At 37.1% G+C, this 72,089-nt stretch overlaps 1 protein-coding gene across 1 annotated transcript; it reads right to left on the minus strand.

Annotated features, from left to right (window-relative positions):
- Positions 1-3,127: 3,127 nt before the first annotated feature.
- Positions 3,128-30,639, minus strand: Fdx1 (ferredoxin 1). Its single transcript, XM_076846437.1, has 4 exons — positions 30,296-30,639; positions 24,764-24,888; positions 7,652-7,781; positions 3,128-4,186 (listed from the first exon to the last, which is right to left on the minus strand). The coding sequence occupies exons 1-4, from the start codon at positions 30,478-30,480 to the stop codon at positions 4,072-4,074; spliced, it is 555 nt and encodes a 184-aa protein (XP_076702552.1). The 5' UTR covers positions 30,481-30,639; the 3' UTR covers positions 3,128-4,071.
- Between the last annotated feature and the right edge of the window lie 41,450 nt (positions 30,640-72,089).

The raw sequence follows: 72,089 nt of genomic DNA on the forward strand, positions 1-72,089 counted from the left end.
TACTCTTTATAGGTTTTGCTTAATTTGAACATTTATACATAACAACTGTGGGCTAAATACTATGCAAAGACACTACAGTTTCAAAACTGAGCACAGTATTAAATTTTTAAAAATATGCTATTTATTCAGAAAAAATGCTGATATAATAAGCACTAGGTGCTATATGTCATTCATTGCTACATAAGTCATGTGTAAATACTCTATAAAGGACAATCTAGGTAGAGTAGTGGCACAGTGAGAGTGATAAAAACTCCTGTAACATTGTGCTGCTGTAACAGAATACCACAGATTGGATAATTTATAAATAGACATTTATTTCGTTCACAGTTCTGGAGACCGAGAAGTTCAAGTTTGAGGGGTCAGATGGAAGAGCAAGAGTGTGCAAGAGAAGGAGAGGAAGGGGCCCAAACATCCTTTTATCAGGGACCCACTTCCAAGATAAAGGCATTTAAATGCCCACTCTGCCCTCATGACCTGATCACCTCCTTTAAACACTTGCACTGGGGAACCAAGCTTCCAACTCATGAACTTTGGGGGACACATTCAAACCACAGCAATTACTCAGGTAAACAAGTTGAGTGTTGATGATTTTCAAAATGGCTAGTAGATGAGGTAGACCAGAAAGGCACAATGGTTTACACTTATAGCATTGTAAGTCTAAAAATCAGTTGGCAAATATTACTGAGATAAACAAGAGAGTCAAAAAAAAAAGAGAAATAATATATTAATGGTTTGTTATGAACAGCTATTGCCCAAGGGGATCTCTCTCAAAGGTCTCTCCAATGGACTCCTCTTAGAAGTTGCTCTGTAGGTTTAAATTATCTTTTCACTCCCCAATTCTGCTCTGTTTTAGTCACATTTATTTGTGTCTGCTAGCAATCATGGCTTCCTTCTGCCAGCTGGTTTTCTAATTTTTCAGTTTCTAGAAACTTATAAACAGAGGAAAATCTGATAAAAATAACTTGATATGTGATGAGTCGATACATTAGAGGATTCCTGTTGTTGCTTAACAAAGATCATACTTCTTTAGTATTTCTCTAACGGAAACCAAATGTATATGTAACATTTCCATGTCTCACTATGGTCTACGTTTAGGTTCATATACTATTTTTAGGAATGAACATTAAACACATTAGTTCTATTTTTAACAAAAATGATGTTATCCTAAAAATAAGAAAGCCATCTAACAAACTCTGACCCAAACTATGGTTTGTCACAAGTTTTGGGTAGTTTAAGGAAGGAAAAATAATTAAAAGAGTTGTGAAATGGAAGAAAAATGATGGGAAAACTTATCAAGTCGAAGTCTCCTTTGAAAACAATTTTTCAAGCAAAATGTACTTCTTTAAATGCTGAGTGACCACCATAGAAACCACGTGTACATGATACTTAAATAGCTATCACAAAAACAGGAAAGTTATCCTCTAAAACAAAATGACACAATATTTTCACAGTAAAAGACAAAATGTTTTAGAAATTCCTAGCATGGTTCACTTAAAAACTGAATTCAGTGGCTCTGAATTACTTATATAATAACAGGTTGTGGTTTTATCTGTGAAGATCAAATATAATATTAGTACATAACCAACAATTACAGAGGACTATGCCAAAGAAAGATGGTTTTCTACATGCAAAACGACTAAGAAAGGTACACTAACATTACACAGCAATGAATGGGAGCCCACTATTTTTCCCTTTCATTTTTATCAATAGTCAAGAAAAATGCTGGGAGTTACAGAATAGAACAAACATGTCATCATATTAAAGACAACACACAATTTTTCAGGATATAATTCAGGATAAAAAAAACTAGCTCCTTTTAAAGCTTAGAATGCTATTTGTTAAAAGGTCAATCAATATTCACTGGAAATGAAAGGTCAGGAAACTCACCTGAAAACAACCATTACTGTATGACTTGAAAACATGTTTGCAATATCTTTGATACCCCTCCCTTCAAATGATAGACAGACTCAGTGCCTTACTTCTAATGAAAAGAATGGGTAGAAATGATACTGTATATCCCAAAGGATATAGCTTCTGCCTGGAAGTATAACACCTGCTCTCTGGGAGCTTGCCCTTAGAATCCCATAAATACTTTGTAAGAAGGCCAGGACATATGGAGAGTCCACCCATGGGTGTTTCAGTCAGTAGGCCCTGCAAGATTCCCCGGCTGACACCTGTCAGTCATATGAGGGATAAGACTGCAGCACCTAGACTTAAGAGTCTTCTCACTTGGGCACCAGATACTATGGGGCAGAGATAAGCCAAGTCTGCCCTGTACTCTGGATTCCTCACCCACAGAAACTATCTGAAATAACAAAAGATAATTGTTGTGTTTAGCCACCAAGTTTTAGGATAATGTGTTTTGTAGAAATAGATAAACCAATGTTATGTGGAATGCATTTGTATCAAATATAGAATTTTTTTTTCAAACTGGAAAACTAACCCTTATACAAACCAATTATAGAACATATTCTCCATTTAATAAATTTAGTCTTATTAACATAATACAATTAAACTACATTAATTTGAACTTTTCTATTTTGAAATCTGATATTTCAAATTCTAAATTTTAGAATATTTTGGCTGAATATCATCATTAAACTATATCATTAAAATAGATCACCTGGAGAGTTCAGGTGATCTATATAAGAATACAAGAATAATAAAGCTAATTAAGATAAATATTGCTTTGAAGTACTTAAAAGTATAGCATTCTATACAGAAAGTACTCAACAGTCATTAAACACTAAATGAACATAAGATGCCTCAAGTTCTTCCCAATCACTTTTCTATATTAATTAGTTTAAAATACCATTTGGCAAATTGATCAGTTTGGTTCAAGTAAATCATATGTATATATACACATTTTATCTTTCCTAATAGAGTTCCCTGAAGGCATTCTTGTCTTGTTCATCTCTGTATCCCTAACAAACATAATAATGTTGTATGTCAAGTATTATAGTTGACCAATATTTACACAAATTAACAAACTTCATTTAAGTACTTGAAGCTCACTTGACAGTCTTATAACTCGCTGTTTTTCTTAGTAATTTGTTCTGCTCTTCCTCATGATTAGCCCACGTTAGTTGATGTTTTTATTATATATCCAAAGAGCACACTTTACCCATTTATTACCTTTAATGAATTTATTTATAGCAAAGATAAGGATACAAATATCTTCCAGATATAATTGGTAAGATATTCCTTCATTTCTGGGACTGTAGCATATGCTATGCTACCCAGGCTGCAGACGTTGAAGTGAGAAGAATGGCGCCCCCTGGGCAGCGGGATGCGGCAGCCTGCTCATCTCCTCTGGCTCAGGGGCTAATTCACAAGATTTCCATTCTAAGAATCAACCTATAAATTAACATTATTTTCAAAAGATTGCTAAGACAGTTTGTTTTGCTTGAAATAGAAAAGATGGTTTAGTCAGAACAGACATCAACTTGACAGTGTCATAATGTCTAAGTGAATAGTAAACATTTCTCATTGAATAAAATTTTGAAATATTTATTTATAAAGTTAATAGCTATCTTGGAAATTAAGCAATTCACTGAATATTCTTTCACACACATTTACATTTAATTAGTGCTAAAAGTAAGATGTTCATAATTTCTCCAGTATCAATTGAACATAAAACTAACTTAAAATAATAAGATGCAGGTTCCAGTTCAAATTTCCTAGTTAGTCATATCATCCTGGACAAGCCATTTTAGATCTCTGCCTTCACCCACATCAAGCAGGGGTAATCATAGCTTTTCTTAACCTGCCTTCTAAATAAGCACACATAAGATTATGTGGTAACATTTTGCTTAAGTCACTAATCACAAATAAGGTAAACTATATAAGATTTTCATCATTCTCAGCTATTTTCTAATATTTGACTAATATTTTTATAACCAATGTAAAAATCGCATGTTTAATACTACAAAATTCAGTAGTTATACAAGGTGAAGTAAAATGGTAAAGCTAGTCATAAGAATAAACCCATTCAACCATGTTCTCATTTAATTATGTTAAAAATTATAAAAATAGGTAAAATTTCACAAAAATATTTCTTCTTATGGTAGTTTAGGAATTCTTGCCCACATCAATAGATTGTCTGGCATCAGCCACGGCCTCAGGTACTCGAACAGTCATATTGTCCATAGCTTTGGTCAAACAGATTTGACAGCCCAACCGTGATCTGTACAGAAAAGGGATAGGTATGTTTATTAAGTATATGTCAGTGTAGTTGTTTAGTATGTTTTTATGTTTTCTTACCCAACACAGGAAATTAAGTAACCTTCTAAATTTTCTTTTCTTTTTGTTACTGAGAATTGAATGCAGGAGTGCTTTCCCACTGAGCTACAACCTCAGTTCTTCTTCTTATTATTTTGAGAGAGGGTCTCACTAAGTTGCTGAGGATCTCTCTAAGTTGCCCAAGTTTCCCAGGCTGCCCTGAAGCTTGTAATCCTCCAATCTCAGCCTCCCAAATCACTGGGATTAAGGTTGTATAACATCACACATGGCAACCTTTTAAATTTTCATCACATCAAAACAGATAAAAACCAGCCTGATCAATTAGAGGGCAACAGAACACAAATATGAAACACAAAAAATCCTGGTGTGCCAAAGCTTCATTTTAGCCTTTAGTCTTTTATCATTTACTAATTGACTCTCCAGAACTATTATTATTATTTTGTTTTTTGGTGAAAGAGTAGCCAAACATTGAAATGGTACAATAGTGGACAAGAGAACATGAGGTTATTAGCAAACCTATTATTTGCTAATAACAAGAGGTTGTTAGCAAAGTCAGCAAACTGTTTATCAATTCCCAGATAATTAAAACCATACTGACTGTGGTGGACCTTAAAGACTATTAATTACTCCTGATGTTTACAAAAAGCTGTAAGATAGTGCTACTCTCTCAGAAACTACTAATGTAATAAGTGACACAGTTATGAAGCAGAGCAGATTAAGTAAAGTTAGTGAGAGAACAAATATGTTGTGGGGACACAGGCTGCACAAAGAGATCTGTCTTGTTCTAAAAGACAAAGCAGTGGTGCACTGTGGCCATTTGCTCATTCTCCTACAACCTCTACCTCCTTAAAGGTCTCTGGCTCTAATATCTACTCAGTGCAGACTGTCTCATACTTCTAGAGAAGGAGACAGACAGCAAGGCATCCCATACTGTATATCCCACAAAATCCTGACATTCATGTAAATCTGAAAGATACTTTATCTGTCACTCCTGCCCTGACAGTGAAAGTACACACAGGTTGTTAACCCTACTTCTAAGGTTGGTTTTCAATTCAGAGAAGTAGCTTGAAATAGCGGAAGTACAAGGGCTCTGGGGCCCAACATAACTGAATTCAAATCAGAGCTCTGCCACCCACTAGTTGGCAGCCTTGTGCAAATCTACAATAACTAAATCTGCTTCTTACCTATAAAATGCTGAGAATACTGTCTAAGCCTGAAAAGTGGGAATAATCTTCATTAAGTGCCTAGGCATTACAGTTAAGTACTCAACATATAAGTTGGTATAAATTAGATATAATAGTAAGAACTACCATTTAATGAACCAGGAACCATTCTAAGAGTTTATTCATTAACTCCAAAGAACAACCTATGAGGTAGGTGCTATCATTATCTTCATCCTACATGTAAGAAACCTGAGGCCTCTATGTAGATTATCCATGGAAAGTGAAAGTAGGGAGTAATGACAATTGTCAAATGTATATTCACAGATAATTCCTTAATCTCTCTATCCATGTATTATTAATTTCACAAACATTTAGGAATTCCCTATTGTTAGGCACTGGAGACAATGACAAAATAAGACCTGGCTCCTGTACTATGTAAGAAAGGAAACAGGTAACCAGCAAGCAAGAACCCACAGGAGGTCTATCCACAAACACGGCTAATACGTTGATAATAGACATTGTTAATGATGGTGGTATATTTACATAGCACTTCAAACTAAGGATATAAACTCAAAGGCTGATTTTCCCTATTTCTTTGTTTTGGAATGTATGGTACTCTAAAAATAGTTACATGTGGGTTACTAGCTTTGATTTTATTCCAGTATGCCAGAGAGCTGTGTAAATGCTGCATAAAACACATCATATTCATTCTTCATAAAATATCTCTACTAAAATTCCATGTTCTTAAGCATAACAGACATGAAACATTAAAATCTCTTCTTTGCTCTCTGTTATCTTATTCTAACACCTGGAAATCTAATTATTGCTTGTGGTTGGTTTACATTTAATATAGTCCTTTTTATATCTTTTTACAACCTATACCTCTTCTATATGTAACTTTTCCTATCCCCCTTATTTGCTTTTTCTTTTCACTTAGAGTATTATGTAGTACATGCACATACAAATTTTTTTCTGAATAAAAGGGCAAGCAGTTAGCTATAGCTGAACCCTCTTATTAACACACACAAGAAGGGAAGGGGAAGAAGAGGTACTGGGGACTGAATTCGAACAAGATATATTCTATTTTTTATAGTTATGACAAAATGAATTCTACTGTCAGGTATAATTAAAAAGAACCAATTTTTTTAAAAAAGACACAATTATCAGAATGAAACTAATACAGTCATTAGATGTATTCTGTTATTCTTTAGGGGCAAAAAGGAAAGGAAGTGTTGGTAAAGAATGTGGCCTGAAGAGAGATGAGAGGGACAGGTAGATGGCAGCCACACCTGCTGTGCTTTGGTGTCTAAAGAGATACTATGTCCCCAGTCTTTCTTTCAGGGTTATCAGTCTCACCTCTATTAAGAGGGAAATGTACTATGAAAGCAAAAAAAATAAAATGATTCAACATGTCTGAATAAACACAAATGACCTAAAAACTTTGCATGCACTAAATGATAGTTTATGATCAAGTGTTTAACAAAATTGTAGCTACAAATTCCACATGAAATTAATAAAATTATTATTACAATTGCTTGTAATTGTTTCAAAAATTATTTTTCATTCGGGTTACCAAATTACAGTTAAACAAAGCCCACCTTAATTAAATAATAATTATTTAATTATCTTTCCCCTTGAATAAGTAAATCAACTAGCAATCTTAACTTCAATCAAAACTAGATAATTAAAAATAATAATAATAAGGTATCACTCGATGTCACCTACTACTGTAAATATTACATTTAAGAATAACTCTACCTATTAATTAATAAGTTCTAATTAATATACATTTAGAAAAAGAGCTAATCATCTTAACATAATTACTGTTATATATTGTTTCTTCAAAATTTCTGCTCTCTCAAATAGGTAAAATTTTCCGATATAATTTTGTTCAATTATCAAATCTATCCTTCAAGAACACTATAAAAAGCATTATACTTAATTCCATCCTGCTAAACTGTGATAAATATTAATTCTTGCAGTAAAAAACAGACTAAAGAAGATATATTAGGATCTAAAACTTACAATTCTTCCAATTTTTAAAATTTTTTTATTTTTGTTAAGGGGAAAGTTTTGTATAAGTGTTAACTATGGGACAGTGAAAGAGAAATGACACATATTTAGTACATAAAACTTGTGACTGTTCCCTAAGCTGGGAAAACTCAGATGTGGTCTTCAAAAAACAAAGTGACAGCATGTGGATCATCCCAGATTATGAGTACAAGTAAAGAACTCTTCAGGCTTACCTGTCTGTGAGCCCATAAGCCAGATCGAGCATGTCATTCTCCTCATCAGTGACTGCTTCTAATTTCTCATATATGTGATCTTCAAAGATGAGGTGACAAGTAGAGCAAGCCAAGGTTCCCTCACAAGCACCTGAAAAAGCAGCAATCACTGAACATATCCCTCCTCGACATTATACAATCTAAACCTGGCTTCCAACATTTAAATATTTCTGAATTTTAGAATCAGTGTTATAATACTAAATTATTTTCAGAATAGTAATGAATTAGGGATTACCCCCCACCATCACCCTCCACCCCACATTTTGAAATCACTCATACAATATTTCACAAAGGCTCTGGACAAGGTGCTATGAAGGAAAACATGAGACTATATAGATCCAGTACTAAAGAGCTTACAGTTTTAAGCTGAGACATGTATACATATAAAAATGTGTACATATTAAAACATATATAGCAATAGTTTATATAACAGCACACAAGCTATTTACTTTTCCTCAAGAGCACAAGCCAATTTATAAATAAAGCAGTCAAACCTGAAGCTAAATAAGGTTAAATAGTCTTCCTTCTCAGTCTCCCATCACAATCAGGATAGAAACAAATAAGTCATTTTAAGAGTAGGCTTGCTTTTAAGAACATTTATGTTAAGAACATTTAAATGTTAAGAACATTTCTTCCATTCCACTTTTAAGTCATTCATTTATTTAATGAGTGCCTATTAAGTGCCAGGCACTGTGAAAAAGGTACTAAAAAGCCATCTTGTCTAACCAAATGAAGATGGCACCTGCTATGCAACACCCCTCTCCCAGAGTCATCCAGCCTTTGCTTGGAAATCTCCTGACAAAGAAACCTATACTGCGTAAGCCACCAATTCTACATGTGTCCAGCTTCCACCATGCTAAAGTTGGCCACTGTGTAACCTCCACCTACTGATCCAACTGTATCCTGGAGTAAAATATGAAAAATAGCTTTCTGCATAGCTTAGACTATACTTCCTTCTCCAGCCTGAGCATACCTATGTTCTCCACATTTTTCTTACATAACACAGCTCCAAATCCCTTCCCTCAGGCCAGCTGGACTTTTCTTAAGATAGCATGTCTAGAACATATTAGAATTCCATTGAGGAACAGGGTCATGCAGAATCATATTCCAGCTGAATTCAACTTTAATAATAAGTTATTTAAATATTACTAAAAAGCTACTGCACGACTTTAAAGACTGTAGAGACTAGGAGTAGCTTCAATTAGACTCAAATTCTTTTGGGGCCAATAAACACTACTGTATATAACATATATACAGAACTACTGTTAATAATTGGTAACTTTGATTTGCCACTGAATGAATCATTTTAATAAGTTGTTCCTACCTCATAATTCCAACATTTGTTAATCACTTTATTATCTAAAAAAAGAAAAAAATGAGAGCCTTCCCTAAATCTTCATTTTCATTAAATCAAATTCAAAGCAGTAATAGGATTACTGGAGAGAGACCATTCAGTGAAGTACAGGGAGTTAGAACACAGGCTCAGGAGGCAGCTGCCTGGCTTCATCCACAGCTCCTGTTTACTGTGCAACTGTGGGCTGCTTTATCCCCCAGCCTCAGCTTTCCCAACAGTATCTGTATCAACCACACATAGTAGTTTCAAGAATTACAGTTGAGTGTAAGTAAATATATATATATTGGCAACCATTATTGGTAAATTAAAAATAAGTACTGTGGCTGGGGCTGGGGCTCAGAGGTACAATGCTCGTCGCCTAGCATGTGTGAGGCGCTAGGTTCGATCCTCAGCACCACATAAAATAAATAAAATAAAGGTATTGTGTCCAACTACATCTAAAAAATATTTTTTTTAAAAAAAGTAAGTACAATGTGAGTGTTTACTACTTGGTAATTATTATTATTTGGAAATGACAAGAAATTTTATAGTAACTCAATTTTCTTTGTAAACATAAAAGGAATTAAACCCAAGAAGTTCAAGAAATGGACGAAAGTCATATTACTAGTTAGAGATTAGTTATGATTTCAGCTAGTTTTTCCAATGCTGAAGATAACCAATTCCTGCCATATAATCTGAGTCACCTTAAATATATATACATATATCTAAGTATATAAAAAACCCCGAGATACTATGAGACAAATATTATTATAGATATACAAACTTAACTGGTTATTAAAACAAATATCTTACTTTTCTATTTATGTGTGAGTTTGAGGTACTTTATAAAAAGGTAAATGTATATACATTCTATATAAAGAAGGAAAGAAACTTATTTATTGCAGTAAAAGAACTGGGGCAGGATGACCTTCAAGTTAGGGGTCCAGGTTCTAGCTGGATGGACTACACCACTGTTTGCTGTGTCCTGGTTAAGCCTCAAGGGTCAGTCTTATATAGAATGAGAAAGTAAGGCACATGACCTCCAAGGTCCTGCTAGTGTTGATTCATGTCTCTACAAAGAGAAGGTTGAATTCTTAATGGACTTGCTCATTAGAATTTAACAAACATCTCCTTGCCTTGATTCCTATTTTTATATCATCAATACTCAATTCAGATAAAGTCCACACTAAAATGGAAAAAAAAAACCTGAGATACTGTGAGACAAATATCAGGAAATCTTGTCTCCTTTTTGTCCTTAAAACAATGCATACAAAAGTCTCAATTAAATACGGATCCTAAGATTTGTTGCCTCATACAACAGAGAAACCAGGTGCTGTGGCACATGCCTGTAATCTCAGTGACTCAGGAGGCCAAGGCAGGAAAATCCTAAATTCAAGGCTAGCCTCAGCAACTTAGCAAGACCCTCAGCAACTTGGTGAGAACCTGTCTCAAAATAAAAAAATAAAAAGGACCAGGATGAGGGGGATCCAAGATGGCGGGCTAGAGGGAGGCTGCATTGTGTGTCACTCCAGGACCTGGGATTCAAGTAGTGGGAATATTGTTTCTGGGTGACTTATCAGAGAACCTCGAACAGCTGCTTCTATGCAGGAATAATGGCGACCAAGCCTGTGCAGGTCTCCAGGCCTCAGAGTCAGTGCAGGACTCCCAGCCACTCACCCACACAGGACCTCCAGCAGCCATCAGGACCACCTGCATCAACACCCTCGCAGGAATCTCAGCTGCTGCTCCCATGCAGGACACCCCGCCAATGCCCATGCAAAGGACCTCCAGCCACCACTCCAGCATGGATCCCCATCTACTAAAGTGGGGATCCCCCGTTACCTCCATCTTGGGGCACTGCAACCACTGCTACAGCCCCCTACAGATGGTAGCCTGCACCTGGGGACACTGCACAAGATCTAGAGACAGCCATCAGCTACAACACTGCATGCCACAGAGCTGCATCTCTGAACACATCGCCCAATGCCACTGCCTGGCCCCACCCGACCTGACACCCCATCTCTGAAAGCAGCCGCCTCCATCTTAGGACACCTTTGTCACCACCTTCAGTTGGGTAATCTGTTTTTGGCTCTCTCTATTGAGTTTTAGTTGGGTAATTTGTTTTTGGCTGGGGCTTAGAAGAAATATCAAGGTACCTATAGTCCCCAACTCCCTCCTCTCCCCTGCAGTAGCTAACCTGGCACAATGCTTGCAGCTACGCACAGCCAGTCCATAGCTTACAAAGCCTGGCCCTGAACTGCCCAATACAAAACACCTGTCGGCAGGTGCTTAGCCCCCAGTGCACAGCCCACAAGACCTCCAGAGAGATTTCTGACTGGGAAGTAGAAAGGGAGGGGGTGAGATACAGTTTAGAGACTAAATTAGAGACCAGGAATTGTGAGGTCTACAGGCGATATAAGGAGATAAGACCAGCGCTCACATCACAGGGGTGGGCCCCAAAGGAGATCCTTTGGGTATAGTCTCCCATCGGGGAATGCAAGTGCTATATCCCACCTCCAGGAGCTCCATCCCCAAGACCAACCTTCCCACCCTAATAATCTTCACCATGCTAAGGGTGAAGATACTAGCAAACAACAGACAAACCCACCTATTGGATGAGAAGCAAAGCAGGAAAGATACTGATCTCTAACAAAAACAATTCTTGTTATCTTTCTTCGAGATTTTTTTTTCTCTTTTCTCTCTCTCTCTTTCTTCTTCTGCCTTAAAACATCCCCAACATTTGTGAAACCATGTACTTTCCATGAATTAGGCTACTGAGGACTGGGATGTCTGAATAGTATATTACAGTTATGTTGTATATTCTTTTATCTCCTATTTTTACATATTTCATGTTTCTGAATATTTGGTTTTTTTGTACTTGCTCTATTGTCTTCCCACTTATTTGTGTCTCCCCAAAATCACTTTCTCTCTCTTCTCCTGCTACTAACCAACTTCTTAAAGATTCCTCTTTCACGTTTCCTAAGATCTAATAATTCTATATCCTCACTACCTACCCCCCCCCCAACATCGCATCCTACACTCCATCCCCGGTGCTCTCTTTGTCCACAATCAGAAACTGTAGACCCTTTTGCAAACTAACTGTTAATAGTGTAGATAATAACTGAACTCACCATTGCTACATATTGTGACAAAACCGTAAACGTCTTAATAACAGCTATTTGGTTTAAGGCTGTATATTGTTTGATTGGGATGTTAATATTGTTCTCCCCCTTAAAGGTGAGGTATTGGAACCCTACAGGGACACTATAAGCCTATAGGGTAAAAGCTCTAATGCCCCAGATCCACAGTGCTAGAAGGGAAAACATACGAATGACATGAAAAAACAAGGGAAGAAATTGTCCCAAACAAACCAAGAGACTACATTATTAGAATTCATGGCCAGAAAAACAGAAGAAATGACAGAGAAGGAGTTCAGAATGTACATAATTAAAATGTTCTGTGAATTAAAGGATGATACAAGAAAAAATATAGGCAGCTAAAGATCATTTCGATAAACAGCTACATAAGCAAACACAGAAAGCAAAAGATTACTCCAATAGGGAGACAGAGATTCTGACAAAAAAACAAACAGAAATCCTTGAAATGAAAGAAACAGTAAACCAAATTAAAAACTCAATAGAGACAGCCAAAAACAGATTACATCATTTGGAAGACAGAACATCAGGCAATAAAGACAAAATATATAACCTTAAAAAGAACATTGACCACACACTTAAAATGGTAAGAAACCATGAGCAAAACATTCAACAATTATGGGATAACATAAAAAGACCAAATTTAGGAGTTATTGGGATAGAAGAAAGCATAGGGTTCCAAACCAAAGGAATGAACAATCTATTCAATGAAATAATATCAGAAAATTTTCCAAACATGAAGAATGAACTGGAATATCAAATACTAGAGTCTTATAGGACAAATGTACAAAGTCACAACAGATCCACCCCAAGACACATTATAATGAAAATGCCTAGCATACAGAATTTTAAAAGCCACAAGAGAAAGGAATCAGATAACATATAGGGAGGAAACCAATTAGGAAATCTTCGGATTTTTCAACTCAGACCCTGAAAGCTAGAAAATCCTGGAACAACATATACCAAGCTCTAAAAGAAAATGGATACCAACCAAGAATTCTATATCCAGCAAAATTAAGCTTTAGATTTGATGATAAAATAAAAACTTTCCATAGTTAAAAGGATTTACAACTAGAAAGACTTCACTACAGAATATCCTCAGCAAAATATTCCAAGAGGAGGAGTTGAAAAACAACAATGAAAATCAGCAAAGGGAGATAATACACTAAAGGAAAAACCAATCAAAGAAGAAACCAAGTCAAGTTAAATACCAAAAATAAAAAAAAAAAAAAGGCCAGGAATACAAATCATATCTCAATAATAACCCTGAATGTTTAATGCCCAAAACTCACCAATCAAAAGACACAGACTGGCAGACTGGATTTAATAAAAATACCTAACAGTATGCTGCCTTCAAGAGACTTATCTCATAGGAAAATACATTCATAGACTGAGGGTGAAAGGTTAGAAAAAAAACATAGCCCTCATAAAGTAGACTTCAAGCCAAAGTTAATTAAAAGGGATACATTTCATACTGTTTAAGGGAACCATCCACCAACAAGACTTAACAATTATAAATATATATATGACAAACAATGGAACATCTACATTCATCAAACAAAGTCTTCTCAAGTTCAAGAGTCAAATACACCACAATACAATAATTCTGGGTGACTTTAACAGAACTATTTCACCACTGGATAGATCTTTCAAATGAAAGCTAAACAAAGAAACTATAGAACTCAGTAATACAATTAATAACTTAGACTTAACAGATATATATAGAATATTTCATCCAACAACAAGTGAATATACTTTCTTCTCAGCAGCACATGGATCCTCTTTAAAATGGACCATATGCCACAAAGCAACTCTTAGCAAATACAAAAAAGTAGAGATACTACTCTGCATTCTATTAGATCATAATGAAATGAAATTAGAAATCAATGATAAAATAAAAACTAGAAGCTACTCCAATACCTGGAAACTAAATAATATGCTATTGAATAAACAATGGGTTACAAAAGACATCAAAGAGGAGATTAAAATATTCTAGAGGTAAATGAAAACACTGAAAAAAACATCAAAATCTGGGACAGGATGAAGGCAGTACTAAGAGAAAAGTTCATTGCATGGAGTTCGTTCCTTAAAAGAAGAAAAAGTCAACAAATAAATGACTTAACATTACAACTCAAAGCCCTAGAAAAAGAAGAACAAATCAACACCAAAAGCAGCAGAAGAAATGATTAAAATCAGAGCTAAAATCAATAAATTGAAACAAAGGAAACAATTGAGATAATTGACAAAACAAAAAGTTGGTTCTTTGAAGGAATAAATAAAATTGACAAACCCTTAGCTATGCTAATGAAGAGAAGGAGAGAGAAAACTCAAAATCAATAACATACGAGATGAAAAGGAAATATCACGACAGACACTATAGACATACAGAAGATAATCAGAAATTATTTTGAAAATTTGCACTCTAGTAAAATAGAAAATCTTGAAGGGATCAACAGATTTCTATGGTCATATGATTTGCCCAAATTGAATCAGGATACAAGTTAAACAGATCAATTTCAAGCAATGAAATAGAAGACACCATCAGAAGCCTATCAACCAAGAAAAGCCCAAGACCAGATGGATATACAGCTGAGTTCTATAAGACTTTCAAAGAAGGACTAAAACTAATACTCCTCAAATTATTTTATGAAATTGAAAAAAGAGGGAACACTTCCAAAGCCATTCTATGAGGCCAATATCACCCTGATGCCAAAACATCAAAGAAAGAAAACTTTAGTGTCTCTAATGAACAGAGATGCAAAAATTCTCAATAAAATTCTGGCAAATCAAATACAAAAACATATCAAAAAGATAGTGCACCATGATCAAGTGGGGTTTATCCCAGGGATTCAAGGTTGGTTCAACATACAGAAATCAATAAATGTAATTTATCACATCAATAGACTTAAAGAATCAGACGATCATATTAATAGATGCAGAAAAAGCATTAGATAAAATATAGATAGTTTTTTTTAGTATTTTGAACATGAAGGGGTACTAAGTATAACAAGAACATATCTCAACATTGTAAAAGCTATCTATGCTAAGCCCCAGGCCAACATCATTCTAAATGGAGAAAAATTGAAAGCGTTCCCTCTAAACACTAGAACAAGACAGGGATGCCCTCTTTCACCACTTCTATTTAACATAGTTCTTGAAACTCTAGCCAGAGCAATTAGACGAAATAAATTAAAGGAATACAGATGGGAAAAGAAGAGCTCAAACTATCACTATTTACTGATGACATGATTCTATACCTATAGGATCCAAAAAATTCCACCAGAAAACTTCTAGAACTAATAAATAAATTCAGCAAAGTAGCAGGATATAAAATCAACACCCATAATCAAAGGCATTTGTGTACATTAGTGACAAATCCTCAGAAAGGGAAACTAGAAAAACTACCCCATTTACAATAGCCTCAAAAAATTAAAATAAAATACTTGGGAATCAACTTAACAAAAGAGTGAAAGACCTCTACAATGAAAACTACAAAGCACTAAAGAAAGAAATTAAAGACCTTAGAAGTTGGAAAGATGGAAAGATCTTCCTTGTTCTTGGATAGGCAGAATTACTATTGTCAAAATGACCATACTACCAAAAGCACTACACAGATCTAAGGCAATTCCAATCAAAATTCCAATGGCATTCCTCATAGAAATAGAAAAAGCAATCATGAAATTCATCTGGAAAAATAAGAGACCCAGAATAGCTAAAGCAATCCTTAGCAGGAAGAGTGAAGCTGGTGGCATTAATATACCAGAACTTAAACTCTACTACAGAGCAATAGGAACAAAAACAGCATTATTGGCACCAAAACAGACTTGTTGACCAATGATACAGAATGGAGGACACATTCTCATATTAGACAAAGGTGCCAAAAACATATATTAAAGAAAAGATAGTCTCTTCAACAAATGGTGCTGGGAAAACTAGAAATCCATATGCAGCAAAATGAAATTAAGCCCCTATTATCTCTCACCATGCATAAAACTCAAAGTGAATCAAGGACCTAGGAATTAAACCAGAGTCCCCCTGCCTAACAGGAGAAAAAGTAATCCCAAATCTTCATCATGTCAGATTAGGCCCCAACTCCCTTAACAAGATTCCTACAGCACAGGTAAGCACAAAAAATAAAATCAGGAATCAATAAATGGGATGAATTCAAAATGAAAAGCTGCTTCTCAGCAAAAGACATAATCAGTGAGGTTAACAGAGAGCCTACAGAATGGGAGCAAATTTTTACCACACACACATCAGATAGAGCACTAATCTCTAGGATATATAAAGAACTCAAAAATCTTAACACCAAAAAAACAAATAACCCAACCAATAAATGGACCAAGGAACTGAACAGATACTTCTCAGAACACAATATACAATCAATCAACAAATATATGAAAAAAATGTTCAACATCTCTAGCAATTAGAGAAACCAAACTACTCTATGATTTCATCTCACTCCAGTCAGAATGGCAGCTATTAAGAACACAAACAACTGTAAGTGTTGGAGAGGATATGGGGGAAAAGGCACTGTCATACATTACTGGTAGAACTGCAAATTGGTACAACCAATATAGAAAGCAGTATGGCAATTCCTTGGAAAACCTGAAATGGAACCACCATTTGACCCAGCTATCCCACTCTTCGGTTTATACCCAAAGGACTTAAAAACAGCATGCTACAGTGATGCAGCTACATCAATGTTTACAGCAGTACAATTCACAATAGCTAAATTGTGGAAGCAACCTAGACGCCCTTCAATAGATGAATGGATTAAAAAAATATGGTATATATACACAATGGAATATTACTCAGCATTAAAAGAGAATAAAATCATGACATTTACAGGTAAATGGATGGAGCTGGAGAATATCAAGCTAAGTGAAGTAAGCCAACCCCCAAAATCCAAATGCCAAATGTTTTCTCTGATAGTGGATGCTGCTCCATAATGGAGATGGTGGGGGGAGAGCATGGAAGGAATGGAGGAACTTTAGAAGGGGCAAAGGGGAAGGAAGGGAAGGGAGGGGGGATGGAGGTAAGAAAGATGGTGGAATGAAAAGGACATTATTACCCTAAGTACATGTATGAAGATTCGAATGGTGTGACTCTACTTTGTGTACACCAGAGACAAAAAAATGTGCTCAATATGTGTACTATGAATTGAAATGCATTCTGCTGTCATGTATAACAAATTAGAATAAATAAACAAATTTTTTAAAAAAGGACTGGGGACATAGCTCAGTGAAAAGTGCTCCTAGGTTCAATCCCCAGTACTAAAAAGAAAAAAGAAAAGAAAAAGGGAATTGCAAGGAAAATGAAATTCACAATCCCAGTCAGGAAGGGAAATGTGTAAGGACTTCAGAGACAGAGGGTCTCCATATAAGGAGCTTGAACTTGCCCTGTAAATCCATTATTCTCTATATCATTTCCTGATACATTCAGTGGGTAACTTTTTTACATGCTCAGATAAGTCTTTCACAATGTATTGCCTCGGAAGTGATACATGTAAGGAGGGTACATACACCTGTCTTTCTGACCCTCTTCTCCCTGATTCAGCCCTAGGAACAGGGAGAACATCTGCTGCAGGTTATAGAAAGCTGATAAAGGATTTTAAGCAGAAAAATGACAGAACATACTTTATTTTACATAGATTTGAGATGAACAACATAGAAGCAAAAGCCATGAGATTTCACCAATAGGGGAGAGGAAGGAGAGAGAAAAGAAAGAAGCAGAAAGGAGAGGCTGTTCATAGAGAAGGCAAGTCCAAAAGAAATGGCTGAGGAAGTGAAGAATAAAAAATGTGTGATGTTAGAAAAGCCCAGGGAAGAAGAACGTGCATACAATGTGGTTTCAATCATCTTAGAATAGAGAAAGGATTCAAATACCAATAAATCCCTCCTGAAAAATTTAGTACATTCCTTTTTCTTTTTTTAACCACCTAGCCAGCTGAAATGAAAAGTAACCATTCCCATTCCAGGTCTTCATACATTCCTCTACTCTCTTTGCCCTAGGAAGTCTAGATTCTTTTAACCTTCTCTTACAGTTCTTATTTTTATTGTCTAATAATATTCATTGCCCTTCTCAGGAAATTTGTCAATTGTTTCCACACCTTGCATAAGCTGCCAAACTCAGAACTGAAGAGTATCCTAATAAAAATTTTACAAAAATTGTATATAGGAGTTTTAACTTTTGATTCTTACATGCTAAGCTCCTATTGTACATTTTAATGCCATATTTATTCTTTAAACAAATGCACAATCATGATCCCTCCTTCTCTTATGGTTCCTTTCAAAGTTTTTTCCTACCACAAAAGGTTATCATCAACAGATTATATTTTTCTTATTCTTTGTACTATGAAGAAACTTACTAGAATACTTTGTACTAGGAAGAAAACTGAGACAATAAAATCAACTCAGCCTGTGTAAAAGGGCTAACCCTAAACTAGAGACTCACAATTGTCAGACTGTGTTACAAGTATCACTACAGCATGAGATCTGTAGCAAAGATTTACAAGACCCCATGGATAGCACTTAGTGGAAGAAATATTCACTCATGCAAAACTCCACAATAAGACAATAATCTGAGTAGCGTTTTTGGAGTTTGTGTTGAGATTTGACCTGTGTTTTATTTTTTTTAAAAGGAAGAATTTCAGAGAATCATAGAAACATGTTTCTGAACAAAGCATTTAAATAAGATAAAGATCTGGGTATAAAGAGAATCTAAAATAGAACAAGTGGCTACTGAAGGGAAAAAAATAGTTATGTCTTTTTCTGTTCTTTTTCCATCTCTTTTTCAATCTGCGTGTCTTTAAAGTTTTCTTTCTTTCTTTGGCCTTAGTACATTAAGACTTTCAATATGATGTTAAATAAGAGTAGCGAGAATAGACACCCTTGCCTAAAACTGTACAAATCTCATATGTCAAAGTTTCTCAATGAAACAAAATGTAACATAGAAATCTGGGTTCTTATAGTCCATAAATCTACAATCCTCAGACATTTTTTATTTTAAATACACTTAGGTAGAAGAAACATTTGATATAAAACATCTAACATTGCTTTGCTTACCTTTCAAATAATCAAAAATGTTTCAAACTTTGAAGAATAGTAATTACCAGAGGAAGGGAAGGGGGAGAGGAAATCTGATCATGTTCAAAAGGTACAAGGTTTCAGTTACACAGAAGGAATACTATTTGAGATCTACTGCACAGCATGGTGATTACAGGTAGAAATAATATATATTTCAAAATTGCTGAATAAATTTCAGAAATCTTACTACAAAAAAATAAAGTGAAGGATATATTAATTAGCAATTCCACGTTGTGTGTATATGTGTATATATATATATATATATATATATATATATATATATCAAACATCACATTGTACCCCACAAATTTTTACAACTATGATTTGTCAACTAAAAACTGTAATAAAAAATGGTTGGTACTTTAGCACAGAGGATAATCTGATTTAGGGACACATTACAGCTACATTGATATTAGTTTCAGGTGTCAACATTTTATCCACTGTCCTAGCTTGGTTTTTTAACTTAAAGGTTTACAAACTTTGGTTCTGCTTTTCTGTTGCTGCATTAACATTCTAAAGATTTTTCTTCTAAATTAATAATGACACCTATCATGAAGGGTTTTGGTTTTCTTAATAGCTTTTTGTCATTTTTTGAGAGAGAGAGAGAGAGAGAATTTTCATATTTATTTTTTAATTTTCGGCGGACACAACATGTTTATTTGTATGTGGTGCTGAGGATGACATTCAATGTCTATAAACTGTGTGGTTTACATAATGCTGACAAAGAATGGCAGATATGTTTTCAACCTAAAACAGTACCACTTTAGTCACAGTAATAAATGTAAAATGTACAATTCACCTGGCCTGCCACCTCAAAATTACAGGGCTTGTGACTATAGTTTTGGTTTCATAATACTTATAATTTTGCTAAAGAGTAAGAATCTTAATATGGTTAATCTATACAACTTCAAACCTCCCTAATTTATAATTACCCTAAGATAAGTAAGGCATGGCTACTAATTTCAAAGATGGTGATTAATAAAACCTCTCCTGAATCAAATTTTTTTCTTTTAAAAACAGGAATAATGATACTAAGGTTTTGATCAAATCTTCACAAATTCTTGTCATAAATTATTAGAAAAAGTTAAATAAGTGCAAACTATTGCTCATTTCTTTTCATGTAATTTGATTGCTCTCCAACAGGAAAAGATAGTTTTCCATACGTCCATCTTACATTAAGGTCATTTTGTATATTTGTTATGATGCTAACAAGACAGATTGTTCACCCCCACACCTAACCCCTTCACACCTAACCCCATTCCTAAATACAAATCTAGTAGACAGCTGGATGGGAATATTATATATTAAAAATACAAAATTACCTATAGACAGAAAATCGAATTTTCTAAAGATTGGTCTAGCATAGTCAGAAATACATTAATAAGTATGATAGGAATAAAAGAAAATTTATATAAATACTATCGGGATCTTCCAATTTAAATTGTTTCTATTAAAACAGACATGGGAAGGAAAGAACTAGCATAGAAGAAAAAGAGATAATAGTAAATTCAATCCCAGATGTGCAACTGCCCCCTGGTGACAGAATATTGTAATACACTCTGAAAACAATGCACAATTTAGAAGATCTATAATATGTTGGCAATAAAAATGTTCATGAATCTGGGTTGTTTACAAAATTTACAACTGTCATTTTTTAAAATTTATTCACTCATTACTTCATATCTGGTGAGGAATACAATGGGAATGGTTTTATCCCTCATCAGAGTTTACTGGGAGAGAGATACAAATACACAAGATACACAAAGAAATGTAAATTACTGGATTGTGATAAATGCTAGAAAAGGATAGTCTAAAGCAGATGAGTGGGGTAAAGAGGAGAGAGTTATAAACACCACTATCTTAGTCCATTTCATGATGCTATGACAGAATGCTACAGACTGAGTAATTTGCAAACAAGTTCATAACTGGTTCAGGGTAACAAGAGAAACCCCACTAAGGATTAGGTGGCTGGGCGAACAAAGGTTTCCTTTTGTTATCTGAACCCATTATCCTCTATCGCAGCAATCTGCTCATGTCTTCCACAGCATTTCTCATAATAATAGTAATTGGATATTTGCCCTTATTTGATGTAAAGAAGTATACAAACTGAGACTTGATGAGAAGCAGCAAAGAGGCAATTTGGGGATGGGGAGAGAGGATGCATCCAAACAGAGGGTAAATATGTACAAATTCGCAAAAGCAGAAATTTCAGGTAAGTTCAAGCTCTGGATAAGAAGCCAGTGTGACCAAAGTAAGAGAAAGAATTAGAAATGGGAGAGAGGAAGAATAGTGGATGGAACAGGTAATGCAGAGACTTATAGGTTAGGGTAAGAAATATGGATTTGATCTAAGAGGAAGGGAAGTCACTCCTGGGTTGAATCAGGAGACTGACATATCTGTGTCATGACAAATCACCCTGGCTTCTGGGCTCAAGTGTAGAAGCAGGTCAGCAGCTTCAGGTATGCAATGACTGGCCAGTCCCAAATGACAACCATAGGGATGGAGTCAACGGTACACACTGGAGACACATCATGGAGGCACAGTTGACAAGAGGTGCTGATGGTCTGGATATAGCAAAAGCATAAAAGATGCTCCCAGTTTCAGGCTTGAGCAGCTGGGTGGTGCTCATCAATGAGATGAGAGATGCTGAAGAGGGCAGGCATGCAGGATAAAAATCTGTTTAAATATGTTGAGTTTAAAATACCTTTAGAGTTCCAAGAAGAGATGTCAAGTAGGGAGTTGGAGCTATAAGACCAAGGCTCAGAGGGAGAAAGATGTAAATTTAAGAGTTTATTGGGATTAAAGGTCATAGAATGCTTGAGATCACCCAGGGAAAAGCTGTAGACTATGGATTTGGTCAGTCACATGTGGAGTTTGTCATTCATCTGTTAACTATAACTTATGACAAGGGCAATATTTAGAAGGTCTTCTATACTCAGCTTTAGGAATTAATGAAATAACTGCCCTTTGGTGATGTCATAATTGCCTCTTCTTTATAAAAAATAACGTTCCAGACATCTTGATTTTGTTTCTTTTATCTTTTTCTAAAAAGAAATCTGAGACCTATTTCTTGTGAATTTCAAGCTTACATATACATACCAAATTTCCAAACATACTAGAGTCCTTGATCTTTAAAGCTTCCTTCTAAGTCTCAATACGTGAATTCTATGACACCAGCAGAATTTTTAATCAGCCCACTAAAGAGTGTGTTGGCATTAAATTTTCTATATTTCTGGGGTATTGAAAGAAAATACTTTAGTGCTTATCTCTGTGATGTGATTATGGGAACTTTTTTTTAATTGCCACAATGAATCTGTAATAATACCTATGTTAACAATAACAGCTAATATTTATTTAGCACTTACTTGGATTGATTCATTTGATCTTTACAGAAATATATGAGGTAGATATTAATATTATCTTCCATCTTACATATGAGAACACAAGGTATAAAGAGGTTGGGTGCCTAACCAAAGGTCACACAGCTGATAAAACACAAGCCAGGGCTCTACTCTTAACCATGCCAATGAGTAGCTCCAAAAAATGTATGTATTTTTGATTATGATTCATAGCATGAATTCCATTTTAGATCATGACCCAGTACAAAAATACTCTGTAAAATACCAAAACAATATTTCATAAAGAAACACCCTTGCAAAGGATGGTGTGTTTTATAGGTTCTCTTCTTTTTCCTTTGAAATGCTAGTTGGAAGCCACTAAATTAATCTCATAACCCAATAATGGTCACTACTGGCAGTTTGAAAAACACTGTACTGCAATGTATAGTCACAAATGATGAAGGAAAAAGTATTTTCAAAAAATTAAAAAGATATCTAAATATAAAAGTTGCCAAACATTTGTTTTAATTTAGAAGAAATTAACAAAAATCAGCTTGTGATAATTACCTATACAAATTAGGTATTTTACTTTATTTTGAAAAAGAATTAGCTTCATGTGAAAGAGATTGAAAGCCGTTTAAATAAATGTTTAAAATAAATTTTCATCTTCGAGTTTATTTTGTTAAGTAGTATACTTAACAATCTTTTGATAACCAATAAGAATAAATACCCTTTAGATAAACAGGCAAATAATTTGAGCACACAATTTATAAAACAACCTTTTTCTAGGCAATTCCATCCCCAGGAGTTTATTGCAAGAAAATTACAAAACACATAGAAAAGAACTTCTTAGGACGCTCTCTTTAATGTTATTTATAATACTCTAAAAATTGAAAGACACCTAAATTTCTAGAGAAGACAACAGAATAAATAAATCATAGCATACCTACACAATAGAAAAATATGTTTAAAGAATGCTAGTCCTAAAATCTTTACAAAATTCAAAACTCAAGTTGAGATTAAATTTCTCATAGAAGTAAATGCAAAGAAAGGCAGGCAGGGGTACAGATGCATATTCTAGCAAATAAAAACATCAGCCATTGCAGATTGAGGCATGTATCTGAGTGCCTGTCTATAACTACATCATCAGTGCTGCCTGCCATTATCCTTATTTAAGAGATTTCTGTGAACTTAAAAACATTCCTACTTTAAAGCAATTTTTCTAAGCTCTTTCCCTATTAGTATCTATTCCTTAATTAACGGCACAGAACGTCAACATAATTGTTTAGCCTTCTTTCTGGTATGAAATTATGTTTAACTTCCCTCCCAAAGTTACTGATCTGGGAGTGTATTTCAGCACCATACCATTCACCAAATGAAAGTTTAATTAACACTGTTCTAAGTTATTAGTATTCAGATTTAAATTTTTTCCAGCTACATAATATTCAAAAGTTCCAATGCATACAGCAGCATGGTTCACCCATTTCTGTCAAAGATCAAGAAATATTTCTAACATTCTGACTCAGTAAATCTGGAGTGGACCTGAGAATCTACATTTTTCCAAGGTGATATGGGTGGCAACAGTCAAGAGAACACTCTTTTGAGAATGACTATTCCAGACAGAGATGGTACTTGAGCAAAACTGATCCTGAGAATCAGTAGGCCTGAGGATCTGTAAAATGGCAGCTGCTGAAACATGGGCTTCATACATGTGGTTAAGGAATATGTCAGAAGTACAGAAATGAAAACTCTGTAAATAACACTTTTTAGGATGTTACCCTTCCTAGGAAAGTGAGTTGACACTTATCATAAATCAAAACTATTTAAATATGCTTCTGTGACACGATATTGGAAGACACCTAATAATGATATTATCTCCAACCTTTAAATTCCACTCCCTACTCTCAGCTTCACATCACACAGATAAACAGTAAGGGGATAAGGTCACAGTAGATTTCTGGCCATGTGGCTATTTAAATTCTTTCCAAAGAATAAAAAAACAGTATCACTCCATTCTCTATAATAAAAATACAATATTAGCACCTCCTAAATCTTTAATATTTTATGTCATAAGCTACAGGTGAAAATTCATCAAAGAAAAAAGTTGAACCCTATTCAATAGTTTCATTTATGAATTTAAAGAATTGTTCCATACTTACCAAAACCATCAATATCTAGATTATTTTCAACCACAACATCTAGAAGAGAGTCACCAACTTTTCCTTTGGTTGTTAATGTTACACCATCATTGTTTATAAAGTGGACTGTTATCTTATCTTCTGAGCTGGAAAAGAAAGCAGTTGTTCAATGTTCTTAATAATTTCAAAATACAACTTCAAATAATCATTTTAATCTGTAAATTCAAAGAAATAAAGCATGTGCACATTATAGGAATACACTCTTTTACAGTATTTTCTTTCCTTTCCAAAGTTTTATTTGGTCTAACAGGATGGCACACACCTTTAATCCCAGTGACTCAGGAGGCTGTGTCAAGAGGATCGCAAAAATACTTGCTTGAATCTTTGAAAGATAAATATATCCTTTCACATTTTACTATATTATCTATCAGCAAGCTGACTTAAATTTCCTTTCCTTCTTATCAACACCACTACAAAATTTGGCAAATTATAGTAGCGATCAAATCCTTATCCTCCACCATTACCATTTTACCTTTTACATCACAATTGAAAAGATGTATTTCGACTTAATAAGTTATAATTTTCACTACTAGCAACAGATGGCAATAGTCTATCAAATAAAATTTTAATATAAACCAGAATTAAATAATTTCAGAGCTGAAAATTATCAAATCTAATTATCTCATTTCACAAATGAGGCAAATGAAGCCCCAGTAACTGAATAAGGTCCTCCCTAACACTGAAAAAAAGATTCTACTAATTAAAAATGATCGTGTGTGTGTGTGTCTGTGTGTGTGTCCCACAAAAGGACCTGTGTCCTCCCATTTCTTTTTGTAACAATAATTAAATTACTAAAAACAAGTTTTCTTGCTGGGGTGTGACTCAAGTGGTAGAGTGCTTGCCTAGCACCAGGGAGGCCCTCGGTACAATTTTCAGCACTGAATAAAAGGAAAAACCTACTTTCAAACATTAATCATGATTTTAATCTAAATAACTGCCTTTTTTTCCCCAAGGTAAAGTGGCTGAGAATAAAGATATTCCAGAGGCAGGGAGAATTCTGTGGAGGGTATTAGAAGGGCAGAGACCAAGCATGGATGCAGAAGAGCTATTCAGGAGATAATACTGAAGATTTTGGAGAATATTTATATGCCATAAACTGGGAGACAGTGAGGAAATAATGTTCAGATTTCTGGTATGGGCAAATGGGTGATACAATTTAGGGTGAAGAGAGGAGTTTTTAGAGAAGATGGAAATTAGTTCAAGTTTAAAATTATTTCATCCAATAATGGAAAAACTAGATGAAAATGTTCCAAAGCCAGATGGTAATATGGGTCTGGGCCCAGGAGAAAACTCTAGAGATTTGATATGAACAAATATCTGGTAGCTAAAGCCATAATAGAAACTACAGAAAGAATTCCATCATTTTTTGAAATTACTGAAAACCAGAGGTTTTAGGATTGCTCTTCTGGTATACGTTAGAGCTAAGTTTATAACAAAAGAATTAAAAATCTCTTACAACAGCCCCCATTTCTATAAAATCAGGATAACATTTATCTTATACAGGTTTGATTTTCTTTCTTTTTTTTTTTTTTTTTTTTTGTTTTTGTTTTTGTTTTTTTGGTACCAGGTACTGAACTCAGGGACCCTCAACTACTGAGCCACATCCCATCCCAAGCTCTATTTTGTATTTTATTTAGAGACAGGGTCTCACTGAGTTGCTTGGCGCCTCACCGTTGCTGAGGCTGGCTCTGATCTCACGATCCTCCTGTCTCAGCCTCCTAAGCTACTAGAATCACAGGCGTGCACTACTGCACCTGGCTTCTTATATAGTTCTGAAAACACACAAAATATCTAACATAATAGAACCCAACAAACACTGATTGATAATCTTTAAAATCAAAGCCTTTTTACTGCTAAGAACATGACTTGCTGTTATGTACCGAAAGCATATAGTCCTATTAAAACAAAAGTTAAGTGAGGATATTAATCAGTTCAGTAAAGGAGAGGAAGTGCAAAGTAGAAAGGAAAGGTAATTCATATTCTTCTGAATATGGCACCTAAGATTCAAAAGGTGGAGATTCTAGTCCTGGTTCTGACATTCATTAGGTCATCATAGGAAGCCACTTGTTTATGAGTAAACCTGGGATAAAATAACTTCACCAAGCTGCAAACTAGAGAATTAAAATGATTTTAAAAAATTAAGTCTGTGAAAATCCTGTGTTCCTTAAAATAGTAAACCCATGTACTTTACCCAAATTAATTTTTATCTTGTTCACTGTCAAAGATTAGCATTGATGGATTTTTTTTTTAGATGTTCTTCTTCTAGTTCTAAGAACTAATAAAAGCTTTTAGCTGGTCCCCAAAAGGATGAGATTTCATGCACTGAGAAACAAATATAACCCCTTTAAATATTCTATCATCACCAATTAATCCATCATCACTGCAAACTATTTTCTTCACTTGTTACCCTTTACTCAACTTTACCATTTACTTTTATCTTGTATTCTGCTTGACCACAGCATACATTTGTGTGTTTGCTGTGCTACAGTTCTTGGCAGCCTCCTACTAAAAGAGAAAGTTGCAGCTGCTTATGACCACATTTCCACGATACACTGTATCGGGGCACACTAGCCCAGAAAAAGGACCCAGTCTAGGGTTCCTACTTACACAGTCACCTTAACTCTCCCAAATAACTCACTAACTATAGAAAGACTGGAATTGTAGCTTGGTGATCAAATGTTTGCCATGATTTCAATCCTGATTCCTACTATAACAACAACAAAAAAATCAGCCATTATAGTGCTCGAAAACCAAACAAAAACTACTTGAGTTCTAGACCTGGTTTTGCTGACTACTTAATGTGTAATTTTATTACCATTTATCTACCCCTTCCTACCTAATAGGATTGTCTTAACAGTCAAATGAAGTAATATATGTGAAAACCCTTTACAATCTAAATCATTCCAAATTGTGTGTCAGGGTGTTTTACAATAAAAGTTAAGTTGTTGGGTTTTTTTATTCTGACAAAATTATCTAAATGTTAAACCTCAAACTCATAACTACAGCTTCTAGAATGGATCTGTCCAATTGAACATTGTGCAATAACACCGATGTTCTATACCTGCAATGTCCAAAAAGGCAGCTGTTAGTCACATGCAGAACTGAGTATTTAAATGTGGCTAGTGTAATTGGTGGACTGCGCCTTTAATTTTATATAACTTTACCTTACACTTCCAATAGCCACACGTAGTTAAGCAGTAACAAACAGCACAGGTCTGGGATGAGAACTGGAAAACCCAGTTATACTTCCAAAGTCTATGATATGAAATACAACATTCAAATTCAAATAATAAAGGTGGGGAAGATAATTCCCATTAAGAAAACAACATTCATGTTCACTTAAATGCTAGTTACATAGATATGTTCAATATGTCCTAATTTATACCCAAGTTTTCAAGAATGCATCCAAGAGAGCACCCACACAGAATGTCAAAGGTATGTAAGAAGAAATAGGGACAAATCCATCCAACTTGTCTTCTCCATGATCTCACTCACAGTTCATGAAACAAAAAAATTCAGTGAGCATGCACCTCAAAACAGGTTCATGGGGGATAAGATGCATCAGTCCCATACTCTCTTCTCAGGTGCCTTCTCAAGAAGAAACTGGAAAAGACGGCATACAAATCCCATATCCTCTCTATCCAGTTCTTGCCTCCTACCACACTACACCCTAGGGTGAGGAACATATAAAAATCTCCACCATACTGCTACAATCTGAAGTTGACTGAATTTTATTTCCAGTAAACCTAAGGCATGATTTTGAAAAACAAATATGATGCCAGGCATGGTGGCACATGCCTCTAATCCCAGCAGCTCAGGAGCCTGAGGTAGAAGGATGGCAAGTTTGAGGCAACTTAGTTAAGCAGGGCTCTAAGCAAATTAGCAAGAAACTGTCTCAAAATAAATTTTTAAAGAGCTGGGGAGATAGAAAAGTGGTTAAGTGCCCCTAGGTTCAATCTCTAGTACCCTCCCAAAAAATCCCAAGAATAAAAAATTCCAATGTTTTTGGAAGTTTTTTCAGATCTTTTTCAACATTTAACACAAAATCCTCAACACTATCAGCCTAAGAAGCAGCAGCAGCAGCTGCTGCTGCTGCTGCTAACACAAGGCATCTACTGACCTCTCATTATCTGCCAGGCACAAGACTACCTTTATCACCTGTATTATCTTACATAATTGAGGATTGTCCCTACCACAGGAGAAAGGAGCACTAGCAGATCAGATCAGAATTTAAAATTTCCAGAATTTAAAGGGCTGGAACCTTCCAGAAAACTGAGCACAGAAGCCCCCCCATTCTCAAACCCCAATTCTTGAGATCAAGACAAAAAGATTTCAGACAGGTCCTTCAGAGTAACAGGCATGAGTTTATTAGATGGGATGGGAAAGGAGGACACTCTCAAGGCCAAGAGTGGGTCCTCTCAGGAGAGGGACAGCATGGCTCTCCTGAACTCCAATTTTATTGCAGATCCCAGGGGAGTTTCTAAAGGGTCCAGCCCAGGTCCACATCTTTACTTTTGACCAAGAGCAGGATGACTTCAGACTTTCACGTCCCCACTACCACAACTCTAGATCACTTTGGCCCAGCCTGATGGATTCTAAATTGGATTCTTTTTTTTTTTTAAAGAGAGAGTGAGAGAGGAGAGAGAGAGAGAGAGAGAGAGAGAGAGAGAGAGAGAGAGAGAGAGAATTTTTTGATATTTATTTTTTAGATATCGGCGGACACAACATCTTTGTTTGTACATGGTGCTAAGAATCGAACCCGGGCCGCAAGCATGCCAGGCGAGCACGCTACCACTTGAGCCACATCCCCAGCCCCTAAATTGGATTCTTAACCAAAAATTCTTACAGGTTTTATGGTTAGACGGAATTATCCTTATCTCCCTGAGTTCCAGGATCTGGGTCATGAAAAGGGTCACAAAAGTCTCCCACCTCACAGTAACTTGGGTTCCTCTTAGCGACATTATTTCAAGTCTGCATTTCTCCTGCTGATACCAGGTAGTTAGATGAGGAAGGCGACATATCCTGTCCACTTAGGCTGCAGGCAAATTGCTTCTTGGAAAAGACAGCATGTGGGAAGACAGCACAGTGGGCCCATTTTATATAATTATTCCCTTATGTTCCCAGCACCCGTATTTGTTCCCTTACCACTATGAAGGTCACTGCCAGTTCAGGGCAAAGGTTACTGTGATTCCAAACCACTACCGGAACCAGCAATCGCAATTTGCTAGTTTCTCCCCAGACACAGGAAGAGCGGGAAAAGAAAACTGGGGGTCCCAGATGCCCATTTCCCCCCAGGCCTGGGTGGCAGAAGGGAGGCGACACCAACCACTTTCAGGACTGAGCGGCCCCCAGGGCTCGGGAGGAGGCGGAGCGAGGGACGGGTGTCCCTGGAAGGGCCGCGCACGCAGGCGCCCGGCGAGGACCCGGCATCGCGAAAGGCGGCCTAAGGAGCGCAGCCCCGGGCCGGGACCCCACTGTCCGCCCGCGCCTCACCTGCTCCGCGCCGACACGCTCAGCGGCCGGCTTGCTCGCGCGCCGCCGCCCAGGCCCGGCCCCGGGTTCCCCGGCAGGCCGCTGGCCCCCGCATGGGGTCCGGCGAGAAGCAGTGAGCGGCGGACCGAGCCACCCAGGGTCGCGGAGGCGATACGCAGGAGCCGGGAACTCCCCGCGGCGGCCATGGCCCACGGTCGCTAGCTGGTGGATGGACGCAGGCCGCCCAGCGGCGCGGAGGTGAAGGCTCGGCGAGCTGGGCGGAAGGACGCCCGAGGGCCGCGGCGGGGGGCGGAGCGTCTGGGCGCAGCCTGCTCCCTGCGGCCGCTGCCGTAGACTCCGCGGGACTTGCTCGTGACCTATAAAGCCCTAGGTGCGGCGAGACCGCCCGGCCCCGTCCGTGGCCACGCCTCCGGGGCGGGCTCTCTCCTCCGGGCCGGGCTGGAGCTCGCTGAGTTCACCCACCCGGCAGTTTTGAGTTGACCTGGAGGCTTCCCAGCGTTTTAGAGTGGCCAGGCAGAAGCGATCAGTTCGAAAGCAGAACGTGTGGCAGAAAGATAAGTAAAACAACCTGCCGTTAACCAAGACCACTCCGCACTGTCCCGCACTTCCTCCCCAGCGCCCCCCCAATCCCGCCCAAAAACAATGCAGGCAAAGTTAACATCATTTTTCAGCCAAAGGGAATACTGGGCATTGTCCAACAAGAACAGTAAAAAAATGTTAGAAATTTTCAGAATGCCAATAGGTATTATACAGAAATAATTATGAATATAAAGTTATAAGTCATCACAATAATGAATAGATTTAGGGCCACTGATGAAAACAGGTAATAAGCCTAGGCCTGGACTGAAAATAAATGCTTAATGCGCACATGAAATCCACGAGACTTTAACAGGAAACCTTTTGATGAACTGAGATTTCTAAAAGACTTAGGAAAACCCGAAAGATGAATTTTAAAATACTCTTTATCACAGTTAATACATAATGGGAAAAGAGGCTTTGATGTCAGAAACAACAAATGTCCAAATCCAAGGTCTACCACTTAGGCAATCTGAGACCTTGGATAAATTACTCTTTTCCAGGATCAGAGTTTTTTCCCTACTTCATGGATAAGATAATTCTTGCTTCACGGCGGTTCTGAGGGTTAGACGAACTAACACGCACAGTGCACGGTGCGTCACAAACCACGAGCAATAGATCTTTCCAGCTGAAATAGTACTCTTACAGCAGGCGATATCCACAAGGCCAAAAGTGGCTATTGCAAATATGCTAAAACACGATAAAAGACATTTTAAAGAATATTCAGAACAAAATAGCTTGAAGCAGACCAGAAACCCCCACATCCAGAGACATTTACCATAATTAAGCAGAAATCTCCACCGTATTTGTAACATATAAGTTCCTTTTCTTGTCAGAAAGCTTTAGAATAGAAAATAAGCAAAAATTTCTTCAAAAAACTCAATGTGGGATAGGACTTCTATTTGTGAGGATTAAGTTGCTGAATCTTGCAAAAGCTAAGTTTGGTTGCAGGCTTGATGATGTTACTTCTGCTTTTGTAATAAAACCTGTAAGACCCCTGACTAATCTAAAAAATAAAATAAAATTAAAAAGCACTTGCATGAAAACTTTAAAACCCCTCCTCCCACTGGGTATAAAGTTCAAAGAATTTTCAGACTCGAGGTCCAGAGAATTTTTTAGGTGATAGCCCCTCAATAAACCTGCTTCCTAAAAATTCCCGGGTTGTCCAGCCTCTTCTGTCCTACATCAAGCTGAATAAGAATCTTTCCAGGCGATATAAAGAACATATTGGACCTGATAGCAGAGAGAAGAGTCATTGGACGCCTTTAATTGCCTCAGTCTTCAGATCAAGAAAAAAGTAGGTGCATTAGAAAGGGCACAACAAACCTTAGCAAGTAATCCAAAAAGAGGTTCTAAAATAACAGTCGACTTTTATTTATAAAGATCAAATCTCCAAGGTCAGATGATTTAATTGTAGAAAATTAGAAGAAAATTTGCATGTTCCTTCTCCTCTCAGCCTTACTATAGCAAATCCAGCTTTGGCTTGGTCATGGCACAGTGTTCTGCTTTCAAGGGCATTTCTTTGTATACACAATAGTTAGTTAGCTTAGTGGCCTCTGTGATTCCAATACACAGTGCATATTAAGGTCTTGAGCATATTAAGGTTCAGTAAGTTTTCGTGAATAAATGGTGTCATGTGTTTCACTAGTAAACAACTGGATTCATTAGGTATGTGCATTGAAATTAAAGAGGGAAAAATGTTCTCCAAATTTTCAAAGGTAGGGTGAAGGTTTTCCAAAGATTGAAATTACAAATATTAAGCAGAATTCCAGGGATATTGCTGAGCATAAGGTTCAGGAACACAGATAAAGCAATATGGAATTACTACAGATGTGCTTTTACTTATCTTTTTACTTTTATATTTTCTTATCTATAAACTCCCACCCCCACTCTATCTTTTACTCCTGTTAAATTGTTACGGTTTGGGTTCTGGAAGGTCTCCCAAAGGCTCATGTGTTGAAGTCTTAGTTCAAAATGCAGCAATGTTTAGAGGTGGAGATTTGAGGAGGAGATTGGCTCATGAGGTCGTTGACCTCAGCAATGGATTAAAACCCTTTCTGGCTATCAGGGGGTGAGCAGCTCTCCTCCACCTTGACCTTCCACCATGATGTTCTGCCTGATTTAGGCCCAAAGTAATTAAAGCCTGCCGGCCATGGACTGCAACCATGAGCCAGAATAAATCTTTCATCCTTTAAGTTGTTTATGTAAGGTCTAACACACAAATCCATTCATATTTTGATGTTCTACAGGTAATTTATAAGCAGTATATTAAATCAAGTTAAATATATCTGTCTCCTTAAATATTTATCATTTCTTTTTTTTAATATTTTTTAGTTGTTGGTGGACCTTTATTTAATTTTTTGTATGTGATGCTAGGAATTAAACCGAGTGTTTCACACATGCTAGGCAAGCACTCTACCACTGAACTACAACCCCAGCCCTATTTATCATTTCTTTATGGTGAAAACTTTAAAAATCCCTCTAGCTTTTTTAAATGTACAGTACACATTATTATCTATAATCACCTTACTATGCAATAGCAAATTAGACCTGATTTAACATTACACAATTTATACATATGTCTAAACATGGTACCTCATTATATGAAGTATAGTTATATTTTTATGTGTTAGTTGTAAATTACTTTATAAAGAACAGAAATTTATTTTTTTCACAGTTCCAGAGACTGGGAAGTCCAAAACCAAGATGCCAGCAGGTTTAGTATCTGGTTAGGATCCAGTCTTTGCTTCCAATATGGCACTTCGTTACTGTGTACTCACATACACAAAGGGTAAAAGCAAAAGTACCTAATTAGTTCTGTCTAGTCCTTTATAAAAGTGTTAGTTTGTTCCATGAGGGTGGACCCCTTGTGACTTAATGCATCCTGTTAACTCCACCTCTTATTACTGTAGTATTAGAGATCACATTTAAATGTGGATTTTAGAGGGAACCCAAACATTCAAACCATAGAATTTTTCTCTAATTCCATCTTTCGAGTTAAGCTATGCCTATTCATACCAACAAATCATCTCATCTTCTTTTGAACACCCAAGACCTTTGTTTATTCTCATAAAATGCATTGTATCCATTGTTTTGAATGGGATAATGTTTATGAAAAAATGCTTTCTAAAGTGCAAAATGCTATTTTAAAAACAATGTTTATTGAGCATCTACTATGAGCTTCATGGCACTTTTTCTTCACACATAATCTCTGTTACTTCTCTAGACTGAAACTCCCAAAGAGTAGGGGTGCTATGTTATTCATCTTCATATCTCCAGGACCTAGCACAGGGCCCTGCTCAGGGAAGACATTTAATAATGTCTTTTAAAGGAATTTATCCCATTTATTTTCAGCAACTCTGTATGGTAATTATGCTTTACATGAGTAAATACATATTGACATCAGAAGTGTGTAAATAACTATGCTAGTGCTGGAGACATAGCAGTGAATAAAACAATTTCTGCCCTCTTATTATATAGATGAGAAAACTTGTTACTGTGCTAGTGACTCTCTTAGAAGCCATACTGCTAGTAAGTAGTTGATTCAAAATACAAACCTAGGTCTTCTCAGTCCCAAGACTGGGCCATAACAAAAGATAAGATTATGCTATTAGTATTATTGTATGTGTTTTTCCAATGCCATATTCAATAATAAATGAAGATTCTATACCATCCACATAACTTAGGAATAAGGTCGGAAAGTATTACCTGAATTTTCTTTATTCAAGGTTTTTTATTTTATTCATTCATTCATTCATTCATTCACTCATTCATTTATTCATTATTTAGTGCTAGGAATCAAACCCAGGGCCTTGCACATGGTCTCTACTGCTAAACTACATCCCCAGCTCCTCATCTGATTTTTTTTATATTTATTTGTTAGTTGTACACAATATATTTATTTTATTTATTTATTTTTATGTGGCATTGAAGATCAAACTCAGGGCCTCGCACATGCTAGGCAAGCACTCTACTGCTGAGCCACAACCCCAGCCCCTGATTTTTTTTTTTAAAAAAAAGCATGTAAGTAGACTTAAATAAATTTCATTCCAAGAAATTACCATTCCATCCCAAGGTGATTTTTAAATATTGCTGAAGATTTTGATGAGCAAGTTTTTTACACTTAAAGACACAGCTGGTATTTAAATATATTGCCGTATTGGTTGTATTGATCTCCCTGCTTGCCCTCTTGTCTTGCTCTTGAGGAATATACAGTATGTGATGCTCTTTATTCAACCTTCACGTGTTTCTTTTTAATGATTTTTTGGAAAAAAACATGTACAAAAACATTTAAGTTCCGTGTCCTTATAAAAGATTGCTACCGTAGTATATTCATTCTCTATTGTTGCTGGAAATTTCACTCTTTTCTGGTTCTGTATGTCAGAAATCAGAGATAGGACTCAGGGCTAAAGTCAAGGTTTCAGCAGTGACTCACTCTTTTCCAGAGCTCTAGGATAGAATTTGTTTTCCTGCCTTTTCTAGCCTCTGGAGGCTGCCTGCATTCCTTGGTTCACTTCTGTCATCTTCAAAGTCAACAATAGCTGGTGGACTCCTTATCTGGCATCTTTCTGAACCTTCTTCCGTCATCTTCTCTCTCTGACTTCAGCAGGAAAGCTTCTCTGCTTTTAAAGATTAAAGTGATTAGTTTGGGCCCATCCTGATAATCCAGGATAATCTCCCATCTCAAGGTCCCTATCCCTAATTATTATCTGAAAAATCCCTTTTGCCATGTAAGGAAGCATATCCACAAGTTCCAAGGGTTAGGGCAGACATTTGTGAAGGACCATTACTGTCATGAGCTGTCTGTGGGCTGTGTGTGGACTTTTGCACACAGTAGCCTCCTGAGGGCATAGGTCTGGCATTGAGAACTCCCTGTAGCACCCCCTCAGGAATTGATCATCTGATGCAGGTGAACCTCCCACTCAAGCTCTGCCTAAGATCCCACATAGCACCTGAGATGGTTGTGACCTGCCAAGATGTCAATCAATCTGCTGACCACAAGACACCATGAACCATGACTCCACCCTTGAAACCTTACCCCTGCCTTTGATGTACCCCCTTAAATAAACCACATTTTGTGTTTGTCTAGTTCAGGAACCCATGTGGACTAGATCTATTGGGGACTTTGCTTTTGTTTGTGTTTTATTATTTTGTAATTATTTGAGATACTAAGATTTTGGGTGGCTTCATTATTTGTGATATTAAGATTTAGAGTGGCTATTTAGAGTGGCTTGGATTCCTCTGGGCAAAAGAACCCTCCAATGAGACACTGGTCATCTTCCCCTTGAAACACTACTTCACCTCCTACACCCAGGTTTAAATATCGAACAAGTTCTGCATTAACCCTAACCATTAATGAATTCTTACTATCATCTTAACTTTCTGAACTGTTTTGACCACTGCATTAGTTTAGGTTTCAAGACTTTCCTCAATTTGGAGAAATGAGGTATTGTACCTACCATGAATTACATGGGTTCCATGACTAAAGATTCTATGATCATGGGCTGGGGTTTTGGCTCATTGGTAGAGAGCTGACCTAGCATGTGCGAGGCACTAGGTTCAATCCTCAGCACCACATAAAAATAAAACAAAGCTATTGTGTCCAACTATGACTTTAAAAATATGTTTTTTTTTAAAAAAAAGATTCTATGGTCATAAGAAACTTCTTACTCACAAAAGAAATGTACAATGATAGGTAACGCTTATTGAGTGCTTACTCTGAGCCAAGCATTCTTCAAGGTGCTTTAAAAGTTTTGATTTATTTAATTTTTCACAAAACCCTTATAAAGTGGATATCTGCATCATTACCATTTTGCTGTTGAATAAACTGATGCATAGTATATATTTAAATGAATTTTGGTGCTACTAAAAGAAATAATATTAAATAGCTTTTGATATAGTAGTTTTATTAACATGCAAACAGCAGACATAATACTATTTTATATAGCATTCTACCAAAAAAAATAGATTTACTCACCTTTAGAGTTGAGAGGACAATGGAATAGAATCTACACTTTTCCTTTTCTATTTCCAATCCTTTGAGTCTTAAATACTTCTGCTGATGTATATTTATGAAAAAAGAGAGAGGGTATTTATGTTTGTGATCTTGTTTCTGCCATTTTACTCTAAGAAATCTCTCTCTCTCTCTCTCTCTCTCTCTCTCTATATATATATATATATATATATATATATATATATCCTTTAGACTTGATTAATATGACTTATTGGTTTGGAGTTATTAAAATGCAAGCCAGATAAGAGCCCAACAATAAAGAAAATTCAGTTAAGGATTGCTGTGAGATAGTCAAGGACAGTCCTCAGGAATGCCGTATTGATCCCTCTGGTTTAAGATTAAGCAACTAGAGAACAGTTGCCAAGTTTCCTTGAACTTGGCTGATAAAAAGCTTTGGCTTTTGGAAAAAATAGTTTATTCTGTTCTAATGTCCTTTGTTACTGATGAGAGTTTCTAAATATTAGCTAACTGCAGAACTTCAGACTTTGAAGATGCTCTAAAGAAAGCATTTCTATCAAAACTGATTTGTTTTTTTTTTTTTTTTTTCTTTTTTTCTAGTACTGGAGATTGAACCCACAGCCTCACTCAGACTAGGGAAGTGCTGTACCACTGAGCAGCTTCCCCAAAGCTTACCCTAAATTTTGATGGGCATTTCAAATTTCCCAATTCTTTTTCAGAACCTTCTTCATGTAAATTAAAGTCACTCTGCATACATTTGGCCTATTAAGTTATTAAAAAGTTCAGCATTTGACAAAGCCTTGTGTTGGTGAAACTGTGAGGAAATAGACACTCTGATACATTTCTAGTCAATATGCAAAACAATCCAACTTCTTTTTAAAACAATACTCTTTTATTTTTACTTTTTTATTTGTTCTTTTTAGACATACATGACAGTAGAGTGTATTTTTTTAGAGAGAGAGAGAATTTTTTTAATATTTATTTTTCAGTTTTCGGTGGACACAATATCTTTATTTTATTTTTATTTTTATGTGGTGCTGAGGATTAAACCCAGCGCTCCGCGCATGCCAGGCGAGTGCGTTACCGCTTGAGCCACATCCCCATCCCTAGAGTGTATTTTTACATATTATACATACTTGGAGTATAACTTCATATTCTTGTGGTTGTATATGATGTGGAGTTACACTGGTCATATCATCATATATGAATATAGGAAATTTACATCTGATATGTTCCACTGTCTTTTCTATTCCCACCTCTCCCTTCCCTTTATTTCCATTATTTTAATAAATGGTCCAACTTCTGTTGAGGGCAACATGAGAATATTTTTTAAAGTTACAAATTCACTTACCCTTTAACCCAGGAGTTCCACTTCTGAGAATTCATCCTGTGAATATCCACATAGGTGTTATGTAACAACAACAAAAAATGCTGTCTGCACAGTGCTACTTGCCTAGGACAGTCCTCCAGCTCTAAGGATGTATCTTTTTCTGTAATAGCAAAATATTGGAAAGACAACTCAATTGCTTTTTACTTTGTCATATTGCATGGTTCTATCATATTAAATCTAGAGCCAGCAAAAATTAAATATTATCTGTGGTTGCCTAGAGTTGAGGGTGAGAGAATACAGACAGCAAAACACAGGAGGGAACTTCTTGGTATGATGACAATGTCCTGCACAGAGATTGTAGTGATGGTGACTAGCATGTACACATTTGTTAGAACTGGTAGAAGAGTATGCTTAAACCATGAGCATTTTATTGTATGCAAATTATGCCTCAATGAAGCTGATTTTAAAAATACATTTTCTTAATGCCATATCACCCTCCAGCTACTGCTCTATTTTCTATCCCTGTTTACAGAGAAACTCAGAGGAGTGATATATCCTCTGTCTTCCATTTGGACTTTGTCATCATCACTTCTCTGAAGTTGCTCCAGTCATGGTCATTGTTGACATCTGCAGAGCAAATGTCATGGTCAGGTTCTGGTCCTTGTCTCACTTCATGTCGCTTACAAATGCCACGCTTTCTTCATGAGCACATTCCTAGTTCCACTGCAGTCTTGGTCGTTGCTCCTTCTCTGTCTCCTTTGCTGGTTTATCTTCATGTCCCCAGCCCTCCATGTTGAAATGTCTCAGAGATCAATCCTCAATTTTCTATTTTTCCCTATTTCTGTTGGGGGAATCTCATGCAGACTCTTGATTTTAAAAATCATGTCTATATACCTTCTATTTACCTATGTGTTGCTGAAACATAAATTTATATCTCTAGCTCAGGCCTCTACCCTAAATTCCAAATATGATTTTCCAGCTGTCCATTCAACATCTCCATTTGGATTTCTAATAGGCATCTCAAATTAATATGTGAAAATGGAATGACTGATCTCCTCAAAAAATAGAGACCTTTCTTCTCTCATAATCATCTCCATTTCAACTCCTGCCTCCATTCTCTTAAGTTCTGTGTTGTTGTTCCTGTTGTTTTGTTTGTTGGTTGGTGCTAGAGAATGAAACCAGGGTCCCACACATGCACATGGGCTACCACTGAGCAACACCCTCAGCCCCAGTTGTCTGGCTTTCTTAGGTTGAAAACCTAGAAGTCATGCTTGAGAGCTCTCTTTATTTCTTATTCCAAACCCAATCAATCCATCAGCAAGTCCTGTCAGTTCTCTCCTCAGGCTATATTAAAATCAGACCACTTCTTACCCTCCATCTGCTCTCACCCTCTAAGTCGCTATTCACTTTTGCCTGGATGATTGCAATAGGCTTTTATTTTCCTCTCTCCACTCCTAGTATAATTTCTTCTCAACAGCCACAATAAACTTATTATTAGGTTATTTAAAAATACAGCATTTGACAATGCATTGTGTTTGGTGAAGTTATGAGGAAGCAGACACTCTGATATATTCCTGGTCAGGGTGCAAAATGGTCCAAATTCTGTTGAGGGTGATATGATATTTTTAAAAATTACACATTTACTTACCACTCCTGGGAATTTCATCCTGCAGATGTCCACACAGGTGTCAGATCATGTCCCTCCTCTGCTTAAGGTGCTCAGTGGATTCCCATCTAACACAATGCAGAGGTAAGTTCTTAAAGACTAACAGGGCCCCGCATGATGAGCTCCCTCCTGCCTTTCATCTTATTCCCTGGTCCTCACTGCTCCTAGCTGCGCAGGCCTTCTACCCCAGGCTTTTTCACTGCCTTCCTTTTGCCTGCAATGCTTTCCCCCTGCATAGCCACAGGCTTCACTTCATCACTTTTTGTTTGTTTTGTGTTGAGTTTACTTAGAATCCAAAACCCAGCTCCATTTCTGTGATCCTATTAAAAGTAAAAATTATCAATGGAAGGTCTTTCAGAAAAGCAGTTTTTGTACATCCAAGACAGCAACTGAGGATCAGTGACATGAATGGAAAGCTAGTCCTTGCTAGCCCACATAATTACTATTAAGGGACACTGGAACTTTCTTCCAAGAAAGAAGTTGTGTCCAGGAGGATGATAAAAAGCCGTGTAATGGAAAACATTGGGCTAAGTTAAATAAGCCAGACTGAGAAAATCAAGAGTCTGGCACATGTAGAAGCTAGAGCAAAATAAGGAAAAGCAAGGGAAAGGGATCAGATATTATAAAGACACAGGGAAAATGAGTGAAATAGAAGGAGGCTGAGAGGGAGGGAAGAGGGATGGGAAAGGGGAGGAAATGCAGAATAAAGTTAACAAAGTCACACTATGTGCTCATATAAATATACCACAGGGAACTTCACCTATAGGTGTGTGTGGGAAGCACCAATCAAGGATGAATAAATGGATGAGCGCAGGGAGGATTAGTGGAGTGAAGCAGGGGAGGGAGGGGACTGAAATGAAGTGGTTCAGATTCTATGCGTATATGATTTTGTCAGGATGAGCCCAGCTACTATGTATAACTATAATGACCTAATTAAAAAATAAATAACTAACAAAAACAACAGTTATTAAAAGATTTATATAGAGGAAAAAAGCCATTTAAACTCTTTGTATACAAGAACAGAGCATAACGTTTCAAAGAGGCAAGTTAAGTATACATGCCATAAATTGAATGTGTCCTATCTTCCCCAACCCCCACTCATATATTGAAATCCTACCCAAAGTTGATAATATTGGAAGTGTCTCTGAGAGGTCTTGAGATCTTGAGGGCAGAACTCTGTGAATTAAATTGGTGCTCTTATAGAAGAGACCCTTAAAGGGGCTCCTTTGCCCCTTCTGCTATGTGAGAATAGAGCTAGAAGGTGCCATCTATGAGAAAGCTTGCCCTCACCAGGCACAGAATCTCTTGGCATCTTGATCTTGGACTTCCCAGCCTGAAGAACTGTGAAAAAAATAATTCTGTTGTTATATGCTGTCTAACTTGTGGCATTTTATTATAGTATCTTGAAGACCAAGGCAAAAATTTTAAAGGAAAATATATTAGAAGATATATTACCCAATTTGAAGATTGCAAACAAAAGCCATAATGAAGAAATACAGCAGTACTGGTCATTTTGTCCACTAGGTGGCGCAAGAGTAGAAAGAAAATAGACCCTAGCAGATAGCAAAAATGCACAAAGGGGAATTCAAACTGTAAATCCACTGTGGCTTCCAAACCAGAAAACTCCATTAGGCAGCCTGCCAGAATTTTCCCCAGTTGGTTGGAATCAGGGGAGGAGAATGAGCCTGAAATGAACCAATAAAGTAAACAGCAGTGTAAAGCAACATGCAATAGAAAGAACAACAAATCTGATTTTAATCTGAACCCAAAGAATTTGCTTTGGCAAATGTGCAAAATTTTGAACCTTAAGAAATAAGGTGGGTTGAGAGTAGATTTGTGATACTCTATTAGAAATAAAAGATTAATAATTAATTATTTTAAGATTAAAGCTGGAAGACATGGTTTTATGGTGAACAAGTGTATACTTGAGGGAAAGAAAAAAAATATTTAAAAGGCCTATAATTCCTTAAATAGCTGTGACTAATAATCAGATACATGAAGTAATTGAAATTTCTGCAAAATTTGATTGTTGTGATGCTAATAAAATGGATTGAATTAAATAAGTGGGATTATCATTCATGGAAAATCCTATTACCCTACCACTTTAAAAATATTTTCTTATAATCATCATCAGAGGGAATCTCAGAGACAGAAATTGATGATTGCCCTTCAACTAATAAAAAATGCTCATGTCTTGGGCTGGGATATAGTTTGGTTGGTAGAGTGCTTGCCTCCTCGAATACACAAAGCCCTGGGTTCAGTCCCCTGCACCACAAAGGTCATGTCTTAAGTACCCCTACCCCTTTGTTTTAAGCTTCTGTCAGCCACTAAGAGTCACCTGTCCCCTTTGTTTGAAAAGGTGGGTTGATCATACTGTAGGTGGATAGAGTGTGGCAGAAAGGGGAGCTGAGGCTTGGGTTGCCAGGGGAGGAAAAGCTAGGGTCATGAACTCTGGAGAGCACCCTCGAATCCAGAGAGAGGGATGAAAAAGACTAGGGAAGCTCCTGAGATGGCTAAGCAGCATAAGGATCTCTGTGACTTTAAAATGGGACTCATTGTCTTAGCCCTTTCAGGCTATCATAGTAAAATACCTTAGACTGGGTAATTTACATAGAAATATATTGCTTTCAGTTCTGGAGGTTGGAGAGTCTAAGATCAAGGTAGCAGCAATTTGATATACCCTCCTAGATGTCATCTTTTTTTCTTTCTTTTTTTTCTCCCCCAGTGCTGGGGATCAAACCCAGGGCCTGGTACATGTGCTGTGTGCCAGAAAAGCACTATACTACTGTGCTACACCCCAAACCCTAGATGGTGCCTCTTGCTGCATCCTCATATAGCCTAACGACAGAAGTGGGGAAAACATGCTTTATTTGAGATCTTTTATAAAGGAATTAATTCTATTTCTGAGGAAAGAACCTCCATGACTTAATCATTTCCCCAAAAGACCCCACATCTCACTACTGATACAGAAGGAACTAATTTTCAACATAAAAACTGGGGCAGAGAATACCAACATTCAGAACAAAGTCATAGGCTATTCTTCTACTGTGGTCCTTGGATAGAGAAGTAGAGCAGACTGGAGAGCTGGGTTTAACCAGGGTTGGGGCCTGGTTCCATGAGATGGACAAAAGAGTGTAATGTGTTCGAGGAGAGGAGTATGATTGATGATTGAATTCAAGTTGAATAAGGAAGTTGCCTGTTCCCTGTGCCAGGACTACAGAAGGACAAGGTCTTAAGAAGATAAGGTGGAACCTTGTACTGCTGGCCTCGGACAGCAAGCAGAACCTAATCTCTAAGTCAGTGACCCAATTTCCTCTGCCTTAAATAGTGCTTGGTGCAGCAGGCTCATTCTCTTTCTTCAGACATCCCTGATATCAAGTGCTGCCTGCATGATACATGATAGTAAGATTTATATGTACATTTTCTCATTTACCTCTCACCAGACAAACATTTAATGTGGAAAAAATAAATCTTATGGGGGTTAAATAATTTGTCCAAGGTCACATAGCCTCATCAAGATTTAAAACCAGGTCTTTCTGATTCTAAATCCCCTCTTTTCACCTTAGCAACTTTTGGAAACATAAAATTTCATGAACTGAACAACAGTGCATTATCCTAAAGTTTTTGCAAGGAAGCCAAGGAAAAAAAGAAGAGATGCAATAAAAGTGGCTTTAACCCTAGCTGTTGTTAATACTATGTCATTTGTTGATGTATTTGTTAATGATTCCATATAATTCAGAATCAAATGTGCTTTTTAACACTAGGTTCAAATCTTAAAAGATCTTTCTTTAAGAGCCACTACCTTTCCTCTTCATATCTCCCTTTTTTTAAAAAAAAAATTTTTTAGTTGTAAATGGACACAATACCTTTATTTTATTCATTTTTATGTGGTGCTGGGGATTGAACCCTGTGCTTCACGAGTGCTATGCAAGCGCTCTGCCACCGAGCCACAACCCCAGCACCCCCTCCTTCCCTTTTCTTCTTACTTTGTCCACAGATTCCTTTTCACTCATGGTCTCCTCACTTCTATCTTTGGTACACTCAAAACAAAGAATGAGAACCAAGTTATTATACCAGCACAAGAAGGAAGAATTGGCGTTGGACAAGCATAAGAGAGTCAAAGAAGGATACTAGAAAAGTAACAGAATAGAACCCATAAGCATCCAAAGCACTCCTAACAAGAGACCCGTATCAGAGATGTATGTATATGTGAGCAGGAGGTGGGGAAGCAAAGCCAGGATTGGAGAGGAAAGCCAAACAACAGTGATCCGTACATAAAAGAAATGGAGTGTTGTGAAATTGAGAAGCAGCTTGGGACCAAAAATAAAAATGTGATTAAAATTATTTCATTCTGTTTTTGTTGTTTGTTTTTGTTTCCTTTGCATTACTGAGGATTAAACCCAGGGTCCTCTACCACTAAGCTGCATCCCCAACTCTTTTATATTTACTTTGAGAAACAGTCTTGGTAAATTGTTGAGGCTGGCCTTGAAATTGTGATCCTCCTTCCTCAGCCTCCTGAATCACTGGTATCACAGATGTGCCACCATGCCTTGCTCTGTCATTCTTTTAATAATATAAATGTTACAATTAATATTAAAGGTTACATGTGCCTGTAATCTGAGCTAGTTGGGAGGTAGAAGGATTGCTTAAGCCCAAGAGTTTGAGGCCAGCCTGACAACATATCAAGACCTCATATTAAAAAGAGAAAAACACCAAAGAGAAGGCCAAAACCAATAAAAGAATAGAAATAAAAGATCCAGCTTGAAATCTCAAGTTTTCAGAAATGTTCTATTTGCATCTCTTTGCACTGCTACATAAGTGACTCACACACAAGAGGTCCAGAAAGGAACTAAATTACAGTGCTTAAAGAACAATTACCCTGGCCTGTTCTAAATTGTCCTTAAATCAGAGGAAAGAAGGCTGGGATGGGAAAACCCTTATTCACAGTCTGCATAGAAACTCCCATGAAAACAATTGGCTATTGCTTTGCCTATGCCAGAAACAGGGGGAAACTTGAACATTTTGCATTCTTTCAGGTTCAGTTTGAGGAGTCGTCAGGCCTGTGGACCCTGGGAAGTGTGATTAAGGACGCTTGCTTTGTCTTCTTACCACCCACTGCATGCATTGCAGTGACAGGCCTTGACGTCTGTCACTCCTCCTAAGGCCAGGGAGGGCCAGAAAGAGTGCAAGGGTATCATTCCCTAGCCCACACAGTCCTCCCACTGCTATTTGTCTGTAGGAGTAATGTGAAGTACTCTAAAATGCCAGCCTGGTGCCTGGGGCTCCCCCTTCTCATCAGAGGAGGAGTGACACTGCAGAAGGGGCTTTCCTTCTCCCTGCACATGCAGGCCAGCTTCTCACTCTCCAGAACCCAAGTGAGCAAAGGCAATCTCTCAAAATTATATACATATTTTACTTATTTTTAAAAATAAATTTTGTACTGGATATAAGAAAATAAATGTATTTTCTTTTAAGAGTTAGTCACCTTTATTTCATCTAGATGGGGGAAAGCCAAATGTTTAATAATTGGTATTTAGGAAAAGAGGGAAGCTTCATTCCAAAATAAATTCTAGCTGGTTCAAAGATTTAAATGCATATAAAGAAATCTAAAGGTACTAGAAGAAAACAGGGAAAGGATGCCCATGTACTATGTTAAACTAACCAAATGTGTGGGAGACCAACCTTTCATATGGCTGGGTTACACTCCCCGCTGGGTGCTGAGGCGCTCAGTCACAGAAATGTGGCAGAGCTTTCCCCACCCTTCTTGGGTTTGAGGGTCAGTGTCTCGTGCATGGGTGTGTCTTGCTACAGCCCCATGGGTGGAGCTAAGCTCACCTGTTCCATTGTAATATAACCCCTTGCCCTGTTTAGGATAGAATCTTCCATGGAAGTGCCTTGTGTGTGTCCCCTTCTCTTACTGTGCCCTTGGGTGTGGCCTACCCAGGTGTCAATCATCCTGCTGACAGTGGACATCATGAAGATAGACTCAGCCCCCTGAAACCTGACCCCTTGCCTCATTTGAATAGCTTCTCCTCAATAAAAGGGGTCAGCACATGCTCTTGCTCTCTCTCTTCCTGCGGACCCTTAAGGTCAGAGGAGCCGTCACAGCAACCCCAAAGAAAAAGGTATTTGTGTCTCTTGTGTGGTTATTTTGCGAAGCCCAGTTAGCCCAGTTCAACTGGAGTGACCCCTGAGCCTTATTAGTTGAGAGAACAGAAACCCGGCACAAATGCTTTTCTTTTCCTTTCCTGTGGTAAACAAAATATGGCTCCCAAAGATGTGTATACATCCTAATCCCCAGAACCTGTGGATGTTATCCTATATGGTAGACTTTGAATATGTGGCCAAATTAAGGATCTTGAGATGAAGATATTACTCTGGATAATCTGAGTGGCTCTAAGTACAGTCACAAGTAGCCTATAGGGCGGGAGGCAGAGAGGTTTTACCCAGACAGGACAGCAGGAAGCACGGTGACCATGGAGGCAGAAGCTAGAGTGATGCAGCCACAAACCAAGGAATGCCATCAGCCACCAGAAGTGGAAGAGGCCAAAGCCTCAGAGGGAATGTGGCCCTGCCAACATCTTGATTTGGGACTAGTGAAACTAATTTTGGACTTCTGGCTTCCAGAACTCTGAGAGAATAAATTTGTCACTTTCCGTCACTAATTTTGTGCTGATTTTCTCAACAGCCCTAGTAAACTGATGTACTTCTGGATTTACCTAAGCTCCACCAGAGTAACAGTTAAAGGCAAGAGAATGGTATGATTCATAAGAATAAAGAGAGTAGCAGAAAAGGATTTTGATAAATATTTGGAAGATGGAAATTGGAGGAGAAACTTACTTATCAGAGACTATTACAATCTGTGATCCTGGAGTAGGGGATATGGAGAGGACCTGAGTCACTTCACCCCAGAAACAGGTACAGGGGCACCAAGCAGGGGAAGAGCGAGTCCTGGGGCTGAACCTGGGGATGGAGTGGAAGTATAAACATGGGCCTTGGTCCCCTGTGTCTGGCTCCTTCTCTGGTACTGATCTGACATGAGCTAAGGGTGTTCCTAACCCTGTCCCCAGACATGTGCCCTCAGCCCCACCACCCCTGCCTGAGCCTATATAAGTCACTCGGTTCACATCTTTCCTGGATGCAAGGGGCCTGAGAAAAGCCATGCAGGACCAGCACAGGCTTCCTGGCAACCATTCCTCATTTTGGAAGAGGTGTGCCTTCTGATGGTCTAACAGCGGTCTCTGCCAGATACTGCAAAGTACATCATCTTAAAATTTCCAAACAGTGGGAATAAAAACAAGTAACTAAAAGCTTCCAAAATGAAAAAACAGGTCACATTGTGCCTGAGGATCAGCAGTCTTACTGGCATCAGATTTTTCGATAGCAATACAGAATTCTAAATAGAATAACACTCAAAATTCTGAGAGATATTATCTTGCAACCCAAATGTGATAATTGAGCTGAAAATTAATGTATTGGAGAATTTGAGGGAAAACTAAGAGTTTACCAAAATTGTTAGATTTCTTGGGGAAAATATAGTGATTGTGTGTAGGAAAAAACTAAGAAATTGGCCAATGGTAATGGGAATTAGCAATTATTTTATTTTTTAATTTTATAATTGTAAATTGATAAATTATAGTTGTGTATATTTCTGGGATAAAAATGATATTATGTTCTAGGAATATAATGTGGAATAATTAAATCAAACAATTAACTGTCACCTCAAATGCTTATCATTTCTTTGTTTCCCTCCAAATCCTCCCTATCCCAATACCTGGGATTGAACCACTGAACTATATCTCCAGCCCTTTTTATTTTATATTTTGAGCAGGATCTCCCCAAATTGCCCAGGAGGATCTTGAACCTGTGATCTTCCTGCCTCAGCCTCCTGAGTTGCTGGAATTACATTGATGTGCCTAGCAAATAATGATCGTTTTTTATGGTAAAAACATTTGAAATTTATTCTCCTACTGGTTTTGAAATTCCCAGCCCATTATTATTATCTTTATTCATCACACTGTACAATATATCTCAAAGTTTTTAAAACAATGTATTCTTTTATTTGTGATTTCGTACACTTTGATCATTACCTACCTATTCCCCTCACCCTGGATTAGCAATTATTAATGTTAGAAAAAGCACATGTTTCTATAAGAAAGAAGATATTATTATTATATACTATCTGATTCAGTAGTAAATAAAATTTGGTAGATTCAACAATATAGATATCAGACTTGATTTAACTAAATATTTTATATAACTGCATTGGAGTAATGTGAGGAGGATTATAGTTGGATAAAAAAAATCAGAAGCCCCCCAAATTCCTTTCTAGGGTCATAATCTATGTGTATTTTTGATGTGTATGTGTGAAGATCACTGTACAAAGAAGGTCGTCACAGCATTGAACAAGAAATAGCAAAAATGGAGATAATTTAAAAGTATCAATTGAGACTGGTTAGACAGATGGTGGTCAAATGGAATAAAAATGCAAGCATTTTTAAAAAGGCAGCCAGATCTCCTGACATGAACTACTCCCAGTACTGAAAACAATCAAAAGCAAAGTGTAGATTCCTGGGACCAGTACACTGCCACTTGTGGGGAGAAAACAAATATATGAATTGATACAAACACACACACCCACAAAAAAAAACATGAACGCGCGCACGCGCGCACACACACACACACACACACACACACACACACAAGCATTGAGTTTCATGTCTGCACAGATCTGGAAAGATCCATAAGAAACTGCTTGTAGTAAGTGATGTCTACAAAGGGCAACCTTGGTGAGCATGTCCGAAGGAGGTAGGGAACCTTCTTTCATCATGTACTACTTTGCCATGTAATGCTAGTGAACCTATTACCGATTTATTCAAATGCATATTTTAAAGGAAGGAAAGAAAAAACTTGATAAAGTAAAAAAATGAAAAACAAAACATAGAATTAGCACCCTTTGTATCTCAGTATAATATACCAATCTTCTCAAAATGCCATTTCATTGTTTCTAGCACCTTTCCTTTAGGTGGCAGCAAGTGCTTCGTTTTATAATATCTAGCAGACTAGCCTTTAGTATCACATCAACAACTGTGTTTAGATGTCTTATTTTTCCTTTTCATCAGGAAAATTTTCTTAAAATATCAAAGTATACATTTACAAAATTCATGGCCAGAAATATTCCAGGTATGGTAATACAAAAACAAAACAAAACAAGAAAATAAATTATACATTTGCATGATTATAAAACAGACAAATTGTTGACACTGATTATCGCTGGGTGGCAGGACAATTAACAGGTGAATTTGTTTTGCACTTTATATGCCACATTCTACAATGAACATGGTATTTTTGAACACCTTATCTTCAAGTTCTAATCTTCACCATTGGAGCCTTCTTTTGTCCTGGAAAGATGGAATGGACTTAGGTGTTATCTGGCACTTATTTCCAACATCACCATGCCTTTTAATTTCTTAACTGTGGAGTGAAAATACTGGGAAAAAATTGAAGGTACACAAAAGGACTGACTATTGAGGGAGAGGTTTGATGGATGAAGGATCTTTTCAATAACTCTCAAATCCAAAAATAGATTTACCAAGACACAAATAAAGTTTACAATTCAAGATGCTTCCCACCACTTGCTCTAAACATTTTTCTAATTTTTTTTTGTACTATATCATTAAGCCCAGTGGTATCTTACCTCTGAGCTATATTTCTGGGTATTTTATTTTTTATTTTTGAGACAGAGTTTATTTCTGGCCTAGATGAATTGCTGAGGCTGGTCTAGAATTTGTGATCCTCTTGCCTCAACCTCATTGGGATTACAGGTGTGCACCACCAAACCCAGAAATTCTTTAAATATTCTTTTGTGAGATACTCTACTCCATGATTTGAGGGGGTTCTGAAGGTATACCCAAATCTCTCCATGGAACTAAATTTCTCAGCTCATATTTTGTTCCCCAGACAGTGTTCTTTGGGTGTTCAAACCATTGTAGAATTGTTGACTAGAAGTAGGTTTTATGGAGAGGTAAAAACCCTCCCTGTTTCTTTACTCATAGAGTAGTTGAGGGCAAATTCTTTAGAGCTACTTCTGGTGGCTAGCAAAAAGGGTATTCTTATCTTATGTAGAGACCACAAAAAAGTCCTCTTGTCCCCAGAAAGCTCTTGGGACAGGTAAACAGATCCTGCCAGATCGTCACATGGTACATTGCAAGTTGGCTGTGTGCTGGACTGAAGAAAAAGAATTTGACTCCCCTCTGAAAAGATGCATCAGCATATTTATCTGTAAAACTGAGAAGACAACAAATAAGACACATGGTATTTTAGTCAGCTTTTTTGCTGCTGTGACTAAAGGACCTGATCAGAACAACAGTAGAGGAGGAAAAGTTTATTTAGAGGCTCACTGTTTCAGAGGTCTCAATCCATAGACAGCAGGCTCCATTCCTGGGGCCCGAGGTGAGGCTAAACAACATGGAGGAACAGTGTGGCAGAGGGAAGCAGCTCACATGATGATCAGAAAGCAGAGAGAGGTCTCCACTTGCCAGATAAAAATATATACCCCAAAGCTGTACCCCCAATTCCCACCTCCTCCAGCCACACCCTACTACTTCAGTTACCACTTAGTTAATCCTTATGCCAGGGGATTAATTCATTGTTTGAATTAAGACTCTCACAATCCAATCATTTCTTCTCTGAACCTTCTTGCATTGTCTTACAGGTGAACTTTTGGGGGACACCTTCCAACCAAACCAACACAGGGTTTATAAATCCCTCACACAAAAATGCACAGAAATCCCAAACACAAAAATGCAAAACCAAATGAGAAGAATGAAACTTGAAAAAATAAGTCCTATATGATGTAGCAATTTCACTTCTGGGTATGCACCATAAAGATGAAAACAGAGACTTGAACAGATATTTCTACACCCATGTTCATAGAACAATATTCACAATAGCCAAAGGTGGAAGCAACCAAGTACACATGGGACGGATGACTGGAAAAGCAATATGTGGCATATTCATATAATGGAATATTATTCAGTCTTAAAAATGAACAAAATTCTGACACATGTGAGAAGAATCTTGAAGACATTACACCAAGTGAAATAAGACTGTCACGATAGAACAAATACAATATGATTCCACATATATGAGTTATCTAGAGTAGGCAAATTCATAAAGACAGGAAGTAGAGTGGTGGCTGCCAGAGGCTGTGGGCAGGAAGAAACAGGGAGACATTGTTTAAAGGACACAGAGATAGACAGTGGTGATGGTTGCACAACACTGTGAATGTATGTAATGTCGTTGAACTTTACACCTAAAAATGGTTAACATGGTAAGTATTGTATTATCTCACTACTATAAAAAGGGTGCCCCCAAAAGACTATCCAGATGGAACCAGGAAGAAAGGAACACTTCCCTTTGTTTTACCAATGTCTTAACAAGACAGGATTGGATGCTTATTCTAGAATCATTCTATAATATAGATGTTGATTACTTGTGGATATTGATAATAATTTTAAACATCTCTTAAAGAGACCCTTACTATGTTCGAGGGACCGTGCTAAATTAATTTTCAGAACCATCCTATGAAATACATATTATTATGGTCATTCTAAGGTTCAATAAACTGAGGCTTAAAACACATGCCCGAAGTTTGTGTGTGATTGAACCCAATTTGTCTTGAGATTCATTTCAGAATTTGGTTTCTTTTTTTTATAATAAAAATTTTTGTGGTTGCTTTTGCCTTAAGCAAAATGCTTCTTTAAGGAATGTCTACCCATAGAAATCTGAATGAGAAGCATCTAAGCGACACTTAGGAGCTAGGATATAGCTCAGTGGTAGAGTTTGTGCTTAGCACAAGCAAGAACCTGCATCTAGATGTGAGTGATGGGCAGCATGTCTTACAAAATAGTGCCTAAAACAAGGCCTTGGCAGGTAGGCCTTCATATTTTCCTCTGGAATTGTGTTGTTCAAGTCTAAATCCCAATGTAGAACAAGAAAAGCACTATAACAGTGACAAATCTTTCTTTTCATGTACAAATAATTATAAAACCTTTTTTTTTTTTTTTCCTTTGCAGTACTAAGGATTGAATGCAGCGTGCTCTACCACATTCCCAGTCCTTTTTGTGTTTTATTTTGAGACAGGTCCTGGCTAAATTGCCCAGGCTAGCCTTGAATATGGGATCCTCCGACCTCAGCTCCTTCAAGTAGCTGGGATTACAGGTATGAGCCACCACACCCAGCCCTATAAAATACTTTTAAGTACCCACTTGAGATGACTTTATAATGGTAATTATAAACTGGGCAAAACACAGATTTACTGATAATTTATATGAATCCATCTTCTCCCAAAACAATTAATGGTATGCATTATGGCATTTACATTTCAAATATGTGTGCACATGAATTTATATGCGTACACACACACACACACACACACCACAGATGGTGATTGAGCACATGCATTTACCTCTCCTGCCTCCCACACTCCCATCAAAGTGACACAAAAGATTCTTTAAAGAAAATGAGATAAGAACAGCAATAGGAAATAAGAAAAAGTAACATCAGCACACAAGAAGTTTTTGAGAAATTTCTGAAAGATACAAAGCACATGGATGGATGGATGTACAACTACAAAAGAAGCTGCAGGCCAGAGCACAAGAAGTGAGAGTGTGTCTCCCAAGGGAGTCCAGAAAGTCTCCACACTCCATCTACAATGCAGTGATGAGCTGTGGGGCAATCATCAGTGGCCTCATTACAAACTGGATTCAGCAGTGCCTTGGGACAGCTGGGGTCTCTTTCCTTTGACCTGTGTAAACAGAGCTCGGCAGCTGAGACTTTTGCCCTCAGGCTGAAAGCCAGGGCACTGCCCTTTAGAAAGCAAGCAATCCGTTCAGAGATGGTTCCCAGTGAAGGTCTTGTGGCCTAAGAAGAGACTTTAAAGAAACTGAATTTCTACCATAAACTCAGAAGGAAAACAAACTCAAAATGCATCTTTACCTCTCCTACTTAGGAACCTCAGGGTTCCCCAGCCTGCTTGCCTGATCTTTTTTTTTTTTTTTTCCCCTTTTCTTTTTAACTGACACATACTCACTGTACATATTTATGGGGAACAGGGTGATGATTCCACTCTTGTAAACAGTGTACAATGAACAAATCAGGATTATTATCCCACCTCAGTCTATACTCCTTCCCCTATCCTTCCTACCCTCTAGCAACCACTAATCTGCTCTCTTTGAGATGAATTTCTTTTACCCACAGGAAACCCTCCAGGGAAGCCTTTCTGTTCACAAGCCCCACCCACTTGTCAGTCATTCCATTCACAGAAGAAGCTTCTGGGAGACACAGACCTGAACAACTGAAGAGGAAATCCTTGGATCCACTCATGCTAAATTAAGTTGTCTATTTAGTTTTCAATTCATTGATAGAGATGGACAACAGTGGACATGGATTTGTGAGAAAAAATACAAAAGTGAGAGCGTCAGACAAAACAACTTGATCATCAAAATATAGGAAGAAAACTATTTTGTAAAAAACCTAATCAACATACACAGAAATCAGTGACATGCCCAACATTTATACTAGCTCATTAAGAAAATGAACATTTAATACAGTAAAATAAGGGCTAATTAGGATCATCAGAGGACTTTATAACTTAACTACATTCTTAAGATAATTACAGTTTACCATGAAAAGCAGCAATCATGGGAGAACACAAGAGTTCTTGGAAACTAAAAATAAAAAGATCAAAGGAATTGCTAAATAATAGTTTAGACACAACTGAAGATCTATTTGGTAACCTGGAAGACAAAGAAAAGGAAATAAAATGACAGAAAATATGAGAGAAAATTAAGACTCATAGAAATTAGTTCTAATATTATAAAAACATGATCTTAGAAGATATAAGGGACAAAATAGGGGGAAAAAATCCAGAAATAATAAACTAAAATTTTCCTATGACAAAGAGCTTCCAAATTGAATATTCCCACCATTTACTAAGCAGGGGGAGAGGAAAAATAAACACACACATGTATATATCTAAAGTCATCCAAAAGAAAATCCTAGGGGATTAAAAAAGAACAATATTCACATTGCCATCCAATTATGTTTTAGCAACTCTAATCACTAAAAGACAATTCATTTATTAAACTAATATATATCAAATTTATGTTGTGTGCTAAACATTGTTTTAGGTCTTTGGAATACAAAAACAGAATATTCTGTGAATCAAACAGATAGAAACCTTGCCCTCACAGATCTTACATTCTTTTGTCAGAATGCCTTCAAAGTTTTGAGGGAAAAAAACGGATCTTGGAATTCTAAGCCTGGTCAAACTAATAGTCAAATGTGAGGATGAAATAAAGACATATTTAAACTTTCAAAAATTCAGAAAGTTCTTATACAAAAATAAAAGGGCGGGGTGTAGCTCAGTGGAAGAGCTCTTGACTAGAATGTGTGAGGTCCTAAGTTCAATTGCCAGTATGGAAAAAAAATTTTCAAAGAAATAGTTCAACAAATTAAAAGCAATCTCAGAAAGCAAACAAGAAATTGCCATTTGAATATATCTCAGAAAAAGTCTAGAAATCCAGAAAAGGAGGATAAAAGGAAAAGTAGGAGACAGGGAAAGGTGGGAAGGAAGAAAAGAAGGGAAGAAAGAAAGGATACTTGACCTTGAAGCCTAGAAGAATCTCATTTGAGCTGCAAATTTCCAATTAAATAACAGTACATTTTCTTCCAAATGGGGTTTATCCACACCACTCATTCAATAATTACATCTGGCAGTTATAGAAGACATATGTGTGAAGCATTATGCTGAATTCTATCTATGGATTATCAGTTTCAATTCTCAGAGGATGTGATTATAATGACAGCAGAATGTGAACACACAAACCATGAATATACATACATAAATATGCACACAGGCATACATATGTAAAATCGAGAGGTGGACCCTCTTATGCAGATGGAAATCAACAGATTCTACTATGAGAAATAAATCCAGAAATAGAAGTTTTGGTGACTTGTTTAAAGTTATAAAGAATAATTTATAAATTTTTTAAAAATTAAAACAGATTAGAATATGAAAGGGAACAGAGAAGTTGAGGGGAAGTACACACATAAGAAATTCTTTATCTTTTATAGGTGGAAGTTAGTAGATGCTTTTTAAAGTTGATTAATTAAAAAAATGGAGCTGTAGGCATATTATTTTAAATTCTGATGGTAACTGCTACACCATCTAACATCAGAAGTCACAGAAGTATATGTTTATGGAGAGTGGGCCTGGACTGGAATGGGATGGAAAATTTTCATTTTTAACCCTTCTGTACTGATAAATCTTCTTTATCATGTGCATATATAATATCTATAAAATAACAACAAAATAATAATAAACAACCTTAGTAGTAATAAATACATGTGTAAATTACAAATTTTAAATAATAATTAAAGAGTGAAGACACGTCCAATGATCTTTCCCAGAAACATACTAATGTTGAAAAAGGTGAGTTGCTTGTTCGTAGCTGCTACCCATCCTCAATATTTCGCCAAAGGCTCATGTTTTTTAGGAAATACATCTTAGATCAAAGACAATTTATTTAATGTATTAATTATTCTACATTTGAAACTAAAAAGACATGTCAAGTTCTCCAGTTTTTCTGATTTAAAATTTGGGCAAACCTGAAAATATTGTGTCCTAACCTTTTTGACTCTAAATGACTCAAAACGACTTAACTGAACACTTTGGACTTTTCAGAAAAGGAATTTATCGTTGAGGATTACTCATCTGTCAGACTAGAATAAAATGTAGTTTTGTACCAGGCGACCTTCTTTAGCGGTTAATATTTATTGAGCCTGGGAAGGCGCAGCATTGAGGACAGAGTGCGGGTCAGAAAGCCTTTCTGACCCAGCACTGTCTGCAGCTAGCTGAGTGAACCCAAGATTAATCACTTAATCTTTTAGTTCCTTCATTTGTAGAACAGGGATAAAAGAACTTCCCTCACCACTTCATGTTGTTTCAGAAGATCAGAAAGAATAAATCAAACCAAAGTCTTTTGAAATATTACAAAGTAGTATAAGAATACAGTGTACAATTATTTAGATCATAGATTTCAAAGTTGGAAGGAACTTAGAAACAGTCAAATTTCTTTAATTCACAGATTCTTTTTCCTAGTCTCTTTCTTACCAATTAGAGCTATTCCGTGTACTATTTTTATTATAATTCTCACAATAGATATTGATTTAAAATTATATTCTTCAGAACTATGTTCTTTAGAAAGTTACAAAGAATCACAGACTACTAATGCTGCAGGGGACTTTGCCAGACATTTCATCTAATCCCCTTGTTTCAAACATGAAGCAATAGCAGCGCAAAGAGGGTGACTGGCCTAAGATAAATACGGGACAATGAACTCAGACCTTGGATTAGAACCTGGATACTCAGGTCCCCAGGAAAATAATCCTTTCCCATGTCACTGCTGAAGTAAGAGAACAGCTGTTTGTAAATACACATACTCAATACTGCCCTGACAAGATTATACAAATTATTCCAACCATTTTTGTAATATTCAAAAGATCTTTCTTCCTTCTGAAAGCAACTATACAAGATCAACTAAACAAAAATATATTTTAAAAAGAAAAAACTTTTTAAATTAAAAAAAGGAAAAAGGCTTGAAAATAAGTGTATACACACATTCCAATGTATTCTCTAAATAAAATTTCATATTGTATTGTAATAATTAGGCAGTCAAATTAATTACCAATATTTTAGTAAAATGTAATATCATTTAGTCCTTAATACAAACCCTTGGAAGAGAGTCAGATGAGCATAAATGCTTAAAAATGCAGGATTTTAAATCAAAAAGACTTGGGTTCAAATTCCAACTCAGCCATTTACTAGATATGTAAATTTTGAAAATGTATTCAACCTCCCAAACCTCAATTTCCTCAGCTACATTATGGGAATAGTAATAACAATTATTTCATACAGTTGTTAAGAAAATTAGAAAGTAATTCACATAATTCTATAAATGGGACCGATCATTATTATCACTTGGCGACTTTACTAATGGAGAAACTAGCACCCATAGTGATTATTTAAGATTGCTCAGCTGATAAGTGGTAGAGCCAAAATTGGTATCCAGGTTTTCTGACTGTGCTATTTTCCTCTCACTACATGACCTCCCTACCCAGCACTTCATTAGCTCATCTTCACATTACCCTCCACCCTTCACCCCCTCCAGGGTTAAGATGCAGCTCAGGTATAGATCACTTGCCTAGCTTGTGGGAAACCCTGGGTTCAATCCCCAAGACCACAAAAGAACAAAAAACAAAAAAGTAACCACGATCTCAGGAAAGATTAAAATATATAAAACAAATCCTCCCCTACCCTGCACCCAGCTTTATGAAAAGTTCTAGCTCTTTCCACTACCAAAAGAGAGACGGATTCCTTACTAAGTTGGACGTCAGGACAGCTCTTTCAGTTGGTTTCAGATGATATGTCCTCTAAAAGCCCATGTCTCTTTTGGCCTGCCAAAGGTAGTCACTTGACTCCTAAATGCACAGATCCCATCCCATGTGCTGGGCCCATGCTGAGGGGTGGCCACCTCTCTGTGCTACACAACCCTCTATTGTGCTCTTATTCCTCCTTGCTGCCCCTGAGGAGTCCCATGAGGAGGCACATGCCTTCCCTCCCTTCTCCCAGCTCAGCTTTTCCAGCCAGGACTGGGGAGGCCTTTATATTTTTTCTTCCTGGTGTCTGAGTACTGACCCTTCAAGACTCAAATCCCCCTCAAGAACCATTGATTTTTCCCTGAGAGGTATCATGCGAGTTTGCTCCTGTCTTTTTTTGAATTTCTCAAAGCCAAGCATGAGTTGATATATTAGCAGTACTCCCTAAATGTTTGCTGAAAAGAAGTGGTCAGGAAAGAAGGAAGGAAGCAAGCAAGAGAGGGAGAGAGGGAAAAAGGAGAGAGTAAGAGAAGAATTGATGGTTTTACTCATGGTTGTAGAGTTCCTTAAACAGATCTAACAGTGAGGTGAGCTCCAAAAACATCTCAACAGTATTCATACATTTATCTACCTATCGCTATCTGGAAGTTGGTCCCAGAAAACACATTTAAGATTTAGGATTAAGATTTAGGAGTGTGCAGCACTAAAAAATGACAAAATCATGGAATTTGCAGGGAAATGGATGGCATTAGAGCAGATTATGCTAAGTGAAGCTAGCCAATCCCTAAAAAACAAATGCCAAATGTCTTCTTTGATATAAGGAGAGCAACTATAAACAGAGCAGGGAGGAAGAGCAGGAGAAAAAGATTAACATAAACCGGACGAGAGGTGGGAGGGAAAGGGAGAAAGAAGGGAAATTGCATGGAAATGGAAGGAGACCCTCATTGTTATACAAAATTACATATAAGTGGAAGTGAGGGGAAAGGGAAAAAAATCAAGGGAGAGAAATGAATTACAGTAGATGGGGTAGAGAGAGAAGATAGGAGGGGAGGGGAGGGGGGATAGTAGAGGATAGGAAAGATAGCAGAATACAACAGTCACTAGTATGGCAATATGTAAAAACGTGGATGTGTAACCGATGTGATTCTGCAATCTGTATACGGGGTAAAAATGGGAGTTCATAACCCACTTGAATCAAATGTATGAAATATGATATATCAAGAGCTTTGTAATGTTTTGAACAACCAATAAAAAAAAAAGAGAGATTTAGGTGTGTGTGTGTGTGTGTGAGAGAGAGAGAGAGAGAGAGAGAGAGAGAGAGAGAGAATGTGTGTTGAGTTTGAACCAAGAAAGTCAAATTGCAACATGAATGAAATCCAATATAGGGATATGGAAAATTTTTATTTTAAATGTTTTATGTCAACTTGACTGAGCTAAGGAATGCCCAAAAGGGCTGATGAAACATTTCTGAGAGTATCTATGAGGGTGTTTCTGAAGGGATTAGCATTTGAATCAGAGGTTGAGTAAAGAAAGTTGCACTCAGCAATATATGTGGGCACCATCCAATTATTTGAGGGCAGAGATGTAACAAAAAATCACAAAAAATGTGAATTTGCTCTCTCCTGCTGTTGTGGGCCATCGGGGATCCTGGTTCCCAGGCTATCAGATTCACTGGACTTACCCCACTGGCTTTCCTGGTTCTCAGGCTTGTGGATGGTATATATGGTGAGACTTCTCAGCCTCCACAACCACATCAGTCAACCCCCATAATAAATCTCATATATATATATATATCTCATATAGGCATCCCTTGGTGTTCATGGAGGACTGATTCCAGGACACGCCTCAACCCCCAAATGTTCAAGTCCTTTTTATAAAATGGCATAATATTTGCAGATAAGCTATGCACATTTTTCTGTGAAGTTTTTTTTTTTTTGTTGTTGTTGTTGTTTTTTTTTTAATAAAGCAAGGTTTATTTAAAAAGGGGTAACATAGACTTCTCCCAGGAGGGAGAAGGGGCCATAGCTGGTATCCTGATATTTTCCTGTGAAGTTTAAGAAATCTCTAGAATATTTATGATACCTCATACAATGCAAATAGTTGTCATACTGCCCGGTTAAGGGATGTCCATGTTCAGTACAGACACAAATTTTTTTCAAATATTTTACTTGGATGAATCTATAAATATGCAACTTCTGGATACAGAGGACTGACTATAAATGCTATTGTGCTATTGGTTCTGTTTCTCTGGATAATCCTAACATGGAGATTAAAGCCCTAATTTTTTTAAATAGTAGTGTCCAAGTTGCTATGTGATCCTGGGTAAATTGCTTTTGGGACTGTCAAAGTGGAGGTAATTCTAAAGGTTGTCATTCTTAAAGGCGTTGTGGACAATAATTATAATGATGCATGTATGTATGTATGTATGTATGTTTGGCACTGAGGATTGAACCCACTGGTGCTTTATGACTGAGCGATGTCTTCAGTCCTTTTCATTTCATTTGTTTGTTTGTTTTGTGATAGGGTTCTTGCTAAGTTGCTGAGACTGGCCTTGAACTTACATTCCTCCTGCCTCAATATATCAAGTGTCTGTGAACACAGATGTGGGCCACTCCACCTAACCATAATGCCTTTTAAATCATCAATTTCTTAAATGATCCCTAAAAGTGGCTGCTGTACTATCTGAATTTTCAAATTTTTACAAACTTTGAAATCCAAATTCTCTTATCATTTGAATTCTTTCTATTTGAACCTTCTTCCTTGCCTCAACTAGTATCTCCAGAATTCATAACTTTTAGTTATACGACCATCAATTCCCAATACTTCTATTTCTGAAATGGCTTTGAATCTGTTCCTGGCTTCTCTGTTCCTACTATGATGCCTACACTTTCACTAATTCTCACTTAAGTTCAATAACCTTCTAACACTTGATGCTTACCTCTCCAGCCAATCATTCTCCATTATGTCTGCTGAATCCTCGGACACTGAGGTTCAGACTATCCGTGCCATCTATTCATGAGAGTACTTAAAAGTTCAGTTTGGGGCTGCAGCTATCTTGGCTATATTCAATGTTCTTTCATCTCCAATGTCTTGGCTTTCTATTCAATTCCTAATACCAGTTGCAGACTCACCTTGTTTTGATTACCTGGGTAGACAAGCAACTCTTTTATGCTCTGCATTCTCTCTGACTTAACAACATTCTTATTCATAAACTCCCCATATCTGCAACTGTGGGTAAAAGATACCTTAAAAGAGGGGTGGTTCCTGCAGGAATTAATTAGGAGTAGAGTATTTTGCCTAGCATGCCTAAGCCCTGGATTTGCCTCATTCTGGCCAGGATTGACTTGATCTAGATTACTAGCCACTCACCATGAAGAGACTGAGCAAAATTTGTCATTAAAGAGATGGTTCCAAAACTCAAATTATAACATGGCAGCCTCTAATTCCCATGCCAACAGCAAAATATCATTGTGGTTATTAAGATTTTGTGATTTGAGTGGGTATGCAACATAGAGACTCTTCAGCAACAGAAAGCTAGTAGAAGGAAACCAAAAGCCTAGTCATTAAGAACATCCACCACTGGAATAGAAGTTGGACTGGAAAGAATTGACCAAGCTATATAAGCAGCAATGGAGAAGGTTATTTGGTGAGTCAAAGGCAGGAAGCCTCGACAGTCTCAATGGTCCAGAAGTTGCTGGTACTGCCATGGAGGTAGCTGGAGGTAGTAGAAAGCCAGGTTAGCAGCAAATTACACTCTTCAAGTTTTTACCTTAGGAAGCATGAATGCTCAGTGACAGAGTGCTTGCCTACCATGCACAAGACCCTAGATTTCAATTCTAGCACATGCCCCCCACCCAAAGCATACATATATATCCTTGTTGACAACTCCATTTATTTCTTTAATAAATCATTAGGCATCAGCAATATGCCAGGCATAGTGTTAGTCACTGGGTACACAATGGAAAAGCAAAACAGGCATGCCGACCTTCTCAGCAAGCTTTGTTAAATAACTTGGCATGTACCATTCTTCTTTATTGTCTTGTCAATATTAGAATAGGTTTTTAGACCAGCAGATGTGGCTTCTAGCCAGTGCTTTTATGCAAACAATTCTCAGATGTGCCATGAATATGCGGCCAAGAGAACATTATAGCCTTCCTTCCTGCTCAAGAATAATGACACAATTTTTCAATAAATGACATCCTTCAAAGGCAAATTGCACACATTGGTAGTTTCTGGATGCTTTAAATTTGATAAGCAGTGTTTTTAAAATTTTTTTTTTAAACTAATCATCCTTATATAGTCAGTTCAAAACAGATTGGAGTGTCAATCACCACAACACAGTATTCAGAAATATACCCATGGATTTATACTGTTAAGAGTCTTTGGTGGCCCAAAATGAAGTGATTATATTTTGTTGTACTTGCTTCTCACAGCAGGATTAGTAACAAAAATGTCTCTGGAAAAAAAAAAAAAAACTTGTTCTTATCGCTAAGAGTCAGTGTCCATCGAGACAGAACAATTACATAAATAAAAAGGCATGTCATTTTCTTGGCTTAGAAGACATGCATTGTTAATTTGCCAGTTTTCCCTGAAACTAATTGGAAATTTATCACAGCTCAATAAAAATTCTCACAAAATTCTTTTGGAACTTGGAAAAAAGTTTAAAAGTTTGTCTGGAAGAATGAAAATATGCAATTGATAACCAAGGAGATACTAATATATAAGATTATGAGGGAGACCTTTGCCTGTTACTTAAAATGCACTATTTTCTGCTTGTACACTCTTGCAAGAGTAGGCAGATGATCAATAAAACAAAATATTGAGTACAGAAGTAGCTCCAAATATGAATGGGATTGGATTATATAATAAAGTGTTAAAAATAAATGTGTTATTCAGACAACTGGCTAGTCACTTGGAAAAATAATAAAATTGGATGACTGACTACCCGAATTTCCAGATGGAGTAAAGATTTAAATATTTTGAAAAATCACATAGTACCAAAACCTTTTAGATGAATTTTTTTTTATGATCTTTAAGTGAAGGAGGATTTGAAACCAGACAGTTGTCTATCCAGGCATAGGATCCTCTGCCTCCAAGGGAAGGATTCCCACTGCAAGGGGTCTTGGTGTGACAGGGTGCACTGTGTCCTACTCGGGAAGCTGCAGGAGATCACTTCCCCACACTGCCCGTCCCCCCCACCCAGAGCCTACACTGATGGCCTTGTGGGGAGCTCCCATGAGACTTGCTAACTAAAGAAGAAAATGTTCCAGACTGGACTCTTCCCCCATATACAGACACTAGCACAGTCACAATAGGGACTACTGTTGCATGTTCCTCCCACTGAGGGGAGGCTGTCAAGGACAATTGAGAAGGAAATGCTTCCAAGAGGCAGAACTCTAAATATCTTTTTGTTTACTTTCCTGGAAGGAGAAACAACCTTCAGATTTAGAATTCAAGTTGGGGAAGGTTTCAGTCAAGGAACATGTTAAAGATCCCACTGAATTGGAACATGAAACACATACTTTGCTGTCTCTTGGCAAGTAGGAAACAAAGTTTGAGTGTAGGCTGAGTGATTCATTCTGACTATAAAAGAGCAAGAGGGGTATAGCAGCCTAAGAGGGGCAGAGAGGTGATGCCCAGATGCGTTTTGCACTCCATGATGGTGTTCAAGTCAGTAGAAGACGCTAGAGACAATGCAGGCAGTACCACTCAGGGCTCAGATCCCTTGGAAATGAAAATTTGGGTCACATCAGCAAATAAATAAGGCAGACCAGCAAAAGAACAAAGTGAGAGCCAAGAATCATTTTTGATGTGGCAAAGATAATGGCAATGTATTTTGGCTTACGAATCCCAGACTGGAATCAGGAAACAGACTGACTAATTTTAACTTGCCAATATATCCCCATTTTAAGCACAAAGTCTGTTCACATTTCAGAGAAAATAGATCTTCTTGCCTGCTAATAGTTATACAGAGAAAGTTTATATCATCTGCTATTTTTTATTTTATTTTTTTTAAATCTTGTTCCCTCATCCTCTGCCTCTTGACTCTGAAAGGGAGAGTTCTCTCTGAAACTCCCTCTGCAACTCTAGGATGCGCCATCCTCCTGTACCTGGAGCACTTCCTTTCTCACCTGCTTCCATGACTATTTACCTACTGCTATTTGAGATTCAGCCTAATATACTGTCTAAGCCTCAACAGCACATGCCCATCAAAGCTGACCACTTCCTCCTTACTTGCATCAGATGATAGCCAGCTCTTCATATGCACAGAGTCAATCAATGGGGAATCAAAAAATATTTTTAATTGTATCTGTATTGATCATGTACAGAGTTTTTTCTTGTTATTATTCACTAAACAATGCAGCTATTTATATAGCTTTTATATCGTATTGGGTATTATAAGTAATCTAGAGGTGATTTAAAGTATATGGGAGAATATGTATCATATAGCACAAAATTTTATATGAGAACTTGAACGTCCATGGATTTTGTTTCTGTAACCAGTCCTCCATGGATACAAAGGAATAACTGTACTTATAATATTAAATCCATATTGGCAATGAAATATTTTTCATTTCATTCACATTCATCTCTGTTTAACAAATTTCCCTTTAACATTTCAGAACTTAGCACATTAAGAGGTATTCAGTGATGCCTGTGGAATAAACCAATGAATTACCAGTGTTAGAAGCAGCAATATGTTCAGAATGAGAAAACTTTCAGTCATAAAACCAAATGAAACAAATATTCCTCTAGTTTCACCTTATCCTACAAGCTTATATTCACAAGTACTTAAAAGGAGCCAGAGCTAATTCTGTCCTTTGGAACATGTAAAATGTTTTTCAGACCCAATATTTAAGTAGGAAGGTCAGGTCAGCTTCCAGGCGTGTGGGTTCATAAAGATCAGAATAACAACCAATCATCCCTTTTCTACCTTTGGCCCTGGTCCATCTGACTCTCCCTTTCCTGTTCAAAGGGCAAGAGGAAGATGTACGCACACACAGCAGTAGTCTCTAGTGCATTTTTCGGGATCTGTAGCCACAGCAATAATTAAGGCTTGGAGGAGTTCAGTACTACTGCTCTATTTCAGTTTCCATTTTGGGTATAAACTTCAGTCATTCACAGACCAAATTCTTCTTCTTTTCCCTTGGTATAGTAAGTTGCTTGGTAAATACACTATACATTAATAGCATGTAAACTTCTGGGAGATTTCCATTTCCCTTCTTTTTCCTCAAAGTGACTTTATTCAGGAGGCCCATTTTTATTCACCACCATTATCAGGAGTACATTGAACTTGACAGGAGTTATGTGACTACACAAGTAGGATCACTGAGGGCTCAGATCCCTTGGAAATTTAATTTTGAGTAAAGAACCCCAAGCAGCTAAAGAATAAGTCCCTATTTCAAATGGTCCTTAATTTGTCTATGTGTGATGGAAAGAGTGTATCCCAATTATCTTTGTACTTCACTGGCCAAATTTTAATTATTATTCCACTGTGCTTGGGCCTACTCACATCTAGCTTTTTGTTCTATGTAGTTACTAATTGAACCAGATTTTCAATTCACATACTCAAGGAAACTCAGAGGTACTATTGGGAAGGTACATTAAAGCTTTTGGGATAGTGAAAGCTATTTTACACACTAAAGAAGTAATGTTCCTTAGTGATCTGAGAAAAAAATTGCCATATTTTCATGGTATTTAATTTGATTCCAGGAAGTTAGGTAAAGGGAGGGCCAGAGCTAATGTGAACAAATAGGGAATCTTAGACCTTTACCTTCCCTAAAATCAATACTGTTGCCTAATTGAGCAAGCACAGGAAATGCACTCAAAGTCAGAGAGACCCAGCTCTCAAAACACTGAAATGCTTTATTTTATCTCTCTCTCTCTCTCAAGGAAATAACCTACAGGGAAATTCTGTTTTCCCCTCATGGCTTCTCTCAAAGTTAATTATTCTCACAACAAACAATAGTTATAACGTGCGTATATTTCTAAATTTCAGATTACCCAGTATCAACTATTTCTTGTATATGTTTACATGGCAATCATGAAACACATTCACCATTTGAAACAGTAATCATGAAACACATCTTGAATCTTGGAAAATCGATATTTATCAAAATGAAAGAGTGGTCCTTTAATGAATTTCTAAATCACTTTCTCACTCCCTCAAAATCACTATTAAATCCCCAGATACTCTCCAACCTCAAGGGAAGTCTTCACAACAATAAAAAATAGGAACAGAATGGAATATTCTACAACTGTGGAGCATTTGCTTTGTGCAAGGCTCTGGGCCAAACACAGAAAATGGTGACTAAAAAAGACATCAACCTTACTCTTATGAAATTTACAACCCAGAAGAAGAGATTGATATGCAAATCTTTACATCATACATGTCTGACTAAAACTCAGAGTTTGATCTCATTCTGTTCTGAATCCATTTTTGTCAAATTCCCTGCAGGCCTTCATATGGCTGAATTCGATGTGCAGTTTGGGGCCAATCTTAGTTCTCAAAATCACTTGATACAGTTTACCACACCCTCCTTTTCTAAGCATTTCTTCAACCGATTTCACATTCTGTGATTTTCTAAATTCATATAGTTAACCCAGCCACTTTTCTAAATTTGTCACTTCTGTATCAATCTCCCTACTATAACGTTCTCTCTCTGAGAGTTAATGGGCTCCTCAAATTATACATGTCCCAAACCAAATCCTGAATTCTCGTCTCCACTTCTCACAAATCCGCCTTCCTGCTAGTTTTCTATATTTTACTAAATGAGATTCCTATGAATTTAGTTGATCAGGCCAAAAATCTTGGAATTATCCATAATCTTTTTCTTTCTTTCGATAAGTACATTTGACTACCAGGAAATCCTTTTGGATTTACTTTCAAACTACATCACAAACTTACCATCTCCCGTCACCTTCATCACTACTATGTCAGATCACGACACCATCTTCTACCATCAGGATCTCTCCCAGTGTATCTTTTTGTTTCTACTCTTTTGTCCTATTCACTGTGTGGCAGAGAGCCTCGTCCATCAGATCATGTCATTTCCTTATTTATACTTTTTCAGTGACTTTCCATAACATATAGAGTAAAATCTTCACCATGGCATAAAAGATTCTACATGTATCTACAGGTCTTTACCTGCTTCTCAGCTCAACTTCTCTTCTATTCATCGAACTATTTCTTGTATTTTCTCTGCATATTTCCATTTCAGGACCTTGGCATTTGTTTTCCTCTGCCCAGAGTGTTGTTCACTGTACATTATCATGGATCTCTTCTTCATTTCATGCATGTCTCTGATCAAATGTCAGCTTTTCGGAGAGGCCAGTCTGTTACCGCATTCCCTCTCCATCTATCTATCCTCCTCATCTGCCTTGTTTTCTTTTTAGTTCTTATTGCCCCTTGACATTTTGTGTCGGGGGGTGTATAAATACGGTTATTTGTTCATTATGTGTCTCTCCTATAAGGACTTAAAATTCAAGAGCACGGGAAACTTTGCCTCATTCATTCTTGTGCCCCCAGAGACTTTGGACAATGAGTGCCTGGTACATTGTAGATATTCATCAGATGTAATTTGCATAAACGAATGTAATAATAGTGTAAAGGGAAGTTGCAATAAGATACCACACATAGAACTAAGTTGTATTGGTATCAGTAAGGGCAGTGAAGAACACCAACATGCACTGTGGTAAGTGTCTATAAATTAAGATGTCAGCTACACAAATATAGGTAAGAGAGTTCTGTAACACTCTCTGGACAGTTGCACACCACTCTCCCTGAGTTGACCATTGGTGATAGGCATAAAAGCTCTGTAGAAGAAAAATGTTTTTTCCATGGATAGCTTGGTTTGTTTTTTTCCCAGAGAAATGTGATCAGCAATATCTCATTTATCTTTGTAACAGATCTCTTAGGTAGTTGGACAAGAGAGATGAAAGGAGAAGGAAAAAGAAAGAAATAATACCAGTTTTGTCTCAGTAAAAAAGGCAATGAAACAGAGCAGTCTTGTGACAGATCCAGCATGATAGTGGTAGAGCTAGACATGTAATTGATCTTCCTAATTTATTACTGATCTCTGCTTCTGGGACCTGAAATGGGAGGAAAAAACGAGAAGTGTCTGCACATAAGAAGTTTCTTTTATATCTCCTCAACCCTAACTACTGCCTATAATTTTGGTCATGGCTCAAAATCTGCAAGGTAAAGAGGAGGAAATATGTAGAAGGAAAGGGTCAGTGCTCTATAAGTATTTATTGAATGGATAAATTAGTTGGTAAGAGAAAGGGGAACAAGAAAGGTTTTGTTGTGTGTGTGTATGTGTGTATGCATATATCACATGCACACACACGTACAATTCTAATAAGGGGCCATGTGAAAAATAAAGGAATTTAACCAGGAGCATAGAACTGGAATATGGACTTTAGTGGAGAATTTGTCTCCATTTCTTGGGTCTCTGTGACTTTATTCTCAGTGACATATACCTCATACTGATTTATGTAAAGTATGGTTTTGTCCCCCAAAAGTATAAAGAAATACAAATATCATCTCACTCCAGTCAGAATGGCAATCATTAAGAATACAAAAAACAATAAGTGTTGTCGAGGATGTGGGGGAAAAGGTACACTCATACATTGCTGGTGGGACTGCAAACTGGTGCAGGTAATATGGAAAGCAGTATGGAGATTCCTTGGAAATCCGGGAATGGAACTACCATTTGAATCAGCTATCCCTCTCCTCAGACTATACCCAAAGGACTAAAAACAGCATACTACAAGGACATAGCCCATCATTGTTTATAGCAGCACAATTCACCATAGCTAAACTGTGGAGCCAACCCAGATGCCCTTCAGTGGATGAATGGATAAAAAAAATGAGGCATATATACACAATGGAATTTTACTCAGGAATAAAAGAGAATGAAATAATGGCATTTGCAGGTAAATGGATGGCATTGGAGAAGATAATGCTAAGTGAAGTTAGCCAATCCCCAAAAAACAAATGCTGAATGTTTTCTCTGATATAAGGAGGCTGACTCATAGTCGGGTAGGGAGGGAGAACATGGGAAGAATAGATGAATTCTAGATAGGGCAGAGGGGTGGGAGGGAAAGGGAGGGAGCAGGGGATTAGCAAGGATGGTGGAATGTGATGGACATCATTATTCAAAGTACATGTATGAAGACTCGAATTGGCTGTCAACCTACTTTATGTACAAACAGAGATATGAAAAATCATGGTATATATGTGTAATAAGAATTGTAATGCAAAAAAACCCCAAAGTACATGTATAAAGACATGAATTGGCATAAACATACTTTATATACAAAGATATGAAAAATTGTGCTCTATATGTGTAATAAGAATTGTAATGCATTCCATAGTTGTATATTTTTAAAAAATAAATAAATAAAAAGAAATACAAATATGGATATCATCAGATGCAATTGTGCTTTCCCACTCCAGTCCAGGCAGATGCTAAGACTAAACTGACAGAAACCAAGCAGCATCCATTTGACTTGGTCCTCGTAATTCCTCAAATCCTCCCAGCTGGATGTGAGCAGTCTGCAGAGGATGTTCTTGGGTGCTCACAAATGTTGTGCCCTGGGCTGCAGCACTCTAGGAGTTTCTTCCCCTTTGCTAGGGAACAGAGTTCCGTGGGCCCTGGTGCTCAGGTTGTTGCTTGTTTATTCTTTTCTACCTCAACCTCTCCATCATTCCTCCCAAGTTCACTCCCATCTCTTCCACCCTTCTGGTCCCCTGTCACTTTTCCCTATTTTTCATGCATAGCATGTCCTGCTTTCTCTTCTGTGACCTTTGGAAGTACTATGATTCTTTTCTGCAGTGTCTGGACATATTTATGTGATAAATTGCTATGACACAAGTACCAGGATATTGTGTTTGAAAAATTAACTTTGCCTTATTTTCTACTCGGGAAGGAATAAAGGATTGTGGAAGACAATGTGGAATGGCTATCAAAAGCTATTGCCAAATCTTTTATCCATTTATGCCCTCCCACTGTTCAGCCTGAAAAGCAGAATATTTGTGTTTTTTTTTTTTTTTTTTTCATTTCCCTTGCATGTAGAGATGTCCCTGGGACCCATTTCTGGCACACGGGACATAATTGAGGCCTGTTGGTTGGGGAGAAGGGAATCATGAAAATCTCCTCTCCTCTGAAAAAAAGAAAAAAATGTAAGGCTGCTTTTTCATCTTCCCCTCTATTCCCATTTTTCTCTCTTAAATGTAGAATTGATGGCTGGATCTGCAGTGCCATTTTTTTTTTTTTAACCTTGAGAGAAAAGTCAGGAGAGAAACATATACATGGTCAACAAATTAAAGAACCAAAACCAGCAACCATGTACAGACAGACTTCTTGTTAAGTGAGAAAACGTAAACTTCTGTTTGTTCAAGCACTCAGAGGTGGCTTTGTCCTGTTATTTTCAGCTGTATTAACTGATGTAGAGGTACATTCTTACCACCATACCATAGCTCAAAGAGAGAAGCCACAGCTTCCCAGGTGAGGAGAGCTTCTTGGTCACTATTACAGTGAAGATGCATTTATTCTTTAATTGAGACTAAGAGGAGGATAGAGCTGATTATCCTTTCCAGAGTATAAAAGGCTGGAAAAGATGAGGAGTTATTTGATTCTACAAATAGTGGGGCTTTGAGTGGCTCCTATATAGTGCCATAGAGGGGCTAGGGCCTCCGTTGGGTGTTACCTGTCATCAAATGCTTAGCCCTGAGCAATAGGAGGATTCTATAGCTGAGTCTATGATCAGTACAGGAAGTCATGGTGAAGGGCATCTCTCTACCTGAAAAGTGCAGTAATGCCCAAAGACCTCTGAGGAGCAATTAGGAAATGGTCTCATGGGCCAATGAAAGGAACAAGCGAGACTCTGGCAGGACTATGTGTCCAGCTCACTTGGATGCAATTTGGGGCAATCTAATCATGGATGGAGAAGGGATGGCAATAATTCTGAGATTGAATTTTTGTCTCTGCTAATAAATAACTGGTTACATTAGATTTAATTATTTAAATGTTTATGTTTTTATATTTAAAGTGGTTTTTTTCCCCCAGTGCTGGGAATTCAACCCAGGGCCTCATGCATGCTAAGGCAAGCACTTTATCACTGAACTACACGCTAAATCCTTCAAATTTTGTCATTTTCTTGTAAATAAAAATTTCTGTTACTTAACTGGTATATTTAGACTACTTTTACTCCTTTAATTATTGATGTAGATGAATTAAAATCTACCATCCTTTATACATATATAAATATTTATATATTTGTAGTTGGACACAATAACTTTATTCTTTTTATATTTATGTGGTGCTGAGGATCGAACCCAGGGCTTCACATGTGTAGGCAAGTGCTCTACCCCTGAGCTACAACCCCAGCCCTAAAGTCTACCATTTTATACCTGTGTTCTATTTGTTCCACCTTTCCTTTGATTCTTTTTTCTTCCATTCTGCATTCTTTTGGATTATTGAGAGTATTGTGACTCCATTTTATCTTCATTATTGGTTTACTACTTAAGCCTCATTTCCAAAAATATTTAGTGCTTACCCTAGAGCTTAAAATATACAGTTAAGTCATCACAATCCTCCTTCAGATAACATTATTCCACTTCTTGTGTTGCATGAGGACCTTGGAGTCATGCATTTCCAATTCTACCCTTCTGTCCTTTGTGCTGTGGTTAGCGTATATTTTATTTTTACATATGCTGTAAGAACAAAATACATTGATACAACTGACTTCTGTTTTAAATAATTAATTATCTTTTAGAGCAGTTAAAAATAAGGGGAAAAGAGCCCAGTATCATGGCACAGTTTTTTAACCCAAGAGACTTGGAGGCTGAGGCAGAAGGATTGCAAGTTCAAGGCCAGCCTCAGCAACTTAGCAAGATCCTGTCTTTAAAAAAAAATGAAAATAAAAAGAGCTGGGGATGTAGGTCAGTGGTAGAATATTCCTGGGTTCGATTCCTGTACAAAAAAAAAAAAAAGGAAAAAAGAATTTAAATTTACCATAATTCATGCCAGAGCTCTTTCTTTTCTTTATGTAATTCCAAATATGAGACAGTATAATTTTAGAATTAATCAAAGTATTTTCTTACAATTGTATGATAAAAGTTATTACATCATCCAAGGGATTTTATAAAAGATAAAAACTGATAATGAATTTTCTCCTTTTCAATGTATGCATGTATTAAATGATAATGCATAGTAGAGCATTTTTCTTCTTTAAAAAAACTTGAATATTTTCACACCTGTAAATATATGCATGAAATTTATATGACATATTCATGGCATTTATAGTCAAGTATTTATATTAAATTATTAAGTTGTATTTTTTAAATAACATTTTTATTGTTGTTGTTTATTTTTTATGTGGTGATGAAGATTGAACTCAGGACCTCATGCATGCTAGGCAGGCACTTTACCACTGAGCTATCTCCCCAGCCCCAGTTGTATTTGTTGTTGTTGTTGTTGTTGTTGTTGTTGTTTTGGCACTAGGGATTAAACCCAAGGGCATTCTACCACCAAGCTATACCCCCAGCACTTTTTACTTTTTGGAGGCAGACTCTCTAAATTGCCAAGGTTAGCTTCAAATTTTGTAATCCTTTTGCCTCAGCCTCCTGAGTTTCTGGGATTACAGGTGTGTGCCACCACACCTGGCCATAAAGTTCAAATTTTAAGACCCCCTTTGGATTGCATGTTATCACTAACACCAACTGAAAAAAAAAAAAAAGATTCAAAACAAATTACTTTGATGCTTTATATTAATTAGGCTCTTTAATTGTGGCCTACTT

This window comes from Callospermophilus lateralis, chromosome 2 (assembly GCF_048772815.1).
Source record: "Callospermophilus lateralis isolate mCalLat2 chromosome 2, mCalLat2.hap1, whole genome shotgun sequence".
Classification (NCBI taxonomy): Eukaryota; Metazoa; Chordata; class Mammalia; order Rodentia; family Sciuridae; genus Callospermophilus; species Callospermophilus lateralis.

Excerpts from the sequence above, each read along its gene's own strand:
- Fdx1 (XM_076846437.1), bottom strand. The coding sequence starts at position 30,480 with ATGGCCGCCGCGGGGAGTTCCCGGCTCCTGCGTATCGCCTCCGCGACC. Across the intron at positions 24,889-30,295 it reads AGCGTGTCGGCGCGGAGCAG|CTCAGAAGATAAGATAACAG; the intron begins GTGAGGCGCGGG and ends TTTCTTTTCCAG. Across the intron at positions 4,187-7,651 it reads GCTTATGGGCTCACAGACAG|ATCACGGTTGGGCTGTCAAA; the intron begins GTAAGCCTGAAG and ends TTTTCTGTACAG.